General features: G+C 34.7%; 6 protein-coding genes and 1 long non-coding RNA gene across 10 annotated transcripts; 1 reads left to right on the forward strand and 6 right to left on the reverse strand.

Annotated features, from left to right (window-relative positions):
• Positions 1–5,424: 5,424 nt before the first annotated feature.
• LOC146929114 (F-box/LRR-repeat protein At3g48880-like) lies at positions 5,425–8,738 on the reverse strand. Its single transcript, XM_085708214.1, has 2 exons — positions 8,349–8,738; positions 5,425–6,040 (listed from the first exon to the last, which is right to left on the reverse strand). The coding sequence occupies exons 1-2, from the start codon at positions 8,729–8,731 to the stop codon at positions 5,470–5,472; spliced, it is 954 nt and encodes a 317-aa protein (XP_085564340.1). The 5' UTR covers positions 8,732–8,738; the 3' UTR covers positions 5,425–5,469.
• A 7,995-nt stretch (positions 8,739–16,733) lies between these two features.
• On the reverse strand, positions 16,734–18,846 carry LOC146929115 (Tetratricopeptide repeat (TPR)-like superfamily protein). Its single transcript, XM_085701182.1, has one exon. It carries the CDS (start codon positions 18,491–18,493, stop codon positions 16,760–16,762), a length of 1,734 nt encoding a protein of 577 aa, XP_085557308.1. The 5' UTR covers positions 18,494–18,846; the 3' UTR covers positions 16,734–16,759.
• Positions 18,847–28,224: 9,378 nt separating this feature from the next.
• On the reverse strand, positions 28,225–32,097 carry LOC146929116 (transcription initiation factor IIF subunit alpha-like). 3 transcript variants are annotated; one of them, XM_085701193.1, is made up of 6 exons: positions 31,432–32,097; positions 30,273–30,666; positions 29,673–29,788; positions 29,273–29,376; positions 28,968–29,015; positions 28,225–28,680 (listed from the first exon to the last, which is right to left on the reverse strand). In XM_085701193.1, exons 2-4 carry the CDS (start codon positions 30,571–30,573, stop codon positions 29,374–29,376), a joined length of 420 nt encoding a protein of 139 aa, XP_085557319.1. In that variant the 5' UTR covers positions 30,574–30,666; positions 31,432–32,097; the 3' UTR covers positions 28,225–28,680; positions 28,968–29,015; positions 29,273–29,373. The 3 variants fall into 3 exon arrangements, with proteins under 3 accessions (XP_085557319.1, XP_085557318.1, XP_085557320.1); XM_085701192.1 differs by having other exon boundaries at positions 30,273–30,669; XM_085701194.1 differs by having other exon boundaries at positions 28,225–28,423; positions 28,966–29,015; positions 30,273–30,669.
• A 2,622-nt stretch (positions 32,098–34,719) lies between these two features.
• LOC146929117 (uncharacterized) lies at positions 34,720–37,344 on the forward strand. Its single transcript, XM_085707219.1, has 4 exons — positions 34,720–35,662; positions 36,289–36,459; positions 36,606–36,748; positions 36,808–37,344. Exons 1-4 carry the CDS (start codon positions 34,720–34,722, stop codon positions 37,342–37,344), a joined length of 1,794 nt encoding a protein of 597 aa, XP_085563345.1.
• Positions 37,345–41,394: 4,050 nt separating this feature from the next.
• On the reverse strand, positions 41,395–46,240 carry LOC146929118 (protein RETICULATA-RELATED 4, chloroplastic-like). Its single transcript, XM_085701185.1, has 8 exons — positions 45,616–46,240; positions 43,521–43,589; positions 43,281–43,412; positions 43,115–43,168; positions 42,987–43,031; positions 42,130–42,269; positions 41,909–42,034; positions 41,395–41,811 (listed from the first exon to the last, which is right to left on the reverse strand). The coding sequence occupies exons 1-8, from the start codon at positions 46,153–46,155 to the stop codon at positions 41,763–41,765; spliced, it is 1,155 nt and encodes a 384-aa protein (XP_085557311.1). The 5' UTR covers positions 46,156–46,240; the 3' UTR covers positions 41,395–41,762.
• Positions 46,241–50,037: 3,797 nt separating this feature from the next.
• Positions 50,038–54,257, reverse strand: LOC146929119 (cyclin-A2-4-like). 2 transcript variants are annotated; one of them, XM_085701184.1, is made up of 12 exons: positions 54,145–54,257; positions 53,129–53,459; positions 52,722–52,992; positions 52,423–52,577; positions 52,125–52,217; positions 51,721–51,854; positions 51,558–51,633; positions 51,199–51,275; positions 51,061–51,094; positions 50,814–50,963; positions 50,583–50,720; positions 50,038–50,421 (listed from the first exon to the last, which is right to left on the reverse strand). In XM_085701184.1, the coding sequence occupies exons 2-12, from the start codon at positions 53,399–53,401 to the stop codon at positions 50,368–50,370; spliced, it is 1,455 nt and encodes a 484-aa protein (XP_085557310.1). In that variant the 5' UTR covers positions 53,402–53,459; positions 54,145–54,257; the 3' UTR covers positions 50,038–50,367. The 2 variants fall into 2 exon arrangements, with proteins under 2 accessions (XP_085557310.1, XP_085557309.1); XM_085701183.1 differs by having other exon boundaries at positions 54,125–54,257.
• A 12,006-nt stretch (positions 54,258–66,263) lies between these two features.
• Positions 66,264–67,758, reverse strand: LOC146929120 (uncharacterized). The gene is made up of 2 exons (XR_015005964.1): positions 67,536–67,758; positions 66,264–67,365 (listed from the first exon to the last, which is right to left on the reverse strand). It is a non-coding gene; the product is annotated as an uncharacterized LOC146929120 (long non-coding RNA).
• Between the last annotated feature and the right edge of the window lie 3,827 nt (positions 67,759–71,585).

Below are 71,585 nucleotides of genomic sequence, written 5' to 3' on the forward strand. Positions count from 1 at the left end.
AAAGCTTATTTAAAGCACGGACGCAGACACGGACACCAAACACGACACAGACACAAACACGTCGATACCGTTAATAATTTGAGAAAATCACATATTTCAATGTAATTATAAGTGTCGGTGTCGTGTAGGTAGCGGACACACACCGAAACACGCATAATCCAATGAGTGTTCGTGCTTCATAGTTATCTACTAGCATAAACTTTTGAAAACTTACATAAACTGTTTGTGACATCTAAGAATCACAAGTTGTTTTCATTAACTGATAAGTTATCCAAAATAGCCAATGAAAACAGTTTCTAACTAAAAAAATTACTATATTTTATTTTACTTAAAAAATATTTTATTTGTTGTTATATGATGAGCACTTATCTAATTAATCCGTTTATTCAAGCATACCCATGATTTATTGCTCGAAATTCACATCATCAAATACCAAGATCCAAAGTGAAAAATTGTACCAAAAAAAAAAAAATCCAACCTGAAAATTGAAACCGCCCAAAAAAAAAAAAAATAGGAATAAACCGGAGAAAAGAAATGGAACTTACACGATCAGCATCCATAACCTTTGTCACCTTGGATGGCTTTATGAGTCTCTCTTCCCTACAAAAAAAAATTTGCAAATTATTAAAGAAGATAAAGCTGAAAAAATTCAACAAAAACGTGAGAAAAGAGTACCTTTGCGAGATTACGGGACTTTGCCGTGAATCTGCCTCAATTGAAAGAATTAGGGTTAGGGTTTTAATTTGTTCATGTCATCACTGACGCAATTGTCATAGGTATTTAAAAAAGTTGTAGCTGCTATTTTTAGTTGTCGCCTATTGGGCTTTCATTGTACCTATTGGTTTCTCACATGCACTACTTTTTTTCTTTTCAAAATACCCTTTGTTCAGAAAATATAATTTGAAGTTGAACTGCATTTCGAATTGTATTTGTTGAAACTAGATGAAACCTAGAAAATGGCTATGTAATTGATATCAAAGGTGTCATATCAAAGGTGTCTCTGTTGACTATCAGACAATCCCCTTATAAACTTGCAACGATTGTATGAATGGGCAACAGTAACCATGATATCATAAGCCGCTCAAAACTATAAAAAAAAGATAGAAAATTTTAGAATGGATGACTGGTGAAGAATGAATAAAATTGTTGAAGGATGCAAGATAATTGTGAATGCAAGTGAATTTTAACTTCTTAAGTTGCAGACCATGTCCATGCTTTTGAGATGTCATAAAAAGGAATGCCAACCAATATTTACCACCACCAAGGAAGCAAATCATCTTGTTACATTAGACATCAACACACTATTTGTCAAGGTCTTTTTTTTGTAAGACAGGAGCAAAATAACATCAAAAAGAATAGTGTTTAACTAAGTTTACACCCTACTCTAATCTATTGTCAATTACAAAGATATGTTATTAAAAAAAAGGAAAAAAAATACATAAAAACTGGGGGGACAGAAAACCTGGCGTAGTCAACAACCCTAACGAGCAAAACATCAAAAAAGATCCACAAAGTGGATCCAACCCTAAACAATTCTAACAAACGATTATAACCAATCAGGTTTAAAGTTTGGCGAATGAATCGATTGTCAACATGAAATCAGACCACATACCATCAACTCCATGCAACAACGACAACAAGCATTAACGACTCTTTCGAGTCCACACAGTCTCATGTCAATCAACAGGATGACTAGGATATCTAACAACAGACAAATGCTTGAAAGTGGGGAGCGAATTCGACCGCCAACACGGTAATTATCGAATCCACGTGCACCAACAGTTTACTGCGATGATCAATCACAAATTAATCAGTCATTTCTAGCCCACATCAAGCGATCATGCAAGCACAACCAATCCACAAGTCTGAACTCCAAACTTTACCAATGGCAATGAATCCGACCGCCAACACGGTAGCGAAATCACCCACCAATCACTCACTGAGACACAAAACAACAAGATTGTACGGCCATTTCTAGCCTATCAATATGAATCTTCCGTCAAATGGAGCTGCCATCCGAAACAACCCACACGCTCAAAACCCAAAAGTGCATATCTTAGTCTAATCACACCAACCCATGCGGGTTTGGCCCCAAAACATGAGAACCAAATCAGATCTCAGAAGATCCTTCAAAAAGAACCCACGGCCGACAAAGATATGCCAAACAAAGACATATCTCGTTTTTAACAAACACAAACACAGAAACGGCCACCACACGCCGTCGTCGTGTTTGTGTGTCATCAAATCAAAACAGAACCGCCGGAAATGAAAACAAATCGGTTTAAACCAAAGCCATCGAAGAGAAGATGGAAACCACCATCACATCCAGTATCGAACGAAAACACGGCCAACAACCCGACCAACCGCCGATAGAACCGCCGGTAGATCTGGTTTGGAGGTGGTGCGGGTGGCTAGCATCGACCATCGCACCACTCACCGCCATTGCTACATCAGCCAAAGAGAGTTTGGATTAAGAGGGGAAGAGGGTGGTGCGCGGTTGTTCTTTTAGAGAGAAGTCGAAGCAAAATTTTTAGAAAGATAAAGCTGTTTTTTCTCTTGTTGGTGTTATTCCAGCTTGGTTACAGTGATACAATGTTAGCAAAAGAAGAACCTATTTGTCAAGGTCTTACATGAAAATGAACTCGTGGCTTTGGAAAAGCATGACAAAAATCAAAAGAAGGATAAGGATAACGAAAGGAAGAGTTTAGCATTAAATAATCCTTAAATTCCAAAGAGGTGGTGAAATCGTATAATGAATCGAAAGATGGTAGCTCTTATGAAGGGTATCCCTGAAGTGATGAGGATAAGGAGCCGTTTTAAAAAAGGTTCAATGATTACATTCAAGATAAGGGTATAAAAAATAATAATATCATCAAGTATGGAAGAACAAGTATGAAAGAAGGACCATCAAGGAAAGACGAAATCTGGGCTACATGCTTTAATTGTTGGAAATAAACCAGGTGACTTCAAAAATGATTGTCCTAAGCTCATGAAGAACAAGGAAAAATCTCAAGGAAAGACAAATTTGGAAGCAAAGACAGAAATGCATATATATAGTTCTTCTTCTAATGCATTTTGTGAATTGCACGAAGAAGCCAAAATGGGTAATAAGAAAATTGTTTAGAAGCAAAAATAAAAATAAAAAAATAGAAGATTATTTAAACACCTTAAAACTACTTGTGAGAAATCACAAAAGGAATGTTGTGAAACTCAAACTTCTAAATCTTGTATGGAATTTACATCTTGTGAACGTTGTACTATTCTGTACCAAGAGATATCTTCTCTTAAGTACAAACTAGAACATGCTTCCAAGAAAAATATGACCTTTGCTATAAAAATAAATAAATTGAAAAGCCCCTAAAAAGACCATATAAAAGGAATATTTTTCATAAAATCAATGTTAGCAAAGATCTTGTGATGTGATATGCCATTATTATTGTAAAAAGGGTCATACCAAACCACATTGCTTAGTTAGGAAAAATTTGATTCCCTAAGGGCAATGCCCATGCTATTAACATATTAGGACCCAATGAAAGTTGGGGACGTAGAAAACCTACTTAATTGTTTTGTAGGTGTGGATGGATGCATCTTTCAAATGACAAATTGGTAGGTTGCTAAGATGATTAATTGAGTATCACAACAATCTAAAAGATGCATCAAGCATGGTCATTTATTTATGGAAGATCGACAAGGGTAAAATATATGATGAATTATTCCACTGAATTTAGTTGTTTAATAAGTCTGCATAGGGGTAATATCTAAACATTTATTTATCTTGGTGGATATAGTTTCTAAAAATGAAAAACTCATAAAACTAAATAGGTTTTAGGTAAAACCACACCCAAAAAACCAAAAATGAAAAACCCATAAAACTAAAGGAAAATGCTATTTATCTAGAAAAATAGCATCAAGAATTTTTCAAGACACATGTGGCAAGTTTTAATTGCATGATTTATTTGTCTACTTCCTATTTTTCAGCCACACCTCCTTGAATTGTGGCAAATAGTGCATTGTGATTGATTGCTCTTTATTCTTGAAGAATTCTTGATGTTTTTTTTCTAGAGATATAGCATTGCTCAAAACTAAATACGTTTTAGGTAACACCACACCCAAAAAACCTACTTACCCAATGATATCAACATTTTTTTATTTTTATTTCATTTTCATATGGAAGAAGAAAATATCAAAGGAAAACTGACATAGTCCATCATATATATTGAAAATCAAAACATGGTAGAGTTAGAAATTAGAATGTTGCACTATTGGGTTATTTTGATGCTAATTCAATTTTATGTCATGCAACTTTAGTTTGTTGCAATATTTTATGATGGATTTTATCATTTGATATATTATCATTTATTATTTTGTGATGATAAACAAAATCATGAAAATAAGTTACACAATATTTTTAAGAAAATAAAATAGTAGAGTAATTTTCATGAAAAATTATGAGGACTCACCACCATTTAGTCTTTTAATATTAAAAAAAAAAAAAAAAATTGGGTAACCCAATACTACCCAACCCGAAAACTAATGAGTTTGCACAAGCCGGTCCAATAATATAACGGGTGGTTATTTTAACTCACCCAAATCAGAGTACCATATATGGTATAGGTTTTGGGTTTAGCCAAATCCAACCAAACCGACCCATGTACTCTATTAATTAACGTTTATATAAATGAAGAAGTGTATGTCTCCCAATTTCCGGTTTTGAAAATCATAAATATCCAAATCATGTTTTTTAAATTAAAATGAGCTTTGTAGCTTGTATAGTCTAAAACAAGCTCACCAAGATAAGTCTAACAGGGAATATAACTATATATTTTGTAATTATTATATACCAGGTTAAAATTTTAATACTTAAAGAACTAACTTGTTTTTTTTTTTTTTTTTTTTACGTTTAAAAGAACTTTGATACTTATTAAAAGTTAAAATATAACTAAGTTTTTTTTTTTTTGACAAAAATATAAGCTTGAAAGAAAAATAATAAATGGTCATCTACAACTTTAAATTGAATTGATAGATCTCTAAAGTCGGCATCCTTGTATCTTTTTCTCCGCCTCTTTGCGTCTTGCTAAGAGTTTCGGTTTCAATAATATTCGTCGTTTAAAAAAAAAAGATAGATCTCTAAAGTCGTTTTATACATAAAAAAGAAAGAAGTGAGAGATGTGATGAATATGATATCATGGAAAAGAAATAAAAAAAAAATGAAAAAAAATGTAAAAATAGTGTGAAAGTAAGAGAAGGAGGGGGAAATAAATATATTGGTTCATAATATTAGGAGTTAAGAATAACCCATATAAATTGCAAACATTACACAAAAAAAAAAAATACTAATTTTTTTGGTGGTGAAAATAAAACTACTAATTGCCGACAAGAGTAAAATATCACAAATAATTAACAAATCAAATATGTCACAAAAGTTGTAATAGCTGATTTTGTGCATATTAATTGATCCTTTTTATCTTCTCAAAGTGCAAGAGAGCTAACTTCATCATGTTTCCAAATCCCTTCCTCATATCTGAACCATCTAGGAAGCCCACAATCAACTCTTGTTCGATGACACATGATGCATGATTCTTCCATGCATGTGTGAAACTCACGCAACTTAGAAGCCTTCATGCTAATAATGCTAGTGTCAATATCACTATCACTGATTAACCTATATCCTTCCTCACTACCTGGAACGGGCTCCACAAAACAAGAATGTGAAATATTGAGCACTTCTAAATATTGTAATCTATCTAAAATTAAGATGAGAGCTTCTTTCACCAACCCTGAACATCGAATACTCAATACTCTTAAGTTTGGAAGATTTATAGTGAGAGAGGAAGCAAATTGCATATTTAAACGCCCCATAACCTTAAGTTCTCTGAATTTCTTGCAACTCCTTGAAATTTCTTGAAAAATATAATCTGGATATTCTATGGTAGGCATTGTCATTGACTCTAGATCTTTCCATCCCATAATAGCCTTTCGCATTACTACTTTGTTGATTCTGTTCCAAGATACAAAGACTAATCGTCTTAGAAGTGGACACCTGTGACAAATATTCAATACAATCATCATCTAATTTAATAGTATAATAATACTCTAATTAGTAGTTTCAAAACACTATTACTCTTTCTCAATAGCATATACTAAAAATCATTTTCAAGACGTGACAAATATTCAATACAATCATCATCTAATTTAATAGTATAATAATACTCTAATTAGTAGTTTCAAAACACTATTACTCTTTCTCAATAGCATATACTAAAAATCATTTTCAAGACTAACCACTTATAAGACTCTATTAAACTTTGTTAATAATAACATGTTCCATAAACATATCAAATCATGTTAAAATTGCATATAAACATTAAATCCTCGGTGTGTTGTGTAATATGTGCAATAAAATACTTCAACTCCTCGGCGAGTTGTGTAATACGTGCATTAAATTACTTCAAAGGGAATAATGCAAACACATCTCTTTTAGGATAATTCTTTGTCCCCCTCCCACCAAATCCTTGCTACTAAGCATGGCAATGGGGCGGGGTGGGGACGGGTTTTACCTTTTCCGTCCCCATACCCTACTTCCATATTCTTACCTGTTACCCTAGGCATACCTAGCGGAGATGAAAAATCGAATCTCATTCCTGTCCCCAACGGGTTCGGGTATCTCTGCCCCATCCTCATCCCCGCAGTGGATAAATTTTTTTTAATAAAAATAAAAGTATTTTTCATTCCCGAGCGCAATGTTATAATGCATTATCCAGCAAAGAGATGATGAATGATCAATGACTATGGTGATTGAGAAAAGACAGACCGAGTGTGTGAGATATGAAATGAGAAAAGAGAGAAAAGTAATAAGTGAGTGGTATCTGAAAGGCTGAGACTCTGACTGTGTGAGTGAAATGATTTAGGGTTGGAGTTTCTATTTATATAATAGGGTAGTAAATTGATTTTCTACATTCGGGACGGGTTTGGGTATGGGTTAGGGGTGGGTACCTATATCCCCGTTACCTGTCTCGTACCCGTGTTTTGAAATCGAGGAAAACTCAAACACATACCCAAATCCAATCAAAGCGGGAAAAACCTGTCAAATTGGGTTTGGTTCGGGCGGATACCCGCAAGTATGGATTTTGTTGTCATGCCTACTTGCTAGCTTGGAGAATAATGCAAGATATGGTTCCCACTGATGAGAAGTTGAAGAAAAGAGATTTTTGTATGCCATCAATTTGCAGCTTCTGTGAGAATAGAGAAGAAACAACATTTCACCTTTTCTTTCAATGTGATTTTGCTTTAAAAATGTGGTCCTTGTTAGCCAGCATTATAAATTATACTTTTCAGTTCAACTCATTGAATGACATTTGGGCTCTTTGTGACAAGCACTGGACTCCTCAGTGTAAAGTTTCAATCCAAGCTTGTTTAGTGAATATTCTTACTACTATTTGGTTTTCTAGGAATCAAGCTAGATTCCAAAACAAGAAGATAGCCTGGACATCTGCAATTAACATTATCATCTCTAATGTATCTTTATCAAGTAACAAAACTTTTAAAACAACTTCTAACAAATATGAGGGAGTTTGTTTTTTGAAGACCCTCAAAATCAATATTCACCCTCCCAAAGCCCTTATCATTAAGGAAGTGACTTGGTGTCCTCCTCTCACTCGGTGGCTGAAAGTAAACACAGATGGAGCGTTGACTAAAAACCCAACAAAAGCTGTTTTTGGGGTCATCTTTAGAGACTCAAACAATGTATGTCATTGTTGGTTTGCACGAAATTTAAATACTGAAACAACTTTCATAGGTGAAATCTCTAGAGTAACGAAGGCTATTGAGATTTCAGTTGAGAAGAATTGGAACAATTTGTGGTTAGAGACAGACTCACAGTTAGTTCTTCTGGCTTTTAGGGCTCATCTTATGGTTCCTTGGTCCCTAAGAAACAGTAGCTTTAACTGTTTACAAAGTGTAAAGAACGTGAATTTTTTGGTTTCACACATATATACAAAGCGAAACACTTGTGCATATATGTTAACTAACTTTGGCTTAGCTTTGTCTGCATATGTTTGGTTCTCATAGCTCCCTGACTTTTTGAGATCTGAATTTGTAAAGAATCAACTAGGATTACCTAACTATAAGTTTATGTAATTTTGAAATTTTGATAGTGCATCCTGCACTACTTGTTTAATGTGTGTGTGCGCGCGCGTGTGCAGTAGAGGATGAGAGTCATCCACATCTTAGCCACACAACAAGTTCGCTCATCCTTATAAAATTAATAATAGACATGACATTAATATATCTCTTGAATATATTATATATATACTAAGAATTGAAGTTATGTACATTAGATTAGTACGTACCTTTTAGCTGTGTACATGAATTGATCATTGGTGAGATACAAGTAGTAATGGAAAATCAAAGTCTTGATATTCCCTTGGCTGAGATTCAAAGCAATAAACAACAAATTGTATAAAGTGTTGTCGAAGTTGGAATGGACCCAAACATATGGCGGAGCAGTGGTCTTGATAAAATCAGATTTCAACATAGAGAAATCAAGTGTTTGCCAAAACGATTGGTTACTGCTAGCTCTCCCCCATGCCTCACAAAAACGACCAACAGCTGAAGGTGATTCAAAGATATCTAAGCGCTTGAAAATCTCGACCATAACGTCGTCGTGATTTTTCATAAGAAGATTCCAAATCTTCATGTTTTTTTCCATTGTACCCCTTTTTGCAACTTCCATTGTATCAAGTTTTCTGAATTCTCTGCAAACGAAATCAAGAAAGAAGTGAGTTTGTGTTGTGTGTGTGTAGAAACAAGTGAGTTTGTGTGTGTGTGATTATATAATGGTTTTGACCTATATGCCTTATAACTTCTACCTAACGCATAGCACCCAAGAAAACAAACTTTGAATAATTTTTGTACGTCACAAAACTTTATCTATTCAAAAGTGATAACTATTTCACGGGAAAAGATAACAATTTTGTTATTGGATATGATATTTAAATTTCGAGATTTCGACATAGAGCCCATTTATTATATATATATTTTTTTATAAAGATTAGCTTTTTATAAAAAAAATATAATCTTGTTTAAAAGTATTGTATATGTTAGTTACAACTTACAACATTTAAAAAAAAAAAATAGAATCTACAAAAAACAGAAAACATCTTCAAATAAAAAGTTTTTTTTTTAAGGATCTTCAAATAAAAAGTTGTTAGGAATATCTTCTCAAAAGATATATTTTTTCAGAAAATAATGAAAATATGATTGCAATAGTTTTTAATAAAATATCTACAAAAGAAAGTAATAGTTTTTTTCACACACTTTCTCTTTCCAATAAATTTAATATGTTATCTTTCTTTCAAAACAAACATTTGTTAGTTACTATCTTTTTCTTCAACAAATTCCTTTTTTTTTTTTTTTGCATACTCTCTTTTTCTCATAATAAACAATTGTCAATTTTCTAAATATTGTTTTTCTATCTTATCAAACGAGTCTTCAACTTTTTCTGCCTCTTCACCTTCCATCAGTTGTTCCAATGAGTCTTCCACCCTTTCTTTCTTTTGAACATTCATGAAGTCTTTTATTTGATTTTTCTCTCAGATCTGTCTCATAGTTTGCACTTGAAATTTTTAAGAATTATTACTCATCTTATTTATAGAATTTTAACTATTCATGAAACCATTATTATAGGTAACAAAATTTTTTAAAATTTTAAGATAACAAGAAAAAAACTTTGTTTAAAAAAAACAAACAAACTTTAGTTTCCAAATATATAGCATTAATTAGTTTCGTTGAAAAAGATAAGAATAATTGACAAAGGGTATAATTGACAAATCATACTCTTAAAATACAAAAACGACAGTTAAATATGAACGAAAAGTCTGCACTAGAATAACACTTAAAAAGGAACAGAGGGAGTATGAGTTTAGGCTGATTTTTTCATTATCTATTTTACCCTTCATTTATACTATTTTATTTACTATTTATCCTTTAATAATATTATTTTAAATTTTAATTAAAAAGTTAAATCCTATTAAAATAGGAAATATCTCACTACAATAGGAATAATATTATCAATATTACATATGAAGGGGATTGAGATTTTGGGCTGAATTTTTTAGAATTCTAATTATACGCTTAAACAAATTTTCCTATATTAATGTTATATTGTTGGTGGTATTAAAAAATAAACATGGTTTTTTGTGTTTGTTACAATTTGAAAGTAACAAAATTTGGACTTGTAATTTTAATCAAACTCAAAATTTCATATAAAGTATCGTTCATAATTTACATGCTTTAGCACAATAAAAAGAGCAGATAGACGAGAACGCCCGTCTTTTCGCTAGTATAAAGAAAGTATGAGATTTTGGGCTAAATTTTTTATCATCCCAGTCATACCTTTAAACAATTTTTTCTATAATAATGATTGTTGTTGGTGTCATAAAAAACATAAAAATTTATATAATATTTTTTTTTGTTATATTGTTGGTGTCATTGAAATAGATAAACATTTTTTTGACAAGTTGAAATAGATAAACATGGTAAGTTGAGTTTGTTATAATTTGAAAGTCGCAAGCATTTATGTTTATACTGTTAATCAAAATCAAAATTTCATAAAAAACACGATCATAATTTTCAAACATTAGCGCAATAAAAAGAGCGGAAAGACGGACACGTGAGTGCTCGTCTTTTCGCTAGTGCGTGTGTGTGTGCGCTATATATAAAGAAAATAACCTCTTTTTTTTGGGCTGACTTTTTTCTTTTTCCAAAATTACCCTCAATTTTCAATACAAATAACAAATAGATAAGAGTAAATTCAAAAATTAAAATAATAGTGTAACAAACACAATATGAGTGTACATGTCCAGTTTTTTTTCATTTATTCTTTAAAAAGTGTAACAAACTAGATGGATATATCTATACTTATTTTTTCATTATCCCAATTATACCTTTAAACAACTTTTTCTATAATAAAGATTGTTGTTGATGTCATTAAGAATAAAAAAGAATTTAGATTATATTTTTTGTTATATTGTTGGTGTCATTGAAATAGATAAGTTAGTTTTATTTGTTACTCCCTCCGTTCCTTTTTAAGTGTCATTCGAGTGCGGATTTTTCGTTCCTATTTAATTGTTGTTTTGGTATTTTAAGGGTATGATTTGTCAATTATATCCTTTGTCAATTACTCTTATCTTTTTCAATAAAACAAATTGATGCTATATATTTGAAAAACTAAAGTTTGTTTTTTTTTTTTTAAACAAAGTTTGTTTCTTGTTATCTTAAAATTTAAACAAAATTTTGTTACCTAGAATAATGGTTTCATGAATAGTTAAAATTCTATAAATAAGATGAGTAGTAATTGTTAAAATTTCAAGTGCAAAGTAAGAACAGAACTGAGAGAAAAATAAAATAAAAGATTTCATGAAAGTTCAAAAGGAAGAAAGAGTGGAAGACTCGTTGGAACAGTTGTTGGGAGGTGAAGAGAGAGAAATAGTTGAAGACTCGTTGGAACAAGATAGAAAGAGCAAGAACAAGATGACAATGAAGAAGAAGAAGAAGTTTCCTCAAGAGTACTAAAGATAGTAACTAACAAATGTTTGTTACGAGAGAAAAATAACATATTAAATTTATTGAAAAGATAAAGTTTGTGCAAAAAGAAAAGGAATATATTGGTGGATTAAAATGAGGGTATAATAGGAAAAAAATGTGTACAAATACATTTCGCTATTTTGGTATTAATATTCTAAAACAACACTTAAAAAGGAACGGAGGGAATATAATTTGAAAGCAAAAAGCATTTATATTTTTACTTTTAATCAAAATCAAAATTTCATAAAAAAAAAACACCGTTCATAATTTTCAAACGTTTGCACAATAAAAAGAGCAGAAAGACGGGTATATAAGTGCCAATCTTTTCTCTAATACATATAAAGAAAATACATGGTTATGAGCTGGTTTTTTCACTTCTCTTTATACCCTTAAACAAATTTGCTTAGAACGCTACTTTCTTGGTATCATTCAAAAAGGTAATAATTTATATTATATTTGCTATATTATTGGTTTCATTGAAAAAAATAATTAAAGTTTGTTACAATATGAAAGTGTAAAAATATATATATATATATATATATATATATATATATATATATATATATATATATATATATATATATATATATTTGTCACCTAATAACACTTGGATGAAAAAGTTAACCAAATGCATATAATTTTTTGATAAAGTTTGTTGGCATATTAAAATGGACAATATGAATATACTCTATTTTTTTGTCACCTAATAGCTAGAAGTCAGAATTTGCGAAAATTTTCAAAATAACATACCTTTTTGAGATGGTGTTCAGAACGTCATTCGTTCCATTTTTAATTTTGACTAATTTACCACTTTCGCACAAGCGGGGTAGACTTAAGTATATAGTTCATTCTTTCGATCACACTTTATTCTTTTTCTCACCTAATCTTTCGACCACGCTCAAGTAGTTGGTCATGACATTTGCTTGCTTTAGTCGACGTGTTGATGCATTTTCCTATGAAATTGGAGAAGTTCTAAAGATTCATTCAAAGTTAAGCATTATATATCACTCATGCTTTAGAGGTCTTTCAAGGTTATAACGTGACTTAGATTAAGCTAAAATATATTTGGGAAAGTAGGCTAACAAAATATTTGAAGTTAGATGCAAGCTACTAATCCCTAAACAATGAAGCACTACCGACCTTAAATCTCTTTGCCAAAATAAACTGGGTACTAGTAGAACTATCTATTCATTTTCTTTTTCTTTTGTTTTTGTAAGAGACCAAATTTTTGTTTTCTTGGCTCTTGTTTTTTGTAACCAATTTTTGATGGTTTACTCTACACTTTTTTTTTATAACCAAGGTCTACTGGTACCCCTTCCCAAACTTAAGATGTTGTTGATTCTAAACAACAACCCCAATTTTAGATTCAAACCATTAATAGGTACCTATGATTCTATCTAACTTCAAAGAAATAAAGCAGATATAGCATTATGTCTTCAGAAACTTGTAACATGGTTCATCGCTAGCTGAAACAACATAGAAAATTGCACAGAGGCTCAAAGTGGGTTAGCAGATGATGATAATAATAAATAAGGGTGGCTTGAAAAGGCTAATACTACCAAAACAAGTGTCTCGTGTGCATGATAGTACGATCAATAGTCTGTAGAGAACCGATGCAAGCTTTGAGAAATTAACAATCAAACATGGATACCCACTTTTTGTCAGCAAAAAAAAACATGGATATCCACATATGAAAGAATTATAGTAAAAAAAAAAAATATTTAGCTCAAATTCTCACTTATTATGTTAGGAGATGGTGATCATGATGAGTCTCTTCCACATCAAACCTCAATAGTTATATCATCCTCTTACACTTTTGGGGTAAGGTAGCCCTCTGCCTCGGTGGTAATAATAATTCTTTGAGACAAAAACAATTTTAAATTTTGAAAATGGAAATGTTATGTATAATACATGCAAATTCGACAAGCATAGTTACGACTAGCAAACAATGGTGATCATATGATGATTGTTTTGGACTTGACAAGAATTTAAAAATTGACTGAAAATTTAAAAATCAAAGAATTCACTCCCATGTAGCACTTGTTTAATGTCATTAGCTTGATGCTTGAATGACTCTTAGGGTACCTTATATGAAAGAAAGAAAGAAAAAACACATAATCTTGTTCTCTTTCTCTTGTTTCATAGGAATTCCATGAATTTGACATAGAGAAATAAGTGTTACCACGCTCCAATCAGTAAACTTTTAGAATTGCGATCTTTCTTTTTATAGAACAATGAAACTCTTACTGCAAATGCATCTTACTTTGAATCTTCAATGGTTGAGTCACAAATTGTTTCATAGAGATCAGAAAACATCGTGACTTTTCTTTTTTTCAAATGAATCTTCAATGGTTAAAGTTTGTCGTACAAGTGTTAATTTATCATTTTCTGTTATCTCAAAGTATGTTTTTTATGAACATTCTTACATATTTATATTTTATGTTATAAACACATGTTAAAAATAAAGATTGCACTGAACATTTCTTGATTGTAATTTAGCTCAAGCCCTCTAAGGAGCTTTTTGAAATGGATGCAAAGATGGTTGTTGATTGTTTTAATGGCAAACTTTTGGCTCCCAATGAACCTTTCTTGATTGTAATTTAGCTCAAGCTGCAAAACATGTTGGGAAAAAAAAAATTTTCTGCCCTACTTTATTCCCAAAAATACAAAAATACCCTACTTTTTCGAAAAAATGCAAAAATGCCCTACTTTTCAGTACCACGCAACTGCCAGTTGCGAGGTACCTAAAAGCTGCAGCGCCCACCACGCAACTGGAAATGGCGAGGCATTTTGTGTGTTTTTTTTTTTAATTTTTAAATACCTCTCAACTTGGAGTTGAGAGGTATAATAAGGACAAAAAAAATTTTCCATAACATGCATGGACACACGTGTAACTTGTAGCAATATTAATAATAATAAATTAAAATTAATTTAATTTTAATAAACTAATAAAAATTATATAACAAATAAAATTACCATACAAGAAAGTCAACAATTATTATAAATGCCCTCCTGTCCCACACCCTCGTCTTCGACGATTTCTTCCGCGATTTACTTGAGAGTCATGTTGGTCTTCGTCATTGTTATCTGCACTTGGTTGTATTTGACTACCATAACCCAACGACAACGACACATCGTGTTCCCGTGTTGGCCATCCCATATCCAGAAATTGTTCATTGGAGTTGATCGAAGCCGGAGAGAAGTGAGATAGTAGGTTTGTTGGTGTTGGTGGGTAGTTGTAGTTTTGGTTGGTGTACATTGGGTATTCAGAAGTTGTAGTTTGGTGTACATTGGTTGGTGTTCAGAATACCCAATGTACACCAACCAAAACTACAACTACCCACCAACACCAACAAACCTACTATCTCACTTCTCTCCGGCTTCGATCAACTCCAATGAACAATTTCTGGATATGGGATGGCCAACACGGGAACACGATGTGTCGTTGTCGTTGGGTTATGGTAGTCAAATACAACCAAGTGCAGATAACAATGACGAAGACCAACATGACTCTCAAGTAAATCGCGGAAGAAATCGTCGAAGACGAGGGTGTGGGACAGGAGGGCATTTATAATAATTGTTGACTTTCTTGTATGGTAATTTTATTTGTTATATAATTTTTATTAGTTTATTAAAATTAAATTAATTTTAATTTATTATTATTAATATTGCTACAAGTTACACGTGTGTCCATGCATGTTATGGAAAATTTTTTTTGTCCTTATTATACCTCTCAACTCCAAGTTGAGAGGTATTTAAAAATTAAAAAAAAAAACACACAAAATGCCTCGCCATTTCCAGTTGCGTGGTGGGCGCTGCAGCTTTTAGGTACCTCGCAACTGGCAGTTGCGTGGTACTGAAAAGTAGGGCATTTTTGCATTTTTTCGAAAAAGTAGGGTATTTTTGTATTTTTGGGAATAAAGTAGGGCAGAAAAATTTTTTTTTCACATGTTGGATCCCATTCTTGGATGGGGAATGCCTCAAATTCCATGGATTGGCCAACTTTCTTCTCTGCTTTTGTAAAGCATTTGCAATTAAAAAAATATTTTTTTATATGTTCAAAAACTGTCCTTTCTGCAATGTCACTGCACATAATTGATGAAGTTACAACGGCAAGCTTTGATTCAAGCAAAATTTATGGGTTTCCTAACAAGATACTAAACACACTGCAAAATCTGTCTCAGCTTTCATCAAATATGATGAAGATATGACTCTACCTTGAAGAGGATTATGAACATGAATGAAATTTAGTGTGTTTGTTTTGGCGGTGAATTTAATGTTGCCATGCATTTAGAAGCTTGTATTTCTAACTTCACAAAATCGTGGTAAAAATGGAAAACTGGGACGACAGAATGTTAGTTTAGATGCTGAACCAAACAATGGCTAATTGTTGATATTAATTGCTTTACTACCTATCCAAAAGTACAATAATCAAAGAATGTGAATAAATCAATTGATAACTAAGAATAAACACCTTTGACTTGTATAAATACTCCCTTGTTGGTGACTTGTATAAAAATACTCCCTTGTTGGAGACCACAATAACCATTATGACAGGCACACAGGGATCCATAACTTTGGCCTCACTCTTGATTTTTGTTGTGATCACTCCGCTGTATGTTTACACTAAAGAATCAAACTCCCCTTTCTATGACGTAAAGGTGAAATAAAACAATGTTGTCAATTGTAGGATCACAGAAAAGAGAACTTGGTCAAATTTCGTTGCACAAGAAGCTACAGCGTCGCTATAGCCGCTATTTGACAACATGTACAGAACAAAAACAATTGGTTCAAATTCTGCTACACTGCAGCAGAACAGAACTGCTAGACTTCTATTTAAAAACACTGGAAAAAAAACATAGAAATATCAGATAAATTGTGTAATATATGAAGATGTGCGTGGAAGAAGTTTAGCAGTAACATTGCTGTCTTCAAGCAAATGGAAATCTGAGAATTTGATAAAATCTTCATATCATGTAACGGGAGATATTTCCAAAGTAGCAGAAATATTTTGATAAACAAATCACCAGAAGCCATAAAGAACAATTGTAATAAATATATACATAAGTAAGGTGATGAATTACCTGAGCTGTTGTTGTCAAAACCTGTAAAAAATTGATTATTCAAGCTTGTTTAAGAAAATAAATATATATAAAATAGGTATTTGCTTTTATTTTTACCAATAATCTCTACAGGAGCATACACCATCTTTAAATCTGTGAAATCGCGCCCGATCCCTCACAATAATCTCCCTATTATAAATACTTGATATAATTTTTATAAAAGCATGACAATCCACACATATTCTAAGGTTCTTTATAACTTGAATTGGTGTTCCATCAACTGTACTAATTAAACCATAAGCCACAGCCAACTTCTCACTATGATAATTTAAAGCATTCTCCTTGTCCTCGTCGCCTATATCATGCAACACAAGATTAGTTTCAGCTATATATCCATATTCTTTAATCCTAAACTTGATCTCATCCAGCTTTGCGTATATCTCTTTGGAATTCGGATGACTCTGATCACAATTTATAAACTTGTGTATCCTACCATCTACTTCCGTGTAACTAAATCCAGGCACCTTTCTAACGTCATTATCTACCATAGCCTCCCTCACTTTTCCTACATCCTTCCACCTCTGTTGTGCTGCATAAACGTTCGACAGCAAGACAAAATCCCCAGAACTGTTAGATCCCATCTCCACCAGCTTCCTTGACGCCATCTCGGCCATTTCCACATTACCATAAGTTTTGCAAGCCCCAAGCAAACTCTGCCAAAGAACCACATCAGGAAACATAGGCATGGAGTTTATAATTTCATAAGCCTCTTTGAGCCTCCCCGCTCGACCCAACAAATCAACCATACTCCCATAATGCTTAACATTAAGTTTCACCCCAGACACCTTCATCAAATCAAACAATCTAACACCTTCATCCACCAACCCAGCATGGTTGCACGCACACAACGCACCAAGATACGACACTGCATCCGGACATGTTCCATCTAAACTCATTCGATCCAAAAGATCAAGCGCTTTATATCCATCACCATTCATTGCAAAAGCCATGATCATAGTATTCCAAGTAATAAGACTTTTCCTACAACTCATACTTTCAAAGACTGAATAAGCTTTATCAACAAACCCACATTTAGCAAACATATCGATAACAGCATTACAAACAATCACATTCCTATCCAACTTCTCATCCACAATATACCCATAAACAATTTCTCCCTGTTTCAAAGCACCCAACTGAGAACAAGCCGAAAGCGCGCCAAGAACAGTCACATCATTCGGCCTCCATCCCTCTTCCTTCATCCTATTAAACAAAGCTATAGCTTCATCAGGTCGACTCCCTTGCGCCAACCCATAAATCATCGCATTCCAAGAAGCAATATCTCGTTTATCCATTTCATCAAACACCTTCTGTGCAAAATCAATAAACCCAGTTTTCGCATAAACATCTAACAAAGTAGTGAGTAACAAAACATCAGCATCAAACCCAAAACGCAGAACCTGAGAATGCAACTGGGTCGCTTCAGGAAAAGCTAAAGCACGAGCACAACCCTTAAGAGCAAACGAGCATGTCAAAGCATCTACCCTTTGAACGCAGCGTAACATGTCACGGTACCATGAAATGGACTGTGTTGGTTCGGAGCTTTGAGCGAGACCTCGAAGAATGGCGTTGAAGTCGTTTGTGGTGGGGTTTTGGATTTGCCGGAAAATGTTTCCGGCGAGGGAGAGGTTGCCGGAGGGAGAGACAGAGAAGAGCTCGAGGAGCTTGGTGCGGGAAGGGTGGAATTGGAATTTTCCGGTGGTTATGAGATGGGCTTGAAGTTGCTTCATTTGAATGAAAGAGATGCATTTTTTAAACAATGAATATATGTTAATGTGAGTAGTCATTCTATGATATAAAGGGGAAGAACATTACATAGTTTGTGCAAATATACAATGCAGAAACATATAATAGTGAATGAGAAGAGAGGGTTGAGAACAACAATGGTGACTAAGTTTTTTATTCAATCAACCAAATTACAACATGAGTAAGGAATGAGAAACTCTTCTACGTGGACAATTCCAAATGAAAAACATTTAACACACATCAAATGAAAAAAATAAAAAAAAAATAAAAAAAATAAAAAGATAATAAAATTAAGGGTTAAATATGTTTTTGGTCCCTATAAATATACCAACTTTTCGTTTTAGTCCCTCTAAAATTTTCCTTCAACTTTTAGTCCCTATAAAATTTTCAATCTTTACTTTTGGTCCCTCGTTTAAAGTAAACTCATATGTAGAATTCATATTTTTAAATAAATTTTTTCAGAAAAATTTATAATATTATAAGGATCTCTCCAAAAAAAAATTAGAATTTTTTACCAAAACATGAATTAAATATGAATTTTTATATTTTTGGCGGTAAAAAATTCATATTTCTGCACAATTTTTTTTGGGAGTGATTTTTACAATATTCCATAAATTTCTGCACAATTTCATTAAAAAATACAAAAATTTACTTAAAAATAGGGACTAAAAGTAAAGATTGAAAATTTTATAGGGACTAAAAGTTGAAGGAAAATTTTAGAGGGACTAAAACGAAAAGTTAGTATATTTATAGGGACCAAAAACATATTTAACCCTAAAATTAAATGATTTATTTGATTAAATTATTATTATTTTTTGGGTTAATTATGTTTCTAGTCCCTATAAAATAGCGACCTTGTAAGTTTAGTCCTTACTTAATTTTAATAGCATTTTTAGTCCCTACAAAAAAAAATTTACTTATAATTTTAGTCCCTGCTAAAACAAAGTTTGATTAATTATCCTTAAACTCTTAAATTTTTGAACGATTTTTTTGAGACAAGATTAGAACACTATGAAAGGTTCGTTTACTAAAATTTAGAATTTTCAGACATGAAATGAATTAAATATGAATTTTTTAAAACGACAAAAGTTAAAGATAAAAAGTAATAAAATCTGGATGTAGAAATCAAATTTTGCGATAATTTTTTGCATTTTTTGCGGAGGAACTTTTAGTAATGTTCTAAACATGTCTGCAAAAAATTGTTCAAAAATTTAAGAGTTTAAGCATAAATTAAACAAATTTGAATTGAGTAGGGACTAATACTCAAGGCAAAAAAACAAAATTAGGGACTAAAAATGCTATTAAAATTAAGTAAGGACTAAACTTACAAGGTCGCTATTTTATAGGGACTAGAAACATAATTAACCCTTATTTTTTTTAACAAATCAAAATGGAATATATTGCTCAAACGGAAAAGTGATTCACCCCGCACAAGGTGTGCTAAAGCGATGAATCACCCAAAATCTGTTACAAACCAAGACACCTATGAAAAGGTTGCCACCACCAAAAAACAAAAAAATTACAAGAATAATTACATAACACCCATACAACAAAGTGGTTGTCTCCACCAATCATAAAAACCAAAGGCAATAGGTACAAAATGCGAAGACAACCATAAGTAGGAGTTCATCTTCACCTTTTCAAGAATACTATGAGGATTGATTACCGCATTTTTGAAGATACAGTTGTTTCTATCCTTCCATATTGCCCAAATATGCGCAAGCCAAATAATTTTTAAGTAAGAATGAACCGCTCGCGACATGCCCGTTATATGAATAAACTGAAAATAGTGATTCTTAGTTGCTCTTGGAAACACGAAAGAGATGCCAAGCCATTGACAGACTAAAAACCAAACTTTCCCAAATAAATCACAACCAATAAAAAGATGATCCGTTGTTTCAACGACGCCACACCCTCCAACACATAAATTATCGTTAGCTTGAAGGATATGCCTTCTCGCCATATCTAGCTTTCAAAACTTTATACCACAACCCCCCCTTATCAGTCAGCATCCTCCAACACCACTTCCCCAATAGAGAAATATTAAAAGCTCCCACCCTCCTAACCCCCAAACCTCCATCCTCCTTTGGAGTACAAATAGACTCCCAATCAATCCAGGCTATTTTCCTATTATTCTCACCACCCCCCCAAAAGAAATTTTTAAAAATAGATTCGAGAGAAGAAATTATACCTGCAGGGGCTTTGAAAAAGGAAAGAAAGTAAACCGGAAGAGAGGACAGGACAGCCTTCAGAAGAATCAGACGACCACCAAAGGAAAGGAACTTGTTATTCCACGATGACAGGCGAGAGACAATGCGATCGATAAGAGGTTTCCAAAAAGACAATCTAGAAGGATCACCACCAATAGGAAGTCCCAAATACACAAAAGGAATGGCCCCCCGACGACAACTCATGACCGAAGCGGCCTCTGACAACCAGGAGTCCGAAATGTTCACACCTGTCAGCATACTCTTGTGAAAATTCACCTTCAACCCCGACACCTCCTCAAACAACAGTAACACTGCCCGCATGGTACGAACGTTTAGCCAACTCTTTTCACCAATAATCAACGTATCATCCCCAAACTGAAGATGTGTCAGACGAACAACATCCCCCGTCCCAACTCCATAACCATTAAACAGATGTTCCTCCACCACGGCAGACATCAACACATTAAACCCTTCAGCCGCCAACAAAAAAAGAAAAGGTGAGAGAGGATCACCCTGGCGAAGACCCCTCTCAATGGGAAATTCATCAGTTGGACATCTGTTAACTACGACCGAAGCAGTCGCCGTTCCCACACATTCACCTATCCATTTACGCCAAATTGTTGGAAAATTCATCTTAGCCATCACCGAATCAAGGTACTGTAAATCCACTGAGTCATATGCCTTTTCAAAATCAACCTTAAATAATAATAACTCCTTATTCAAACGTCTTGCCTCATCTACCGCTTCATTAGCAATTAAAATACCGTCCAGAATTTGTTTCCCTTTAACAAAAGCAGATTGAGAGTCTGAAACAACACTGCTGATAACTTGGCGCAACCTATTAGCAAGAACCTTTGCAAGAACCTTATACATACAACCCACTAAAGAAATTGGCCGAAAATCATTAAGTCTCTGCGGACTAGTCACCTTTGGAATTAAAGCAATAAATGTAGAATTTACACCTTTCGTCAATTTCCCGTTACGATGAAACTCCACCAAAAATCTCATAAAATCTTCCTTTAATATTTCCCAAAATTCTTTTATGAAACCAAAAGTGATACCATCTGGTCCCGGACTTTTAAAACTATCGCAATCCCAAATGGCTTGCTTGACCTCCGCTTGCGAAAAAGGTTTCGTTAGAGATCCCGCTTCAGCTCCAGATAACTTTCGAAACTCTAACCCACCTACACCTGGCCGAGATGCACCCACCGCCTTAAAATGAGACGAAAAATGATTAAAGACAGCATTACGAACATTATTAACACCTTCAACCATAGACCCCTCAACCGACACCATATTAATGGCATTATGACGCCGTCGATCAGACATAAATCCATGAAAGAATTTTGAATTGGCGTCTCCATCCCGTAACCAGTTCATCCTAGATTTCTGCCAATTAATACTATTTTGAACTCGTGCCATAGAATGTAAACTCGCTGATAATTCATGAAGCTCCATCATTTCATCCTCACAAAGCGCTGACACCTCCGCCTTAGCATCCAAAGTAGAAATATGGTTCTTCACCGCCACAATTTTTCTCTCCAAACTTTGAGAGTGTTGCTGATGCCATTCCTTCAAACTAAATTTCATCATTTTCAACTTCTCTTTCAACACAAAACCGCCCCATCCATTACACTGAAAAGAACCCCATTTTTCACGGACAAAGTCACTGTAACCAGGAAAATCAGACTAACATTTGAGCATCCGTAATGGCCGAGGTCCCCACTTAACATCTTCTGAACACAACATCAAAGGCACATGGTCGGAAAGACCCCGTTGGTAAGCAACTTGAGTAGAATTCGGCCATTTCTCACACCATTTGGCAGACAGCAAGAAACGGTCCAGACGGCTCATAGTAACCCCATCACCTCTATACCAAGTGAAGAGACGTCCACAGATAGGCAAATCAATCAACAAACTGACAACAATAAAATCATTAAACAAATCCGCCTCCGCTTGTCTGAAAACCAAACCCCTACCTTTACGTTCATCTTCACTGCGCACGGAATTAAAATCCCCGCACACACTGACACATACATCATTACTAGCAAGAACCTTTAAGCTCAACCGCTCCCATAAATTTCTTTTTGCCACCACGTAATGACATATGGGAATTGGAATGAACCCCAATGTTAATTAGTACTATCTACATGATCAAAACTTCCTAGTAGGATTGTTTAAGTTTTAAATCTCTCTCTGAGAACATTAAGATATGTGGAAACACTTACTGGACATAGTTTGGACAATTGATCCAATAGCCAAGAGAAAGCAAACCATATCTGAGAGAACAAAATAGAGACTGCTTCTTTATTTCGGTGTTTGATTCCCCAAGCCAAGAAGAGTGTCATGACAACCAAATTTATAAGACTGTAAGAAAGTAACAAGAACAATAATGGAATTCTCAGATGAAATATAGAATTGATGTAGGAACATTACTTTTCAAATTCATTACTAATATAAGTGATATTATTAAACCTACTTGGGTTGGTCTGATAGTATTGGCTTAGAACTTCAGAGTCTGTTACTTTTCAAGGTCCCAGGTTCGATTAGTGATATTATTATAGGAAAACTTAATAGTAAAAGTTGTGAAGATGACATTGTTTTCACATAATTAACCAAAAAAAGACCATAACACACACTTACACATTATAAACAAAATGATGGGGCAAGCCAGTAACTATAATAGGTGTCCTACATATTTTACATTTGTGGACGGTTTCAAGGCCCGACGAGCCAGGGCAGCCGCCCGGGCTCTGACCCAAATTTTTGGCAATTTCTTTTGTAAATCCCTCTGGATTTCTTATATAAACCCCTAAAAATTAGGCAATTTCTTTAAATTGTTTTATTATTTGCTTGCAATTTTTTATGTAAACCCCTATTAATGTGTTGCAAATTTTTTTTACCTAGACTTTATAATAATTCTGACTCCGACACTGTTTACATTCTTTTATGTGTTGTGATGCCCAACCAAGGAATAGGGACAAATCAGTATTGCCAATACCCAAAAATAACCACAATCATCAATCTATAAAAATTCAATTCAAACATATTTTCTATTTTGTGCATGGTATGTATACTAGTAAAAATGGCCAGTTAGAACATTGGAAAATGGCATTGTTTAATAGTTTCATTTTTAAAGAATGAAAAACAATGCTCTTAGGTTTAATTACAACTAAATATTTTTTGTCATCATAACACATTATTTAAGAGTGAAGACTTTTACCGTACAATCTCAAAATAGCGGCAGGTATCTTCAGTTTGCCTGTAAGTGGCATCCATTGCTTACTCCAAATCATATATAAGAACCAAAACCGAATAAAATAACCTGCAATTTAGAAATTTGGAAAATATGAAATTTATATGTATCAAATAACTAGTATTAAAGTAAAGCTCAACCTTAATACATATTGTGTAACGTTCATGAATATTTTGTTTACGAAGATTGGTTTTGCTATCCAAAAAGCTTAGCAGGGCAGCTTGTAATTCGTTTGCTTTCCATTCATGTGTAATTTCCATATGTATATATTTGATTGTTTGATAAATAGCTATGGCGCTAGAGAACAAAAGGCTGAAACATATTATATTTATTTGGGAAATGCTAACTAATGACCTAAGGGCACTTGTTAAGAAGATTAATATAGAAATTATGCATTGAAAATTGTAAAAAGTGGGATGTTTAACTTTATGAAAGTCAAAAAAATTGTTATTTTTAATGAAAATTTTCTTTTTTGACATCCTTAACCATTGCCCTTAGGGCACTGGTTAGCAAAACCCTATTTATTTAAAGGTAATAATGTTATTTACTATATTATTTTCGGTCACATTGCAAGTCGGTAACGTTCTTTCGATATGGGGGAGTGAGAGAATGAGGTTTGGTGTTGGGAATTTCGTTGGAGAAGAAATTTGTTTGAGTGAGAACGAGACTTACTTTTAAATTTGTTGGGTTTGATTCATCGAATTCGTTTGGGACAATTTTTGCATAGGTGGTGTTGTTCTCTTAACGATTGGAGGCGTTTTCTCGGTTAGTTCATGATATCTATTTCTTTGCAAAGAGCCGAATCCAACTTCTTCTTGGGAGGGGGTTAAGGGGATGTGGATAAAAGTTGCAAGAAAGTTTCGCTCCGACCAAAGTGATTGCTTTCTTTAGCCAATTGCTCTTGGGGTCGCTTACAAACTTGGAGCATGATTTTGTGTATGTGTGGAGCATGGAGCATCTATAGTCAGAAGATCGTCTTTTTGCAAAATGTCTTTTTACCGATTCGATTTCGTATGAAATCTTTAATTAGTTCGGGTTTCGACGGTTCTTCTAGGAGATTGTTTGTTTTGCTTCAAAGATTTAATTTTGTTCTCCATTGCGAAAAGAGTGGGGATGAAAGGTCTCTTGCTTGTTTGTCATTCGATTTTATGGTCGATTTAGAAAGCTAGGAACAATTGTATTTTTGCCTCAATGTCAGCTTTGGTTGGAGAGGTGGTGGACTTGATCAAATGCTTGTAGTCGTGGGCTCTTGGCTAAAAACAGGATGCTCACTTGTTTTTGTTGCAAGGGTGATTCGCCGGCGACAATTGATACACAAAAAGCAAAAAAGACTATATACTAATACAAAGATGAGGAATGCTAGCAACACTCTCTTTTGAACAATCTCTCTAACACTCACTCTCTTATTGGTTTAAATCATTGTGAGTCTACACATTGAAAATTGAACTCACACAAAGTGGTGGGACATACATTGATTCCATCCAATAAAAGAGTGAGTGCTAGAGAGAGTGTTGAAAAGTGAGTGTTGTTAGCATTACTCTACAAAGATTACCGAAGGTCAAAGAGCAAGATAATCACTTATTCATCCAAAGCAAACTTAACAAACAATATTAATAGACACATTTCCTCTAAAAAAAAAAAGATTAATAGACACATATAGTAGAGACAGTACATACCTATTTCACTGATTTTCTTCTTCTCTTTTTCTCTCTTATTCTTACCAATACTCTTCTATAAAAAAAATTATCACAGATAAGGGTAGAGTTGAAAAAAAATTTAAGGAAGAATTGAAAATATTTGTTATTTGTTTTACAATTTTATCTTAATAAAAATAAATAAATACCTACATCATTGCTATCTAGGGTAAATAAAAAAGATTGTACAAATCTTTAAAACTTGCCTTAAATATATTTTATTATATTTAAAAAAACATTCAAATCAAATTATCGATTAAAATGATTTAAATCAATCCAAATAAAATCTTGTTTTTATTTTTTTACATTTAGAAAAAAATGTAAAAATTGTTTTTATATTCTCCTAAAATTTAAAAATGTAAAAATTGTTTTTATATTCTCCTAAAATTCAAATAATATGCCCCACATATTACTTTAATTATTTTAAAAAAAAATCAAGGATGTGATTATATACAGAATCAGGTGTACAACATCCAGTAATGCATATACCTTTATTTCTTCCTTTCTCTTGATCTCACTCTTTTTCATTTGATTTTTATCTTAAAAATATATATTTTTTATCAAGGAAGAAAAGGACATTAGAAAAGAGGAGAAAGGGTGAAATTAAAAAAAAATTGTTTTGTTTTTACAAATTTTTCGTAATAAAAAAGTATCTGCATTACTACCAATTATTGTAAATAAAAAAAAACAAATTATTACATTTTTTAAAACTTGCCTTAAATATTTTTATATTATATTTAAAAAATATTCAAATCAAATCTATCCTTAATTAAGAAGATTTAAATCAATTCGGAAGACTTTGGTGCCATTAATGGCACCGTGCCATTAAATCTGGGCCATTAATGGCACCAAGATAGATGTGTTGTGTGGCTCAGATGCAATGACAATGTGTTTGTGTGGCCCATATTTAATGGCACGGTGCCATGGCACCAAAGTGCTACCCCCGTTTCCTCCCTCTGCTAGGGTTCGCGATTTCTGTCTGGTTTTCTGCGATCACGTTCAAACAAAAGAAACAAACCGCACAGCACTCTGCTAGGGTTCTTTGGAGAGCATGGAGTTTAGTGGAGTTCAACCGCCTAAGCCACCTGATGACAATAACAGGACTCACTACTAAAAAAAAGTCATTTTCAAACGGAATTTCAGACGGTTTTGGGACGGAATTTACGGAAACTTCCCACGGATTTCGGACGAAAATCCGTTTTCGGACGGAATTCAGACGGATAGGGCGCTGTCCGAAACAACCGCGTCGCAAATTGTATTTTCGTCCCAAATTCCGTCCGAAATATATTTCAGACGGATTTCGGACGGTTTTCACACAAACACGTTGGACTAAACTTCAAACGGATTTGGGACGGAATTTAATTAAATTTCCTACGAATTTCGGACGGATTTAATTTAAATTTTCCAACGAATTTCGGACGGATTTAATTTGCTTTACAAAATTTCCATGCTTTTCGGACGTGGTTATAATTTTTTTTTATTTTACAGAATTGCCACAATTTATATTCAATAATACATACTAAATCAAATAAAAATAAATAGTAACTCAAGAGTAAACAAATGGCCATTGCCTGTTCTAACACAATAACATGACTAAATTGTTCATTAGTCAGTGCTCAACAATAAAAGTAACACAATCAATTGCACTAGCAGGGATAGGGGAAGTGATTTTGGTCTCAAACTATTACACATAATTGTTTTTCCCACCTCTAGCGTTTCAGTATTAAGTGTGTCAACACCAAGACAGGTTAAATCAGATCCATCCTGCAACACCAGCAGCATGTTTCAGTTACCAAATGCATCGAAACATTAAAAACATTCGTCAAATTTTTCTGAGATGTCAAAGCACTTTATGCCATCAATATTAGGATTGTTGATAACTACCTTCAATAGAGCGCGCTCAATCTCTTTTCCTGTCATATCAGCAGCGTGAACGATTCTGTTATGTGAATGACCTCCCTCCCTCGCTAGATGCAAGTTAATCATCCCCATAATCAAATGATGCGCCCATAGCAATCAATTCTCTGACTCGGTCTGGTCCTTCAGTACAAACAACCTGAAAAAGATACAATCAATTTTCTTGATATTCCAACACATCCAAAAAAAAAAAGTTTTGAACAGTTTTCAGCTAATGAAGCAGGGACTTGAACAGACACTAGACACGACACAAATTAAAAAAATAACTCAACACTGCTAATATAAAAAAAACATAGGACACTAACACCACTACATATATATTTTTATTTCGGCATACTTGTCTGCTAATATAAAAAAAATATGTTTTGTATTGACTCACTAGTGCAGAAAACACTTTTTAAATCGGGTGAATATGACTTTTTAAATCGGGTGAACATCCGATTTATAGGTGGCCGATTTAAAAAGTGGATTTGATTTTAAGTCAGCCCCCTTTACCCGACTTAAAATCGTTTAATTTAAATCGGTTGAACCGATCTAAAATCTTTTAATTTACATCGGATGAACCCATTTAAAAAAGGTTAACAAGAGTCAAAAATCTGATAGTTTAAATCGGTTCACCCCATTTAAAATCTATCTGTTTTAATTTTTTTTTTAAAATACAATTATGGTACTGAATTTAATATAGTAATAAAAAATTTCATGAACATAGCCACTAATATGAAATATCATATAATCAAATTTCATATCAAACAAATCCAAAGTTACAATATATAAAACCAAACAAAAGCTAAACATTGTTTCAAAGCATAGTTACTGACATAGAGGTTCTAGTAAAAGAAAGACCTAAACTATCCCTATACAAGATTTGGGGAAGAAAGGAAGGAGGTGAAGACCACCAATGAGAAGAGTGCATGGCATGACCTTGGCCATTCTTAGCCAAATACATTCAATATAAAGATACTAAAACATGCTATCCAATTTGAAGCCTTGACATACTCGACATAAAATTGAATGTTTCATTCTCCTTAATCATTGTTTCTGCAGTGTATCGGATCGTACTTTTTTGTACTTTCTACAATCTCATAGTAGAAATTCAATGCGATGTTCACCTATGTTTCATCAACAAGCTCTCCTGCATGTTTCCGATTAATCTAGATACCAATAAATGGAGATAAAAAATTAATATCAAGGAAATATTAAATGAAATGATTGAATATTATGGATTGATGAATACGACAACATTTTGAAGACGACTAAATGACTAGCCTCTTTTGTTTTTAGTCAAGTAGTCCAATGGCCAAAATTTTAGTCCAATGGAGAATCTTGGATTAACTATCTCTTGGTTTGTTAAGTCAATCCAAACAAACCCATCAATAATTCTAATGAACATATAAACAAATTGGCTATAAATAACAGAGAAATTGAAAGCAGAAAATACCATAGCTAATATTGCATCCATTACTTGTCAATTCAATTCATTGTATACCTGAGATAAATAAAATGAAGTAGACCAAGAGTTAAACAAGGGGAAAAAGAGGAAAACAAAGTACAATTAGAAGAAAGGACAAAAGTTGTAATGTAACAGTTAATAGTGTAAGCTCATCACTAACCAAGTAATAGAAGGATAAACAGCTAGTCTCAATTTATTTCAGTCAAATGAACTTTCTACTATAAATTCATGTCCTATGTATAAAACCAGCATCTCATAACCGAAACTAAATATAAGGGAAAACCCAGACTTACTTCTGATTCAAAAGTTAAAGCATCTCCCTGTTAAGTAAACAGCTCCTTTGTTCTGCAAGTTATCAAGATAATCCAGGGTCTCTAGTCCCTCTATCCGAACTTCATTGAAATCATGCAAATAAACTAGTTAGGCGCGCTATCTAAATTATCTTTCGTCTATCTTTTACTATTAAATTATCTTTCATCTAGTCAACCCTCCTTTTGGAGGATAAAAGTCCAAATATACATATTTCCATAAATAAATCCATACCTAATTACCTAATATATAACCAATTGTAGAATTAGCTATGACATGGAAAGAGCAATTATGATTGACATGTCACACTCACAAGTATAAGAATTTGTGGATTAGAAACTAACCTGCTTGATTTCAATAAGAATTTGTGCACTGGAAACTAACCTGCTTGATTTCAGGAGGAGCGGGGACTTCAGGATCCAAATCTTCCCTTTCCTCGAAATCATTGCCAAGAGTTTCATCATCATCAGTGAAAACCTCTTCATGCTCCCAATCATCACCTGTAACAGATATACAAGTACAACTATACTTACAGAAAGAATAAATACAAACTCTGTGATCTGAAAGTTTTCAATTTATATCAAGTTAACTCTCTCTCTCTCTCTCTCTCTCTCTCTCTCTCTCTCTATATATATATATATATATATAGAGAGAGAGAGAGAGAGAGAGAGAGAATCAACGTTATAGTCAGGCTAATTAGTTGTGCTACAAAATCAGCACATTGTACTTAGATGCCATAACTCACACGGGTTATCCTTATCCAAGCTCTACTCAAGTCTTGCGAGCTTATCAGTCTCTTACTTACTAATTAACAGATTTTTGTGTTAGACAACTTTTAAACAATATGTTCTCAGATTATCCTATTAGCAGATTTATAATGTATATGGTAAAAAAATTGTTCACTACATGAAACTAACCAAAAGTAAATTGGTAACCTTCAACATGGATTCATAAAATATAAAACAAACAAGGCAAGATACTCACCCTTTTCAACATCATAATCATCATCATCAAGGTCCCCTCCCCTTGGACCTTCATCATCGTCATCATCATAGCCACTTTTTTTATTCAGTCCATGTCTACTCTTCCTATCTACTTCCTCGTCTTCATCTTCCTCTCCTTTATCAGAGGAAGGACCTTCATCATCATCACCAGTTTTTTTACGGCTTCTCTTGCTTTCCTTGTCATCTAACTTCCCATGTTCACCAAATGCAGCAGGACCATTATTTGCTACTTTCATCATCCATCTTTGATATCCATCAGCAGTCTTTTTCCTATTATTCATCTTCTCTTCTGCTTCCTCCAAAGTTAATTGCTTATATTGCGTAACTTTGTTAAAGTTGTACCTAAAAAACAGCAAGGGGAACTTTGTATCATCCTACTGTCATTGAGTAGTAATAAACACAGATAAGAAAATAAAGAGCAAAGTTCTTTCCACGAACACAATCCTTAACAAGCATACCAGGATCCAACATGAATGGCAATATATATCACTTGGCTTGGCACATTCCATAGGAACATTGCCAGGTTGGTCCATGTGTGTCTTTTACTACCAACAACAACAATAATTGTTGATTTTCTATAGATAACAACATACAGATAATAACAGGGAGACCAATGTTTCAAATGTAAAGGTGGACCATGATTTCTTTTATCATATTTTCTTTTATCAAATTGGTATATTTTAGTTGATTAATTTATAAATTGTTTGGATAAATATATATAAGTTAAGTTAGTATTTCACCGTGATTATGGGTTGTAAAAATTTCCCACACTATGCCCCATTGCAGAAAGGTGTTCCTAACCTTTCTTTTTAAATTCCCGCTCACCAGAATGATTGCGAAGATATTTTTTAAATCAATTTTACAAATCATAATACCTATAACAATTAAAATTACAATTCAACACAAAGTTGATAATTACACTTAAAATTTACCAATGTAAATTTATCCAACGAGATTTGTTATTCCGACGCGGTGGCCGGTGGTGGCACCACCGCGCCGGAGTTTCAAACTCTTATTTTCTTCAAAGTTTTTCACGGATCTACATCTCCTTCACTTTCTAAACTCATTTCTTCAAACAAAAACACGAAAATATGCACATCACAACCTAGATCTATGAAACAAAATCAAACAAAAATTACCTCTGTTCTTCCACGAAAACGGCTCTATTTTTTTCCTCTTCTTCGGATTCGAGCTGCTTCCGACAGCTTGTGTTTGTTGTTGTTGAACTCCGATCTCGTCTGAAAGCGATTTCTTCTTCTTCTTCTTCCTTCGCGAATTCGGTTACCTTTGCTGTTTGGTTCGGTTCATTCTTCTATCATGCTCGATCCAAACTCAGCTTTGTGCTTCTGACTTGGGTTTGATATGAACGGATTGATTTAAGCTTGAATAAATCGACTGTGTTGATGATGTTGTTGAAATCAGACTTGGTGAAGGTTGAATCGGTTTTGTTATGTTGAAGCTTGAATCGGTTCTGTTAGGATTCGAAAATGAACAAACGGTTGCAGTTGTGTTTATGTGAGTTGTTTCAAGAGACAGGGAGGGGGTTCTCCGATGGGGTTTTCATAGAGAGAGTTCACGTTGAGAGAGGGATGGCAATAAGGGTTTCGAGAAAGCGAGAGAAAGAGAGAGGGATGGTGTTCGAATGAGAACGGTGGGAGGGATGGGGTTTGATTGAGAACGGTTTGGGGTTTGGAGAGTTTCACGAGTGAAGGGGAGAAAAGGGAAAAGGGAAAGTGAAAAGGGAAAAGGGAAAAGTGGGAGGGATAATGAAAAGTAGGAGTAGCGCTTTACATTGGTTTGAACTTTGAATTTTGACAAATAGTTTTTAAATGGGGCCAAACAATTTAATATCATTAGAAGTAAAAATTTTCCTTACACCCAGCTTTTTAAGTCATGTGGATAGCAACCCATTTAAAATCCTTGATTTAGTAAGTGTTTTTTGTACTAGTGACTCCACTAGTTTAATTTCCTATTGCTATTTCAGTGTCAGGTGTCCGTAGTCTATTCCGTCCCCAAACTTCTTTCCTAAGCAACTTGATTGTCAAGAGAAAAATCATAAACATTGAAACACATACATAAGCATTGTGTACAGCAGGAAGTTAAAATCTAAGGAAGTGTGCATATGTTAACAGCTAAGACAAACCGCTATGAATGCAACAAAATAAAACGCCTACATAATGTCAACTATCGAGTCATTTCTTCAGTTTAAGAAGAAATTTGGACATACAAATATACCCAATTAGGGGACTAATTGTAACCATCACAGTGACTATAGACAGAAAAGGAGCGTAGAATATAATACACCACAATACCAAGAAAATAAAATAAAAAGAAGTAATTTTATTTATTTTAAACAATTACAAGTTAGACCATTACAAGTTAGACCATCTACTAAAGCATTCAAGAAAAAAGAAACAAACTAACTGTTGTTCACATACCACATAAGTCATTCACTTTCTTCGCCATATCTTTTATCTCCTCCACTTTTTTTATGCTTGTGGAATAAGGTCCCAAACCCTACATAAAGTAAAACAAAATCACAGATCCAAAAAAAGTTATCAAGCTAACAACTAAGAAACCTAGCAGTGAATCAACAAATGAGTAAATCATCTCCAAAAATATCACTTGCTTTCTATATTACAGAGCAAATAGACTCCAAAATCACATCATGAACCCTAAATGCATAGTTACACAAACTAGTAGCACCTCACCTCAGTAATTCTTGGTGAAAGATATTGATTGGGTACACTCAACTTTTGTCAAACCATATAAAAGTTTAAACTTTACCTAACATCATGACACAATCTATGCATCTACATCATACTAACATGATATATTAACAATTTTTTTTTGAAACAACATATATATTAAGCAAGGCTAGCACAAGGAGTACTATCCCGCGAAGGAGGAAAAAGAATACAAGAAAGAGGGTCTTAACAATGACAACACCTCTCCACCTAACAACCAGTCAACAAAAAACCCCCTATAAGCCAAAATCAACAACAAAAACAGGAACAAAAAAACTGATAACACACCAACAGCAGCAGCTGCCACTGAACCGCAAAACACATCAGGAACCATGCTACACCAGCTGCTTGCAACACTCCACCCTTTCTGCTAACCACAGCAAACCACTCGCACAGCAAAACAAAACACACAGGCCAAACTGATCAGCAAGACCAAACAGTAGGCTAGCAGCAAGAAAGAGAAAACTAGCGCAGAAACAAACAAGAACCAGCAACCAAAATGCAAACCTCGGACAAACAGGCAGTGCAGCATACTACCGAATCAACCGCCAAGACAGTAACGGGGATTCCAACACCATTCGTAGAACAAACATGTCGCAATTTTCAATCTCGCCAAACTCCAATTCCACGATAATACCTTAACTTGATCCACCATTAGTTCACAGCTACTACAAGCACCAATTTATACAAACCCAATCAAAATCTGAAAAGAGGGTCAATTAAAAGGAAACTAATTTCTTTCTTTTGAGTATACCTTCAACGTTATAGAATTTTAAAACCCACAAAAAAAGCAGATTTTTAACTAACCCTAGATCCATAATCATCAAATTTTTCAATGAACACTAAAGGGGTTAAAGCATAGTTGGAATTCAATGTTATAAAGCATACAATAGAGTAAACGCTAGTGAAACATTAAGCGATTGTTACAAAAAACGAGATCGGTGAAGCTAAAACAGAGAAAATGGAAATTAGGGTTTTAGAGAGAGACAGAGAGAGAGGATTACGTAGGTTTTGAGGAGAGCGATATCATCCTCATCAAGGGGGCGAGTTCTTCTCTTCCTTGAGCTCATCTTCATTGTGAATCGTCCATTCACAATGACTCGATTCTATGTCCAAACATCACACGATGCGGTCTGTGGGGGAGCTGTTTGAGAATAAGTAGATCTCTGCGAATTTGGTGAAGAAAAGTAGAGAAATTGATTGAAAAGCTTTGAAAGTAGCTGCTGATTGAAGAGATCTGAAACTGGTTTTTGAAAAGAATTTTTTGTAAAATTGATTTTAGGGTTAAGAAAGAAATTGGAGAGAGAGGGAAAATTTTATAACACAGGCGGGATATGAAAACAATTTCCCAATTAAAAATAAAATAAAAACCATCAAATATTGGCCGTCCGAAATCTGTCTCAATATTTCCTACGGTTTTGGGACAAATTTGTTTTTTTAACGAAATTCGTGCGAAATCTGTGCGAAAGTATCTTGTTTGAACAGGTCTAAAAAGATTCACACGATTTTGGGACGGATTTGGGACGAAAATTCCGCTCCTTAAAAACCGTCCCAAATCTGTCCGAAAAGTTAAGACGAAAACTTATCCGTCCGAAATTTCCGTCCGAAAACACTGTTTTTTTAGTAGTGACTGTTTCCTTTCGTGACAAACTCACCGGAGGGAAAAACCCTCATTCAAGAATGGAGAAGATGAACCTTATTGAAAAGAATCTCTTTAAGATTAAGTTGGAGGGTGGAGATCGCTTGAAGCCTAAGTGCTTTCTAGATGAAAGCATCATAGAGGAGTTACGACGGCCTATGCAGCAAGCGATTATAGTAAAATTGTTAGGGAAAAAAATTGGTTACTTTGTGATGATGGACAAATTGCAGACAATATGGAAACCTTCAGGAGGTATGGAGATAATAGATATTGGCAATGGTTTCTTCATGGTGAAATTTGATGTGAAGGAAGATTTGGAAAAGGCTATGGGTGGAAGTCCTTGGATGATCTTTGACCACTATCTTGCGATCCATCCATGGACACCTGACTTCGATCCCTTTGAAGTAAGTATTGATAGGACTTGTGTTTGGATCTGTTTACCTGGACTAGGCATGGAGTACTATGATGAAAACGTGCTTATGGCTTTGGGTGCAGCAATAGGTCGTCCAATTAAGGTTGACATCCGTACGATTGAAGCGGCCCGAGGAAAGTTTGCAAGCATATGTGTTGAGATTGATTTGAACCTTCCTGTGGTTGGGAAAATTTGGTTTAGACACAAATGGTTTCATGTTGAATATGAGGGATTGCACTTGCTTTGCAATAGGTGTGGATTTTATGGTCATGTCTCACGTAATTGCCTACATAAAACACAAGGTAATGTTGAAACGGTGGCAACACCACTAGAATCTGAAACGACGGTACAAAAGCATGATCACAATGAAAACTTGAATCCTACTGGTAGTGTAACTCCAAGCGCTATTGGTGGAGATACTCTAGGAAACAATATTAGTCAAGGTGAGGGAATGTCACAGGAAAATTATGGAGAGTGGTTGGTAGTTTCTAAACCAAAAAAGAAGGCTAGTTCCAAGCCTAATCTAGGAAAAGCTATTAATGCTAATCACGTGACTGGATCTGATCCAAAGAGTAATTATACTATGCAAAATAAATATTAAATATTAAATCTTAATGAGGAGACCGAAAGGGATAAAGTGAGGGCTAAATTTGTTATGGGTGCAAGTTCCATAACTCATGACAAAAATAATAGGAGAAGCATGGATAGGAAGAAAAGGCCACGACAAGATGTTATTTCAAAGAACACACAGGATGCACCTGTCTCTACGCGCACAATCTCTGTTGGACCAAATAGTAAAAACTATCCAGGACAATTTCTTCTTGTGCAGGACCGCCAAACTAAGTCGGGGAAGGTGATCCCAATAGCTAAACAGGATGCTCGAAGCCAAAACACGTCCAAAGTTTACGAGCTTCCCCATGGCATCAAAACTACCATGCCAGCTGTTGCAATTGGCCCAAACATGCTCCAATTTTGGAAGATGCCGAGCCACCAGATCCTAACAATCCATTTAAGGAAGACAATACATGAATATACTTCATGATGGAGATGGGAGAGAAACAAATGGTGATGATGATGTCTGTGATGAAATGGTGGCTGAAGCATAACTATCTTGATGGGTATGTATATCTCTTTCTCTTATCAATGTTTATGATGATGAGTTTCAAAGATTTTTCTGTCCTATCTTGGAATGTAATAGGTTTTGTAAATCGCAAAGGTCATACTCATATGCATGAGATTTTGAGCCGCTTTAAACCGGATTTTATTTTTCTTAGCGAGACTCATACTCGCTTTGAGAAATCAAAGAGCTTCTGGGATAGAGAAGGTTATGAAAATGTTGAAATTGTTGAAGCAGAAGGCCAAGCGGGAGGTTTGTGGCCCTGAGGAATCTCACTACTCCTTTCTCTTTCTCTGTGGTGGAATGTTTTTCTCAATGTATTACAATTAAGGTGACTCGAAACACTGCATCATGGGTTTTTTCTGGTGTTTATGCTAGTCCCACTATTTCAATTAGAGAACGACTTTGGAACTATCTTCGCGAACTACGTGCTCGTGTGTCCCTTCCTTGGATGCTGCTCGGGGATTTTAATGATATTTTGCTACCTTCAGAACAACGTGGGGGAATCTTTTCTCATGCGAGAACTTCTAAATTTGCTCAGGTAATGTCAGACTGTGATCTCCTTGACTTGGAATTTTTGGAAGTCAGTTTACTTGGCAGGCTAATTGTAGAGGAGGCCGATTAGTCTCAAGAAGGTTAGATAGGGGTATTAGTTACATGAATTGGAGACTTCAATTTCCTGAGGCGACTATAGAACATCTAGTCTGCCGTCAATCTGATCACAACCCTATTTTATTACGTTGTTGTAATGTTGTTTCAACTAGAGAGGGCAGGCCATTTCGTTTTCAAGCAGCTTGGTGTACCCATGAGGATTATCCCACCATTGTTAAGAATGCATGGAAGAAGGATCAAGGTAATATTTCAACTGCTCTTAGGAATGTGAAGGATGAATCCTTGGTTTTTAATAAGGAAACTTTTGGAAACATCTTTCAAAAGAAAAGGGAATATGAGGCTAGACTTCGTGGAATACAACGTTCTTTGGAACACGTGGACTCGGCTTCCCTTCTTATTTTGCAACGTAAAATTCTTCAAGAATATGAGAATATTTTATTTCAAGAAGAGACATTTTGGTACCAGAAGTCGAGAGAGAAGTGGGTTCGTCTTGGGAGTCGAAATATTTCCTTCTTTCATGCTTAAGCAATTATCCGCAGAAAGAGAAACAAAGTCCACAGTCTTAACCTTCCCTCTGGTGAGTGGTGTACTGATACTGACATCCTCAGACAAGAAGCCCTTTATTTTTTCAAAAGTCTTTTTTGTACAACAGACGTCTTGATTCGGCCTCTGAGGACGATGAGTTCCACTCCTCTCAATTGCAATCAAAAAAGAATGCTTACGACCGCCATCACCAAACATGAGGTACCATGCTCTCATGGGTATGAAGTCTTACAAAGCTCCGGGTCCAGATGGTTTCCAACCTATTTTCTTCAAGATGTTTTGGGAGGATATTGGAGATGACATTTGGGCATTCGTGAGGAAGGCTTTTGATCAAGGATATATGGATCCTCAAGTAACGGAATCTCTTATGGTTTTGATCCCTAAAGTTGACAACCCTCGTACTTTTAAAGAGTTTAGACCTATCAGTTTGTGTAATGTAACGTGTAAGTTAGTTTCCGAAGTGCTTGTGAATCGCTTGAGACCCATGCTTAACGATATTGTGGGTCCTTTGCAGAGTTGCTTCATCCCGGGAAGAGGAACAATAGATAATGTTGTTATTCTGCAGGAATTTATTTATCACATGCAAAAATCCAAAAGAAAAAAGGGGGACGTGATTTATAAACTTGATCTGGAGAAAGCCTATGATAGAGTTGACTGGAATTTTCTTCGGGATACTTTGTACTACTTTGACTTTCCTCCAATTATTGTTTCTCTTATTATGAGTAGCATATCTGCAACCTCAGTTTCTCTTCTTTGGAATGGAAATAGAACAGAGCCATTTCAACCTCTATGTGGCCTCCGCCAAGGAGACCCGCTCTCCCCCTATCTATTTGTTCTTTGCATGGAAAGATTGGGCGACATGATTACTCAAGCAGTTCAAGAGGGAAATTGGCAACCTTTACATCTTACCAAGGATGGTCCCAAGATCTCTCATCTTTTCTTTGCAGATGACGTTCTGTTGTTCGCAAAAGCTAAACCATCACAAGCTCACTTTATTGCCAACCTTTTGAAAAAATTTTGCTCGTTTTCGGGTCTTAAAATTAGTCTGGAAAAATCAAGAGCATTTGCTTCAAAAGGTGTGTGTCGAAGTACTAAGGAGTCTCTAGAGTCCATTACTGAAGTCAAGTTTACAGACAGATTAGAGAAATACTTAGGATTCAAACTTCGTTATGGACGAACCAAGAAGGATGACTTTCTTGAAACTTTTGATAGAGTGGCAACTAAGTTGGCTTCTTGGAAAGGAAGACTTCTAAACAAACCAGGAAGAGTCACCATGGTTAATGCAGTTATTACTTATCTTCGCTCTTACAACATGCAAATCTAGTGGTTTCCGCAATATTTTTGTGATACGTTGGATAGAACAGCGAGGAACTTTATTTGGAGAGGTTCGAATAATAAAGGTATGCACATGGTTAGTTGGAAGAAGATGGCTCAACCTAGGAAAATGGGTGGACTAGGAATTCGTACCACACATTTTCAAAATGTGGCACTTCTTGGTAAGCTTGTTTGGAGCTTATTGCAGTCAGAAGATAAATTATGGGTTTCTTTGTTGACTGATAAATATTTGAAAGAAGGAGCTTTGTTTTTGAATAAAGCAACTAATGGGTCGCCAACTTGGCAAACAATTTTGAAAGCGCTGCATATCTTGAAGGATGGTTTCACTTTTAAAATAGGAGATGTGAACACAAATATTTGGTTCCGACCTTGGATTTTGAAGCAACCTTTATGTGAAGTGGTCCAGGATATTGCTCCAACTGATATTTGCCTGAAGATCAGAGACATGTGGGATGATGAGGTTTGTAATGTTGCAAAATTACATACTTTGTTGCCTCCTAATATTACTATATCCATCCAAGAGATAATTCCGTGTTTTGTTGATTCCTTGGAAGATAGTTGGGTTTGGAGTGCTAATCTGAATGGTCAATATACGGCAAAAAGTGGTTATACTTGGCTTCTATCTACATCATAATGAAATTTCTCAAGGATCTTGGTCGTGGATTTGGAAGTTACAGCTCTCAGCCAGTGTGCAATTTTTCTTATGGCAAGCATGCCACAAGTCTCTCCCAACTAGAAGTATCTTGTGTCATCGAAAAGTCCTTTTAACGCCTACTTGCCCTTTTTGCAATAAAGATGAAACTATTGCTCACTGTCTAATGTTATGTCCGTGGTCAGTTGAAATATGGATTGATTGTGGGTTTAAGGATGTTCAAGCAATATGTCAAAAGGTTGGTCTAGACAATACTTCAAAGATCCTCGCAACCTTAGTGGATGAAGTTGGTATCTTAGCTCCATTGATAAGTTGGTATCTTTATGTTTGAGGGAACAACTCCTGTGAAGTACCAGATCATAACATCTATCTTTACTCAACTACAGGTTTCCAAGTAGGCATTTGGAAATCCAACCTCCCACTCCCATAGAACAACTCGTGAGGTGTGTTGGAATAAAGGGGATGAGGATGCCATGATTCTCAACGTAGATGGAAGTGCTCTTACTAATCCAGGGAAGGCAGGGTTCGGTGGCTTGGTGCGTAACCATGATGGAACATTTCAATTTGGTTTCTATGGGAGTGTATGTTTGTCCAATATTCTCCATGCTGAAATACAAGCGCTTTTAGTGGGTATCAAACTATGTTGGCAGGCTGGATTTCGGAAAGTAATGTGTTTCTCAGATTCCTTGCATGTCGTTCAACTTGTCAAAAAGGGAACATCTCAGTTTCATCATTATGCTAATGAACTAGAGATTATTAGAGATTTCATGAAGAAAGATTGGACAATATCTCTTCATCACACCTTTCGCGAAGGGAATGCTTGTGCAGACGCGCTAGCAAAGTTGGGAGCTACTAACGTAGATCCTGTAATTGTGCTTCAAGAACCTCCTTCTAGTTTATCGTTAGCTTTGCTAGCTGATGCTCGTGGGGTGTCCTTTGTAAGGACGTAATTTCTTTTTCCTTTTCTTTTTTCTTTTTTCCTTTTCTCATGTCACAAAAAAAAAAGATTTAAATCAGCCCAAATAAAATCTAATTTTTATTTAATTTCGTTTTAAAAATCTAATTTTTATTTAATTTCGTTTTAAATCGGCCCAAATCTAAAGCTAATTTTCTTTTTAAATGAAAGGATTTTTTTTTTTGGTGGTGGCTGGGGTTTGAACCCTGGACCTTGTATATTTTTATGCATGGTCCATACCAACTGAGCTAAGTTCACGAAGACTAAATGAAAGGATTTGATTATATGAGAGGGAGCTTTAACACAACAGTAAAATTATTGTCACGTGACTCAAAAAAAGAACATGAGTTCAAGTGAAAACCTATTTATCTTTGGGAGTTCATTAATCACTTAGTTCAATCTCTACCTTTATCATTTTGTTTTTCTCTTTCTCTGATTCTCACACTCTTTCTCATTTGGTTTTTCTCTTTAAAAACACTGAATATGTTTTTTAACTAAAATACATTAAATATCTTGCATAAAAAAAATACATTAAAAATATCAATCTTCTTTTTGTGCGTTGTCTTATTACCTGTTTGATCTTCGTAAACTTGGACCTTGTCATTGTTTCCCATATTTTGTATATTGTCTTAACTGACAAATTAACTTCTTACTTGGTGTGTTATAAGACTGAATAAATTAACTTCTTACATGGTGAATTCATCAAGTATTTTGTTTTTTAAATTGGTATGTAATAAGACTTGATAAATTCATCTGAGTATTTTTTATTTTATATAGCTCATGCATACTTTCCGAATCCCTCACCACTAGACTAATCTTAGTGACTTAGCGAGTGTTTGTGTTTGCGGTGGAAATGAAGTAAACGTGCGCCTGTAAAGAAGCTACATTTGCAGCTTCTCTTTTCCACGACAAATCTCTCGTGAGGCAGCGGCAAATAAACGTATAACCAAACACATACTTAATTCATTGATCGATTAAAGTCAATCAACATTTTCTTTTTCACATTGCATCATAATCAAACGATGAGGTTTCTGGCAAACGTGACAAAAACAAAACTAAGGGGAAGAGAAACAAAGTGAAGAAAAGGACATTAGAGAAGAGAATAAAGTGTTTTCAATCAAAGTAATTTCAGCAGAAACAATATACACGCATAAAAGTAAACAACACTCAGAGAGTATACCACAATCATCCCCCCCCAAAAAAAAAAAAAAACAGCAACTCTACTTAATCTCATATTGCAGAGTCCTGCTAGCTATGTTGATGGATCTTTAACCTTCGCTGGACACTATGCGTGGTGATAATTGAAGACTCTTGGAGCTTGAATTTACAGTTAATTACACTCTCAAGAGCATTAAAAAAATACAACACACCAACATAATGGAATTTCAATCATGAATCAACACACACAACATTCGACCCGATTGATTTCATGACACAATATCTTGCAATTGAAAAACCTTAATCCCTTATTTTCTGGACTCCAACCCAGCGAGCATAATCCACCCACCTATTCATGGTAAGATTCATGTAATAAATAATGAGGATAGAACATGAAGCAAATATAGTAAATTATATAGACATGTAGGTTAAATCGATAGTCTTACAATAGCGAGCCCAAGAAAGTGTTTCCGGTTCTAACAGCAAAGCAGATTGCACTTAACATGAGCTTGTTTTGGTGCAGCAAAGGATCTAAAATCCGTTGTTCAATAATTCCAGCTAGAATTTGATACCTGGTAGAGATCAGAGACAATTTAATTACAAAAAAGTTAATTTTGAAGCTTTTTTATAGTTATTATGCATTATTGAGGTTGCAGAATCAAATTACCTCAAGTTGCTAGATACTGCCATGTAAACCCCATAGGCAACACTCGTTGATAATACCGGTACTTCCTCTGCCTCGTCAGCAAAAGATTTATCAACAACCTTCCGCGCATTAATCAATGCGTTTGTTACACCAGTACCAATCTGAAAAGGCAAGTCATGCAGTCACCTCATTGATGAATATACTACAAGTCTACGATTATATACTAATTATTACATGGCAAGATAGATCTCCAAGACACCCGAGTTAAGCATAAGCCTGAATTTTAGGGGAACAAGCATCACTTGACCTTAAAGGAAGATTATCTTAAAAACACAATCATATGAAAATTTATGTTCTCCAATCAATTGGATTCCAGCACTCATAGGGAAGTAGAGAGAGGCAGCTAGCTAATTTCCAAAGTAAGCGGTGACAATGTTCCTATCTTTAGTTACCATGAAAACTGCTTAGTCTAATTATCTTAGTTTAATTATATATGTAATGAATATGGTATATAGATTCAATTTTTTAATCTCATATACCAAAGCAACAAAAAGCGACAAGGTTAACACAAACTGCATTACCCTACAGTCCTACTATATAGTTGTGAACATGAGTGCAAAATATGGAATCAACGACTTTTTACATCTGTTATATTGCAACTGATAGAGAAAGCAACGCGGTGACATTTTTGAAAATCTATGCAACGTTTTTACATCGGTTGAAAGGTTAATTGATGTAAAAGTGTGTCACGTATAAAAACAACACCAATTCTTTTGTTTTGAAGTTCATAACAAGAACACCATAATGACATTGGTAAGGGTCTGGATTTAGTTCACTAAAAAATTAAAAGCTAGTGTATATGTTAGAATGTTAAATACCAGTGATGCACCAGTCCCAACTGCAAATAGCTTAGCTCCGTTCCGCTGCAGAAGATATGGTTATGACTTGAAACATTCAAATTCAAATATATGATATAATAACTTAATTTCTTATATGCAATACATACCACAATAGCACCTATTCTCTGTATAAGTGAATATGACGTTCCAGCCAAAGCCACCTGTTGAGTGTTGACAAAGTTAAACACAATCGCACAAAAACATCATGCCAATATCTATCCAAGCATGAAAAAGTAAAATAAACAAAAACAGATTAAGAGTTCCGTTGTTAACCTGAAAAGCATTTTCAGGGCAGCCGAAGAAGAATTTAGCAATAAGTCCAGCACTGACGGAAGGTGGTGGTCGAAGAGAAACCGTCGGAGCAGGAAGCCACACAAGCATAAAATCTGCTACAATGGCCATTACCTATTAATAATTAAATTAAATAATAAAAACGTGATTATTATAAAATATAATTTGGAACGGACTTGCAATGAGACTCAAACAATATATAAACATAAATATATGGCATACCACATCAGCGCAGACAAAATCAAGTTCTTTAGTAAAGTTTTCTTTTCGCTTCTCCAACTCCGCAGCAGTCTGAAATGTAAACGCAATATTCATTACAAATGGATGACCAAGAAAATTCAATCCAATAGATTAACAATGAAAAAAATTACGATTATCTAGATGTGACCGGTTTGGTCCAGAACATAATGTATTGTATCAAGGACTTCAGTTGTTAAAGTCAGTTTGGATTAGCTTGTAGCTGAATGGAGCTTTTCTATCAAAATAAGCTGTCCTTATAATTTAAATATGTTTATGATGGAATGGAGATGTTGGTTAAAAAAACTCAGTTTTTTCTTTTTCGAATATTTCTTTTTCCACAAGTACTTCTTCAGAGTTTTTATCTAAACCGGCTGTTTTTGCATGTGGTCAAACTTTTCTGTACCCATTAACAAACTTCATTGTTACCAAAAAAAAATTTGTTAAATAATTTTTCTCTTTACCATCCTGTTTCCCGTTCAAGACCAAATAATATATTATACTATTGTCCAAAAACAAAAGTTCCTATTATAAAACAAAAGTTCCAATTATATATATTTTCAATAATTCAACCTGATATAAAAACAAAATTTGTAAAGACTAATCTCTGCTAAAGAATTTGGATGGCCAGTTGGCCACCTTTAGTAGAGTCTCCCCTCCCAACCATGTTTTATCCATCCACAGGGTTCGAGTCCGATACCTTAGTCAAGGGATCCAAATTCAATTGCATTGGGAGTGGGACTAATGTAATGTTGGTTAAAAGACAAAATTTGCCCCTAAGTAAATAAGCATATGTTACTATCATCATTCATCAGGGTGGATTCAAAAGGCCAGACATACCTATATTAAAATATGTTTTACAAATGTAATATATGACATTTTTTTTTTCGGTAATATATGAAATGTTATATCTATTGTTTAGTTGGACGAGAACCTAGCAACGAAAGTCACACACACCAAGTGCTGAGAACAGGGAATTGTCAGTATGAACCCATGCCACAGCTTATCAAATGTCCATGGAGCTAGCAACTCAGTCGTACTTACGGGATTGACTCATATTATTATTTGTCTTTTTAGAATAACAATACCAATGGGGTTGGGTCTAGCAAAACGGACTAGACTCACACATTTAGTGCTCGACACACCTCGAATAAGATTCATTCCAACTAAGGTAACCTTTGGGAAACTAAATAAAGAATAACCGACACATTTATTGTAAAAATGAAGAACTAATGAAGTACCAATTACCTTTTTCTCTTGATACATTTATTTACCATATTTCAGTTTACTTATTAAGATACTTAAATCAAAGAAGCTCATTAAATTATAAAAGTTTTATTAAAAAGTGTAAATAATCTTAATCGATATTTAATACATGACGGCGAAGCTATCAATGTAGTTATATCTTCATTAGTTTTTATCTCATTGGCCAGTACTATATCTAAGACAATTCACAACACGAGTCCTCCTATTTGTTGTCAAAATTAGGCATGTCTGTCACGAGTAGATGGAGATAGGCGTATGAGCCATTGGCAATACAAGTCTAATTGCAAACCTAATAACGAAGCAAACATATAATTGATCTAGGAGTGAAGTAAGTGAACGACCAAATTAGTCCCTTGTTTTGTAGGGTGTTCTCAAATAAGTTCATGAGGTTATAAATATTTCAAACATACTCCTCACTCTGTTAACCTGTCAAGTTGGTCCATATATTTAACCACGTATTATCAAATTGGTCTCTATATTTAACAACTTACTAACAATACTATCTAATTTGGTCCCCAACTCTCAAAATGACTAATATGAGCAAAATTTGAGAAAGTAAAACTATTTAAGAGCGTCTAACAAAGTCAGAGAAAAATGTTGTGCCTAACAAAAGTTACTGACGCAGCTTGTTGCACGTTTGCCTTCCATTTATGTGTAATTTTGATACTATTTAGTAAATTAGACTGCCAACTCCAAAGAATCAACTTTTACCAAGGTATCTATGTTAGGAAGACTATCAAATGTCTATCAATCATGTAGCACCAAATTGGTACAAAGAAACAAAATCAAAATTAATATAAAATGAAAACTTAACCTTTGTAAAGATGCCAACACCGCATTCCATAGCAACCTTAGCAAGAAACAAATCATCAGCAAGCAATCTTTCCCTAAACCCACCAAAATTAAGCAACCATCGAAACACACTTGATTTTTGCAGCTCAAAGAATCTCTTCACAATCGAACCCGGAACTCGTCCCGCTTTCACCGCTTCGGCTAAATCCGCTGGCAAATTCTCCAATGACTTACCTACTTCCGTAAGTACCAGCAACGCTTCTTCTCTGTTTCGATCTCTATCCTCTGATTCACCATCATCGCCACCACCATCACCTCCTCCACCGCTTCCACTGCCACCTGATTCTCCAATTCCGCCGCCACCGTTGGTGGATGCATAAATGGCGGTTATGGGAGGACGGGGAGTGAAGAGGTTGTTGGAATGAGAATGTGGACGACGGCGGGAGATGATGGAGAGAGATGGGAGTGGGAGAGAGGTTGAAGAAGAGTGGTGGTTTTGGGTGGAGAGAGAGAAAGAACGAGGGTGGATGGTGGAGAATGATGATGAAGAAGCCATGGCCATGGGATGGAGTGTAGAGAGATTGGGGTGGACCGACCGTGGAGTGGAGAGGAAGTCGATCAATGTCTGTCTGTCACTCACTTTGTCTGTCTTGACTCTTCAACAAACATTGTTTATTACTCCCCTCCGTCCCGGAATATCTGACCCATTTACTAAAAAAAAAAGAAAATTGTTGTTCACACATTAGAGAAGGCTGGGACACAAATGTAAAATACGCTTTTGCCCCCTCGGCAGTTAACTGCCGAGGAATTTGAAATCCGGCTGCAGTTAACTGCCGAGGAATTCCTCGGTAGTTAACTGCCGAGGAAAGCTGTTTCATCAGATGAAACAGTCACCTGCTCCCCCTACACACTATTTTCTCATCACCTTCCATACAACTCCAATCCAACCCAAAATCCTAAATTTTTTTCATCAAATCTTGCTCCAAAATGATTCAAGCATCAAGCATAGGATGATTCAACACACTTTTGACGTAAAAAAACAGGTATTGTGCATTTTATTCGGTTTATTTTTTGGATTTGTAACACTGTCATGGTGGTTTTACAACGTCAGTTACGTAACACTGTCATGGGGAATCTCGGTAGTTTACTGCCGAGGAAAACCTCGGTACCTTACTGCCGAGGAAAACCTCGGTAGTTAACTACCGAGGAACACTTAGGAAAATTTTTTGGAACGATTTGAAGTTATTGCGGAAGATGAGGAAGATTTTATGTCACTTGATCTTCTCCAATCACTTGGCCATTAACGAGTGATTTTTTTGTCGGTGTTAGTCCTTTTTTTTGGTAGAAATTACACCGACGTATATTTTGGGGTCAAAATTGTAATGGCAATTTTTTGTGGCCAATATATAAGTAACATTATGTAATTTATATTGATATATATGATAACATGACTTTTATTGACTTGAAACTAGTGCAATACTTATTTATAGCTTATTAATGTTTGCGCATTTGATTTATTCGTTATTACATTCCATTTAATTTTGTTCTAATCTATGATTATTTTGTTAAAGCTTTTGTCAAGTGAAACATGTCAGAGGTTGCAAGAATTGAAGGGCGTGTTAGGTATTGCGCGTTTAAAAAGACGGTTAAGGTTATGATAACACCGACGGACTCTATTGATGATTTGAAGACACAACTTAACACTTATTTTGAGCATCTTGGTGAAAATCAATATACACGTCACTTGTCTGCTCTAATGCCAATGATAGACCTAGGAGAAGATAGAGATGAATTCACATGGAAAACGGCAAGCTATATGCCTTGGCTTATTAAAGACGATAGCGACGTCAGATTTATGTTTAGGAATATGGTGGAAAATAATGTATTATATATATATATATGTTCGTTCCATATGCAATTGTAATGAATGTAAGTAGGGATTTAATTTAATGATGTGTAATGAGTTGTAATGTGTTGTTTGATTATGGACACTATGTTCCGTTTTGATGAATTTCAAACTTTTGTGTGGTTTGAACCAAATGTCGGTTTGATTTAATTATGGACAAATGTAAAAGATATTGTATTTTTCTTGTTTATGACCGAGTTTCATTGTTGTATAATTTGAATTGCCTATGGAAATGCTCTGGTGAAATTACAGGTCAAAACTGGCCTAAAAACGGCTTGGTAAGGGTTAGCATTAATGCAGGACCTGCTGTCTGCATAAATGCTTTCCTCGGCAGTTAACTACCGAGGAATTCCTCGGCAGTTAACTGCAGCCGCATTTTGAATTCCTCGGCAGTTAACTGCCGAGGGGGCAAAAGCGTATTTTACATGTGTGTCCCAACCTTCTCTAATGTGTGAACAACAATTTTCAAAAAAAAAAGTGTCCCAAAATAACTGAGTCATTTCAATTTTCAATACAACTTTCATCATTCCCAATACAATATAACTATACTCCTTCGGTCACTATTATAAGCAAATTTTGACTTTTTAGGTTCATTCAATAAATGTTGTATGTGGTCTACAATGTAGACCACATATATCATTTATTGAATGAATCTAAAAAGTCAAAATTTGCTTATAATAGTGACAGGAGGGAGTAATTAATACTACTTTCATCATTCCCAATTCAATATATTCCACTTTCCCCTTTATTTATACATTTTTCTTAATATGTGTGAAAAACCAAACTGACTCAGATATACCGGGACGGAGGCAGTACCAGAGACGCCACATATCTCACTCCACTGTGCTGTATATTACTAGTACTATTTTTTTTTTATCTTTCAACATTTAAAACTTGCATACTTCAAAAAAAATATTTGAAACTTGCAAATTTTTTTTGAAAGACTTGAAACTTACAATTTTGACCTCTTAACAAATACTTGATCCGGTCACTATTATAAACAAAACTGGTTAAAAAAGTTGCGAAAAACATACAGTAAATACAAAATGAAACAATTCGTAGAATCAACACACTATTCATAGAAGAGACATCGTTCCCCTTTTGTACTAGGCAAAAATCATGTCTACTATTGTATTTTAATAACAAAACCATAAAAACTGATCTATGATTCTCAAATAAAAATTAAGTTTACCTTGATCCATGGTGATTGAGTAGAAATAATCTTGTTAATTTCAATCTATTTCTTCTTTGCAAATCACTTTCTTTAGAGTCGAGACTAACTAAAGATAAAAAAAGTTATATTTTCGAGAGTGAACACCGAGTTAATAACTCTAATCAAGATATAACAAATTATAATTGGATCGGACTCGTTTCTTTCTAGACATTTTCTCATCTCTATCTCTCCAACCTTATTTCACATAAATCAAGGAAATGTTTGTTGATATGCTGAATATGTAAAGTTTAGATTTTAGATTGATTTGTAATCTATTTTTAAGTTTTTTTTTGATAACCTATTTTTAAGTTTGAAAGTGATAATTATTTTAAACTATTCTATTTTCTTTTTACAATTATCACATTAATACATATTTCTAATGCATATTTTTAAGTTTGAAAGTGATAACATATGGATATTATATATAAAAAAAGAAAGAATAGTTTTAATGCAATAACAACAAGCAGGCTAGGACAAATTTCTTCTTTTTGAATGACTTTTTTTGACAAATTTTCTTCTTTTTGACTGAAAACTACCGTATTAAACATATTTAATTCACTATTTAATATTTTTTTAAGGAAATATTTAATATTATTTACTATTACAACAATAGTATGAAAAGAAGTCATCATGAACTTAACTCAGTTGATATCGACAATGCATAAAAATATACAAGGTCCGGAGTTCAAACCTCAGCCATCACAAAAAAAAAAAAAATTGTATGAAAAGAAGATTAGGGATGGATAGCGCAAATGGTCTGAGTTAAGGGAAAAATAATTGGAGGTCTGAGTTCAAGTAATATTAATTTTACAAACTAACTATTAACATTTTCCATTAAAAAAAACTCAAAAAATATAATATTTCAAAAATAATAATGACAATAAATATGAACTACCATATTAAACATGATATTTAATTATTATTTACAATATTCTTGTTGTATTAAAGTTTGATTGGGGGATAGAATTTATTGAATAAGTTAGGCGAGAGAATTTATTTTTTTAGTCAAGTGATTTAATGGTTAGAATTTCACTTGGTGGGAAATTCAAAGTTCGAAGTCCAACCTCTACATATATAACATGATGTTCATATCAACTAAGTTATATTCACAAGACGAGCGAGAACATTTTTATTAACAAAAAAAGAAAGCAACTTTATTTTGATTCAATGGTAAAATGTAACATAATTATTTCCCTATCAATTTGAATACACAATTAACCTCGATCCCTTTTTTCATTTTGCTCGAAGTTGTCAGATGCAACTTAATCAGAGGTCCTAGATTTGAATCCAACCTTTGGGGTCAGGAATGCCAGCAGGATACGCGGTTAAAAAAAAAAAAAAAAAGTCTTGAGCAATATCATGTCACTGTTACAATCAGTTAATAACAACATCAACAGTTAAACCATCTGAAATCAAGACATTCTAGGCAACGTTCTTCATCTCACTGTTCACACAAACTAAATAAGCAAGAACCTCCCATAAGGTCACTAAATGTATATACAAAAAAAGAATAGACAGATAAGACATGTGCTCAAAAAAAAAGTTACAGACATGATGAGCACTTTTGAAACATGTCTCCTACTGTGACACAGTACACATCATCATAAATCATTACAAATTAGGGGTCCCTTGCATTCATCATTTGTCCATCATATTCAGAACAATGTTTCAAGCAGTTTTGGTGAAGATAAAGCTGCTACACAATTGAGCTACATACAAAAAAATAAAAATAAAATACTCATTATGATCATCTTGAAAGTTATGTTACAAAGTAAATAGGGCAGTTGTTACAAAGTTATGTTACAAAAAATCAATATGTATTGAATTTGAAACAAGACTTGAAAACATAAAACCTCTCTTTCTGACATACCTTGTCTTGTGTGTACTTCTTGCGGATGGTGGTTAAAGGGCAGTCATCATTACTATTCAGCTGTAGATCTTGTAATGCAAGAACTGTAGCTTTCAAATCTGATGCTTTGTAAGAGGCATAGTGTTCAAGAGTTGGATTCTGCAAAAAAGTTAAAAACAGAAGTAGAAATTAAGGTTGTGTTTTATTTGAGTAATTTCATATGGAAGGAACACATGAAAGAAAAGAACTAACCCATGGGTGGCTTGACTGATCTAATGTCCATCGTGCAAGAAACACGGAAGATGCAGCGACCATAGAAGGAAGGAAGTTTAAGAAACCATAGTTCATCAGTGTTAGTTCAGCCAGGTAATTTGCCAAGTACTCCAACTCAATGCTAGGCCTCTGCATGTTTTATTCAATTGGTAAGTGATTAGTAATGCTCAATACAAATCTGGCATATCTTGTAATAAGCAGCATTGTCCCAGATCGATCTTTTTACCTTGTAGGAAGCTTGTGCCGCTCGAAGAAACCTCCTACAAAACCAAGAATGTACTAAGATAATTGCAAGAGGATCTCAAAATTACACATATTTTTGTAAAGACTACTGAACGGTAGACGAAAAGTTGACAAGAAACACCTGAGGAAAGTTTTGGTAGTAGGAGCAAATAGTTGATATGAAGAGGACTTCAGCACTAGAGATTCCAGTTTTACTACCTGTCAATCAATACATTGAGTATTCTGATAAGAATGAGAAGTTTCAAACCACATACTTACAAAACAGCAAATATATTGCTATAAATAGTTAAGCATCCTTTTTAAGACCCTAAATGAAATCTAATGACTAGAGGACATATTAGTTGTGCTTGAGATTCTATGTTCTCGTGTTGGTATATCCATATGAAATTGCTACTTTCAGTTTTGATGTATGCTTTCCTTGGTACTTTAGTATTAATCATTTAAGCACTAATCATTCATTTTTGAAAGAGTAAGATTTACCTCCTCTTTTGTGTATGTGTTATCCGTGATGAAGCAGAAGTCTTTAATACGAGGGGCGTTAATTTCTTCGTATTTTCTTCAATCAAATATGAAATAAGACAAATGAGCATTACTAAACATAATGGAACACAAGAGGCCAACTTCCCTTAAGTTGAGAACTTACGTGGCAATTAGCATGCAAGTAATGCCCAGTAGCTGAAGTCTCTCTCTTTCAATACAATTTTTGGAGAGAAACCAATCAATGAGATATACAGTGAGGTAAAGAGTGTTTGCTTGCAATTTGTATCCCTCAGAAACCTGAACATGAATTCAACACATGGGAAATCAATGCAGTATTCATATTTAATCAACTAATATAATACACATCTAGGTTATAGTATCTAATAAACATTATCGTCAATCTCTTTAGTACTTTGAAAAGTAGCTCAAAAGAAATATACATCAATGTAAGAAAGAAATCAGAAGAAGCAGCTTCACAAACTCAATATAGTTCATATTGTTCAGCTAAACTTGGAAGTTTGAATTCGCAGTTACAACATGACTATGAGAAAGTCGAATAATTCAAACCTCAACAAGCCAATCAACCAGTATCGCACGCATGCTTGGAGTGATATCTTGCTGTACTGTTTCCATGAAGTTAGGATAAGGCCTTCTTGACAGCTGAAAAAATGAAATGTTAGACAAACAACTTAGCATAAAAGGCAAAATCAAAGAGAAACTGTTGACAGAAAGACTAAGAGTATTAAATCATGCTTCAGTTGAATATTTGATTCACCGATTAGCATGCATTTTATAAAGTTCATAACTATGTGCAGTAAAGCAATATTGGTAGAGACAATTGTGACAGGGCATTAACGAGACAAACCTCAGCAACACGCAAGTGGTCATATATATCAGCAGCATAGTGGCTGCATAGTTGAGGATCTTCAAAATCAGCGTCTATGTCAGCGACATCTGGATGCTTTGACACATCCAAAAGTTCAGAAATGTTACCTTTCTTGGCTGCAACAATTTGTGAAGCTGAGACCAAAAATAACCACAACTAAGTTACACCAGTCACCAACTAACTAAAAGTCATTTATTTTATCAAGTTCTTGAACAGATTTCTTTTATGGTATTACTAAAGCAATGCATAGACAATGTACTACATAAATAGAGGGAAACCTTTCTTCTGAGAACTCAAAGGCCGAGCAGATATTCGAGATGTCTGGCTTTGAAGCAGATTATTGTTTGTGCCACACTGGTTGGAACTCATCCTAAAAGGTGCATTGTCTTCCAAATCATCTAAGCACCTGAAATCTTCTGATGATCTAAGCCGCATTTCCATTGAACTCACCGGTTTTGAGTCAGCTATGAACGGTGGTAGCTCAGCAGCTGATGGAACCTCATTTGAAACATCAGGTTGAGCAGGCTTAGCCACCTTCCTTTTCTTAGCCTGGCAGACATAAAAGTAACAGTATTAGTCTTAGAATCATTATGCGAAGAAAAGTGCCTATCCACTATTGAGATATGAATCCTTCAATACATTTCAAGACAAAAACAAGAACCATTTGATATTGGATATATGCAACCTGAATTTCAGTTGGATTTAAGCAACTCCTGTTTGTATTTTCGCCACAATTGTTAGTGACATCTTGAAGAATTGCCCTCTTTTTACGAGGAAGATATGTAACATCTGAAACTGCTCTTTTAGAATTGGCTCTTAGGGGCTGCTTCTGATTCTGAGTTCCTGGTGCTACCTCCTTCATTGGTGGTAACTGTCCAGATGTACTTAAAGCCACAGCTCGAGCACGAGTCAATCGACTTGGAACTTCTCCAGCTTTCAGAGTGACACTCTTCCTCATCTCTACAAGATCCAAAAATTCAAAAGAACTTTGGATACTAAATCTTGGTGCTTAAATTCTGTAACACAAGAGAAAATCATGAAACTTGAAAACAAAAGTGTACATAACTAAATTTAAACACAGAAAATGTAAAGGAACCAATAACAATAAAATTTAACAAAGAAAATTAAAAATTAAATATAAAAGGGCCATTTTTATGTTACTATCTGCAATCAGTGACAATATTTTTAAGCTGATCAACAACCCAACTACAGTAACATCAAAGAAACATATTTTCCTTAATGCACTCATCAATTTTAATAATAACCTTGATGTTTGAAGCAATCACAATACAAAACCATGTTTCCAAATGCACTTAGAACAACAGAAATGATGAGACATGAAATTGACAAACCATAAACCATGAAACAAAAATGTTTGGATGTCAAATTTTGGAAAGAACACACATTGCCAAAAATAATAACAATAAGACAAACAACATACATGGTCTCTTCATTTCAGCAACATAAAAATGGAAAACCACAAAAAAAAAAAAAAAAAAAAAAAACACTTTTTTTTTGTTCCTTAAAATGTTGTCCAAGTTTCCTATTTTAAAATATGTATCAAAGATTAATTAAAGTTTCAAACTTTAACCCTTTTTTTCTCTTTTAAGCTCATTTTATCACAAACCCAAATCAGAATAACCCAGAAAACCACCCAGAATGAAGTTAATAAAAAACGTGCCTTTGTGTATGAAAAATGACCTGAGATCTATGCTGCAAACTTCACCAGCTCCATTGAAGGAAGATAAAAAGTCACAGAGAAAAAGAGAAAGAAACAAAAGAGTTTTTTTGTTGTCCGCTTCCACTACCAATATAATAAAAGAAATATTACCAAAATTATTTATCTGTCTCTATCCTAACTTTTTTCATTAGTCACGTTATTTTGCTAATTTTGTGCAGGTAACACATGACATGACATACTACTAAAATTATTTAACTGCCCTTACCCTAACTTTTTTCATTAGCCACAATTTAAGGTTATTTTGATAATTTTGTGTAGGTAACACATGCCACCTTCTTAACAACTTCAACTTATTATATTATATTTTACTTTTCAGATCCATAGATCCAATGTGCTGATCATATTATTACTTTACTTCCTCTCAAAAAAAAATATTATTACTTTACTTAATGTTTTCCCTCCTAAGCCTCATTCCAAGGTGTGTCCTACAAGCCAATGCCATCTCATTTTAATGCTATCTCATTTAAGCAAAGAATTTAGGTGTGTGGTACAAGCTTAGACACCTCAATTAATGCTCTTTCAAATTCAAATTCAAATTCAAATTTCCCTCCCATATTTGAATGTCCTTTCATAACATTTTTTTTTGTTTGCCAACTACATCACTTTTAATGACTTAATTAATATCCCTAAGCCCATGATGTTCAACTTTTAAGCTTCCCATGCCGTTATATCTCATCCAAGTTTCTCTTTATATATAGAGGTCAAACACATACAAAGTTTTTTGCCTTCCTCATACCATTCTTTTATCTTTGTAGTCTCATACCCATACATTAACATGTCTTATTCTGAGTTCGAGACTTTGCTTGCAATGTATTGCTTGAAAGGTTGTTGTCTAATATTTTTTTGTTATTACTTCTTTTCAATTTCATATATATTTGTATATATATGTACCATCCCTAATGTTATACATGCCAAGCTGTGAGGTTTATACGCTTTTTTTACTTTTCACTATTTCATCCCTAATGTGTGGTTTTTTTACTTACAACTTCAATTTGGTTGTATCTGTTTCTTTGGAGCTCTATATATATGCATTGAAAATCAACACATTCTTAAGTCTTAGTATTTGATAACCTGCGCCTACAATGCACCTAGCTAATTCATACATGCATTTTGTTTTTGTGCTCTATGTTTTTTTGTTTTAACAAATCAAAGTGATATATATGTTCAAAGGCAGAATGATTCACCCCGCACTAGGTGTGCTAAAAGTGATGAACCATCCAACGTGAAATACAAACACAAGCATTAGTGAACTATGTAATCCAAAATTAGTGAACTATGTAATCATGGTATATGCTCTTTAAAAAAAAAGCGCTGACATTAAAATGTTGTATGATAGTAAACATTAGTTAACTTGCATCCAAAATTAGGAGACTTTTATTGAAAACACAAACATTCAGATAGTTGTTGATAGTTTATCTTTCTTAGAGCACCTCAATATTGGTTTTGATGTTTTTTAAAAGAAATTGTGTTTCATTCGCAATGACTATTAACAAAAATTAATGACAGTCTTTAAAGAATGTTGGGATATGCTCCCTCCGTCCCAAATTATAAGCAAAAAAAAATAATTTTCATTGTCCCAAAATATAAGCAAAAAAGATCAACTTTTTTGTTATTTAAAAAAAAAATCATCTTTTCCAAAGTAAAATTAAATGCAAATTGCATTCAATTTGTTCTCTTTTCTATTCTCTCCATAATCATTAACCAATAAGAATTGTTTTTACATTTTTTCATTAAACTTATTCCAAGAAGAACACAAAAAAGTATACCTCAAACTACTATGTTTTTGTTTTCTTAATAAGTGTGAATTTGTGTTTTTTGCTTATAAATTGGGACGGATGGAGTATTTGTCAAGTGATGTGTTTTCACATGGTCAAGATATCGACGTGACCTCTAATGTCGTATATAGAGAAGTATTTCGTAATGTCTAATAGTTTGTGTTAAATATAGGATCATCACTTTGTATTGATGTATTGTAACTAATAGCAATTAACGACGTACCTAACTTGACCGTGATGCGATTAATTTGAAGTATTTCACATCATATGAACTATGAAGTACATTGTGTGAAGCGTAAGAAATTGATCTATTCATATAAACACAATATACAATGTGCTACTTATTTGCGTACTAATTAGCTGGTTAGACCCGTGCGGAGCACAAGTCGATGGTCTAGTTTACTACACATTGATCAAGGTATGTTGATTTTGGAGGCAATATACCCTAACTTTTTTCATTAGCCACAATTTAAGGTTATTTTGATAACTAGACTCTTGACCCACGCTATCGCGCGGGTCTGTTATAGACTATTGATCAATTCAAGCAATTTGAAAAATAAATCATTTTAGAATACTCCCTCCGGTCCTATTTATAAGAAAAAGTTGACTTTTTAGATACATTTAATAACTTATGTATCTAGTCAAGAATCTAAACCAAATACATAATTTATTCAATGTATCTAAAAAGCCATTTGTTTCTTATAAATAGGACCGGAGGGAGTATTATATATCTTGATCAATGCAACATACTTGAATTTTATAAGAAGTCAAACAATTCATTAGAAAATTAAAGTAGTACATTTAAAAAAAAAAAAAAAAATCTTTATAACTACATTTAGAATGTCACAAACAATAGATGTAGGAGTACCTTGAGCACAAAACCTATGACAATGATTACATGTGTATATCCAGTTTAACATGTTTATAAAATACACTCTGCATTTGCTATCTTTCTGCATGTGGGTTTATTTCAAGTCTGCCAGATATCATAAGATTGTCAATGAGTTTAACATATTACAAAATGGAGTACTATAAATCATCTGGTAGTATATCAGTTTAACATGTTTATAAAATAGACTTTGCATTTGCCATCTTTTATGTTGCTAATATATGATTAGCGCCTAATGTAGCTTGATGTATTTTAATCCTATAAATTATTTGTGCACATATAAGCATAATATATGATTAGGCGAGTAGTTTTAGACTGAATTCATGTCAGAAGGTAATCAGTGAAAGCGCATCCATTTTTTTCAGTTTGGTACTGTTCTATTAAATCAAATTTTCAAGAAAGATTATCGTTCAATATATTGATCAAAAGAGAGGTGTTTTAATGGCTCTAAATACATATCCTAAGTTGGCAGTAATATTGTAATATCCCGCCTGTCAGTATCGAGATATTACCCGTGATTGTGTCAGAGGAATTAAATTCATGGAAAAGTAAGTTAATGGAAATAGTTTATGAGATGTCAGTATAATACGGGAAATGTACCTGTGTCGTATTTAAAACACGCTAGAGGCAATGGCATAATGGTAACTTCACGTGGGAAGGATATTTAATTGGTTTTATCCCAAAAATATCTCATTTCCAATTCTCTTTCTCTCTCTAAGTTGGCATAAGCTTTTCTCTCCCTTCTCTCTTCTCTTCTCCCACGCCATTTCTTCTTCCCCCACCCTCCTTCAAGCTTCTAAACTTCTTCCTTCTTGGATTCTAGGTTTGGAGATGGATCTTTTATCATGGTTTTCTTCTTCTTCCTCTCTCTCAAGAACAACTAGAAACTTGGGTGATCTCACAACTTCTTCTCTTCACCAAGAGGAAATCCATGAGGCTAGGGTTTGTTTATTCAATGGTTCCTTGGTTGATTCAAGTAAAGCAAAGTTTCTTTTATGAAGTCATGAGCACAAGGAAACTAGAGGATCAAAGTTAGGGTTGGTACTTGGTAAGTTCAAGATGAATCAAGTTATGGTTTCTTTATGATCAAGCAAAGGTTATGGTGTCTTAAAGTCCAAGAAAAACAACAAAATTGAATGGTTTGATTAAAGGAAGCAAGTGGGGCAAAGCTAGGGTTTTGCTTGGGAACTTGTTGATGCTTCAAGATTATTATTAGGTGAGTTCCATAGTTAGTTTTTCCACCCTTTTTGGGATTATGTTAAGCCTTGTTAATTAATATGAAACATATGATAATTTTAGGGTTTTAAGTATATGTGTTAGTAACCCTTTTTATGTCATGCTCCCAATACATGTGAATACTTGTTCCAAGACTACTTTGCAAGTTTATTTTGATCCATAGAGTCATGATATGCCTTGGAAAACTTTGTTTTGAGGATTTTGGGTCAAAAACATGTTTTGTGCAGGTGCTGGACTGTCACAACTCGCCACGGCGAGCTATTACTCGCCCTGGCGAGCAAAATGGCCGTCCTGGAGGGTTGCTCTTAACCAACTCGCAATGGCGAGTAAATGTTGCTCGCAATGGCGAGCTAGCCAACTCGCAATGGCGAGTAAAGCATGGTTGCTGCCCTGTTTTGCTCGTCTTGCCTAGATGTCGTGTTCCGGTTCGGCTTTCATTCACGTATGCTTTTATACATATAAACCCTTCAAAACAAGACTCCAAGGCATAGTTTTTTTAAACGTTGTATCGAAAGAAAATCAAGTATTTATTTATATTGGAAAGCATGACATATGAGAGAAGTGTTCGTTTCATGAATGGGGTAGTAAGTTATTAATTAAGCAAGGGAAAACTAGAGCCTCGACATAGTTGTCGAGAACTAGCTAGTTAGCACGATTTCTAGAATGATAAAACGTGAAGTATGTTATCTTCGCACATGATTAAGTAAGATATAGCAAGCCTGATAAGTTGTGGTTTGATTAGTTAATCTCTCCACCATGATTAAGAATGAACAAGTAAGAGTTTACCGCTAATCGGTTCGATTAAGGTTCCGAGGTAAACAATCAAGTATGTACATGTTTAACTTATGTATACGACAAGACCATGACTTAATATGTGTAGGTGACATGTCTCTTGATATCCACATCAGGGGGATACAAGGGGTTCTCATGATGAGAACGATTCAAGCCGTAAGGGACCCGCATGTCACTGAGTAAGCAAGACGTAGGTGCTCGTGTCTCTTGTTATCCATGCCAGGGGGATACGGGAGGTTCTCGATCTAAGGGGAACGGTTTAAGCCGCAAGGGACCCGCACGACACCGAGGGAGTCCGATGTACGTACATCGGTCATGTATGGGATTGATCTCGGGGTTACTCCACCCGGGACTATCCGTAAAATGAATCAAGATAATAATTGTTTGTTCAACGCTAACCAATATGAATGAACTTAGACACGATTATGTTTATCATGATTATGATTATGTTATGTTATGCTCAAGATCGAGCACATGTATGATTATGTTTAAGAACAAGAGCATTAGATGCTACAAGTAAGAACAAGTTATGTATATAGCAAGCTATGAACATGATACCGATGACGATCTTAGGTTTCCCCTAATCGTCCGGTCTAGAGTCGTGTCATGATTATGTTATGTTAGGCCTCGATACGTAGAGCGTATTCTTGGCAATGCAGTTTTAGATTTCCCCCTCGACCGCCATGACACGTATAGGATGTGAAGCCTATAACAAGTTAAGATAAGACTATGACGGCTCTAGTATGCACTACCGTCTAAGTATGAAAGTCCCCACACACGTATAATCAACCGGCAGGTTGTAATGTAGACACGTGGTGATCGTAGGTTTTCCCTTGAGGTTGCCTATAGCCTAGGATTTAGGGGAACTCACTGAGACATTATGTCTCATCCCAATCCTTATTTGTTTCAGATAAGCAGGACGTTATGCAAGCTTGAAGTCGGATGAATGTTTCAGCAAGTGTGTGTTCGTGTCGCTGCAGGATGCTTGGGATTTTGAAGAATGAAATTATAAGTATAGTTAAGAAGTTTATGTTATTTATGTACGAACGCAATTTGTTGTATAAATATTCATTCGTGTGTAATTTATGTTGCATATTTTAATGTATCCAGTACTAAAATAACGCATATGCTAGACTTTCTAGATACGTCTGGTATGGGTGTTACATTTGGTATCAGAGCAGGTCGATTTAGACCGTGCCTTGGGTCATTAAATTACAACTAACGTAGTGGGATCATTGGGTTCCGGGTAAAAGTTCTAGTTGTTGTTGTTAGTTGAGCCTGATCAACTCAATTTAGCATTCAACGATTAGAATGGATGCCTGAGAGCTGAATAGGACCCAGGAGGAATGAAGTATGTGATGAAGAAGTTCGATCATGCCAGAAGGTGGCCGGTGAACAAAGCAAGTAGAAGTGTGAATCCTCCGGGAATGTAAGATATGTTAAGAAGGAACGTTCCGACAGTGTAGGTTAAGATGTTTGCAATACTTCATGTACCCGTAAGTGCAGAAGTTGGATAAATATATCTAAGCATGGCTGAAAGATTCGGTAAGAATGTTGTTGGAATAGGTTAAGATATTATGGAATGTCAGTACAAGGTTACAAGATAGTGAGAAGTTGGCATATGTTGACGGAGTCAGCAGGCTCTCAAGAATAGCAATATGTGAACGAAGTTAAGGACATGTACGTTCGGAAAGTTGCATAAGTGGCAACGTAATGAGGTAAGTTATTCGTAGTGGATGAAGTTAAGGATTCAAGAGAAGGTTTTAAGTTATCAGGATTAAGGCATTGATTTCCGACGAGCCAAGAATTGTATCGAAAAAGGGTGATGTTGCCATGCATATGTTATAGAATATTTCACGAAGATATGAATGAATGATGTGCATTGTATGCTTGAGAATAAGAATTTCATGTAAAGAATGTTTCCTGAAAAATAGAGTTGGAGAAGCTCACCAATAGTAAGTCTGGGACAAAATTTTCTGTTTTCTACCAATTCGTTCCTATGGTTTGCAATGACTATTGGGGAGATGTCTTCACAATAATCTATTATGTAACGAAAATCTTTTATGACATCAAGTAATGAATGCATATCCCATTCTAAGATTTCCAAGGAAAAAGGCATGGGCAATCATCAACGAAATCGATACGGTTTAAGGTAACTTTGGAAGTTAATGTGTCAGGAGTCAAGAAGAGTCAAGACCAAGAGTATAGAACTCCGGCACTTAGAAGGAAAGACACAGATGATTATGCATGAGGTATGAAGTGAGAAGTTAAAGCGGTGCAAAGTTATGAGAAATTACAAGGTTCATGGATTATGTGGAAATATGGCGTATCTCTCGAACTTATGTTTTGCTTAATAGACTTGCTAAGGCTTGATATGATGTTGAGTTATAAAGTTTAAAGTATTTTAAAAAAAAAAAATTTACGCGTATGGGTGATTGAAGTTGACATTTTGAAAATTCACAAGAGATTTTCTAGGTACCGGTTTGCTACGACACTCATAGATCGGGCTAGGCTTATTAGAGTCTAGGTTGATGGCACGTATGTGTTATCAACTCGTTCTATGATTTTAGAGTAAAGACCGGGGCCTAATTTAGTTTTTGTATAAAGTAGAAAAATCATCAACGTCAATGACCCGTGCGCTAGCTTACGAAGTTTTCTTTTAAAAGAAAAATAAATGAGCAAGCATTGGTATGATTAAGCAAAATGTAGTATGCGAAGGTACAAGGTTAGAAGTTTAAGAAAGGTGTGTTCAAGTGATAGATGAGATTGTCATGGGAATTCGAGTTTACTCAGAAATAAGTTCAAGTATGATATGTATGGTAAATGCAACTAGTAAGAACGTAAAGTTTACCCCCAAGCCAAGTATTATGAGCATAAGATAGGTCATCATGAGTTTTTATTTTGCAAGACAAGTGTAAGGTTGTAACGTTGGTTGCAACATGGAAGATTTTGAGAACAGTTCAAGAAAAGAGTATTCAAGTGATAAGCAGAAATGTAAAGTCTCAATCACACTAATGGATTAGAGTAATGGTTTAAACAAACCGGTGGGAATCAGAGTAACGCCATGGGAGCTAATTGTTAATCATGAAATATGAAAATGTTAGTATATATGAATCTTCGTGAAGAATTTTCGGTTGGTGACACAAGTTTAACAAGAATGCAATATATGACAAGTGAGGAGCATTCGATGTGACAAATATGTATGGATGTTTATATAGTCCGGATGCATGAAAGAGGATATTGGAAAATATGTAAGGTTCAGAAGGTTACTTTTTTTTTTGTGACTCAAGTAAAGAATCAAAGCATCAAGAATGATGACCGGCATACGGAAAAGGTAGTAATGTTCAAGAAATACTTGAAAAGGATTAATTGGAGATTCAAGTTTAGGTTCCTAAAGAAGAGGAACAAGTCATGTCAAGTGGACCGAGGAATTTTTTTTTATGGTGATGATAGGTGGTAATGTGAATATGTATATCAGTTAAGAAGGTAAGAATCTACCTTCGAAGTTTAAGCATGCTATCAAGAAAGAAGGTACAACTCTTGAGCTTTATGTAATGAGCTTCATGCCCTTGTATGCGATACTTGTTAATTGAAAACGATACTTGTTAAGAAATGTTATAGCATGATTTACGACTTCTAAGTTAAGATTGGTATCAAGGAACTTAGGAACGATGCATATTTTAAACCTGGAACTTTTCATTATCAAGACTGAGGAGATGCGTCGCAAGTAAGTAAATTCACATAAGACGAGCTATGAAACCTTTTTCAAAATATAAAGACTCGTCTTGTGGTTATGTAGTACCAATACTGACTCAGTTTTGAAATGATAATTCTTTTTAGTCGAGTATTTATTCGTTCCAAGAATCTGTATACCAATATTTAAGAAATTTCATTAAGTAAGATACTTGAACACGTATAGTTATCATTTAACAAGAAGTGGCACTCGAGAGTATGTACATGTGGTGGATATGTGTTATGAGTGTTTGATATATGTGCAAGTGGATTTGCTAAAAGGTTTCAAGAGCATATGAACCACGACGTTGGTTATTAGTTTGAGTGCGATAAGATGCACTGAGATCGGAAGATGTTTCAAGACTCGTTAAGAGATTCATGGAATTGTCTATATGAGTAATGTATGTAAGATGCATAAGTCACACGGTACAGTAAGTAGATTGATGTATGAAGTATATGGTTACCCGATAAGATTATGTATGCATGAGAAGATGTTTTAATGTTACAAGTAAGCACTGCAGGGCAAACCTGGTTTTCGGTAGGATTCCAGTTAAAAGGCAAATCCTGAGTGTTCATGTTTATGACAAGATAATTTTATGAATGGTATATGTTAAGCGGGTAAAGTACGAGTCCGAAACGACAAGTCTTCGTGTAGCAAGGAATATTCTAAATCATGATATAAGAAGTTAACTCTAAATTTTGAGTGATATTAAGATCAAGAAGTTATGTTCAGTTATATGTGGGTTAATAAATAAGATGAGGACATGATACGACGGACCCTTTGAATATGTATGAATAGAAGATGTATGGCTCAGACAAAAGATGGTAAGTTTTTGCCTTGATGTTTGGTAGACGGTCTCTAAATTTCGAGGACGAAATTTTTTTAAGGGGGGTAGAATGTAATATCCCGCCTGTCAGTATCGAGATATTACCCATGATTGTGCCAGAGGAATTAAATTCATGGAAAAGTAAGTTAAGGGAAATAGTTTATGAGATGTCAGTATAATACTGAAAATGTACCAGTGTCGTATTTAAAACACGCTAGAGGCAAGGGCATAATGGTAACTTCACGTGGGAAGGAAATTTAATTGGTTTTATCCCAAAAATATCTCATTTCCAATTCTCTTTCTCTCTCTAAGTTGGCATAAGCTTTTCTCTCCCTTCTCTCTTCTCTTCTCCCACGCCATTTCTTCTTCCCCCACCCTCCTTCAAGCTTCTAAACTTCTTCCTTCTTGGATTCTAGGTTTGGAGATGGATCTTTTATCATGGTTTTCTTCTTCTTCCTCTCTCTCAAGAACAACTAGAAACTTGGGTGATCTCACAACTTCTTCTCTTCACCAAGAGGAAATCCATGAGGCTAGGGTTTGTTTATTCAATGGTTCCTTGGTTGATTCAAGTAAAGCAAAGTTTCTTTTATGAAGTCATGAGCACAAGGAAATTAGAGGATCAAAGTTAGGGTTGGTACTTGGTAAGTTCAAGATGAATCAAGTTATGGTTTCTTCATGATCAAGCAAAGGTTATGGTGTCTTAAAGTCCAAGAAAAACAACAAAATTGAATGGTTTGATTAAAGGAAGCAAGTGGGGCAAAGCTAGGGTTTTGCTTGGGAACTTGTTGATGCTTCAAGATTATTATTAGGTGAGTTCCATAGTTAGTTTTTCCACCCTTTTTGGGATTATGTTAAGCATTGTTAATTAATATGAAACATATGATAATTTTAGGGTTTTAAGTATATGTTTAGTAACCCTTTTTATGTCATGCTCCCAATACATGTGAATACTTGTTCCAAGACTACTTTGCAAGTTTATTTTGCTACATAGAGTCATGATATGCCTTGGAAAACTTTGTTTTGAGGATTTTGGGCCAAAAACATGTTTTGTGCAAGTGCTGGACTGTCACAACTCGCCACGGCGAGCTACTACTCGGCATGGCGAGCAAAATGGCCGTCCTGGAGGGTTGCTTGCAACCAACTCGCAATGGCGAGTAAATGTTGCTCGCAATGGCGAGCCAGCCAACTCGCAATGGAGAGTAAAGCATGGCTGCTGCCCTATTTTGCTCGTCTTGCCTAGATGTCGTGTTTCGGTTCGGCTTTCATTCACGTATGCTTTTTTACATATAAACCCTTCAAAACAAGACTCCAAGGCATAGTTTTTTTAAACGTTGTATCGAAAGAAAATCAAGTATTTATTTATATTGGAAAGCATGACATATGAGAGAAGTGTTCGTTTCATGAATGGGGTAGTAAGTTATTAATTAAGCAAGGGAAAACTAGAGCCTCGACATAGTTGTCGAGAACTAGCTAGTTAGCACGATTTCTAGAATGATAAAACGCGAAGTATGTTATCTTTGCACATGATTAAGTAAGATATAGCAAGCCTGATAAGTTGTGGTTTGATTAGTTAATCTCTCCACCATGATTAAGAATGAACAAGTAAGAGTTTACCGCTAATCGGTTCGATTAAGGTTCCGAGGTAAACAATCAAGTATGTACATGTTTAACTTATGTATACGACAAGACCATGACTTAATATGTGTAGGTGACATGTCTCTTGATATCCACATCAGGGGGATACAAGGGGTTCTCATGATGAGAACGATTCAAGCCGTAAGGGACCCGCATGTCACTGAGTAAGCAAGACATAGGTGCTCGTGTCTCTTGTTATCCACGCCAGGGGGATACGGGAGGTTCTCGATCTAAGGGGAACGGTTTAAGCCGCAAGGGACCTGCACGACACCGAGGGAGTCCGATGTACGTACATCGGTCATGTATGGGATTGATCTCGAGGTTACTCCACCCGGGACTATCCGTAAAATGAATCAAGATAATAATTGTTTGTTCAACGCTAACCAATATGAATGAACTTAGACACGATTATGTTTATCATGATTATGATTATGTTATGTTATGCTCAAGATCGAGCACATGTATGATTATGTTTAAGAACAAGAGCATTAGATGCTACAAGTAAGAACAAGTTATGTATATAGCAAGCTATGAACATGATACCGATGACGATCTTAGGTTTCCCCTAATCGTCCGGTCTAGAGTCGTGTCATGATTATGTTATGTTAGGCCTCGATACGTAGAGCGTATTCTTGGCAATGCGGTTTTAGATTTCCCCCTCGACCGCCATGACACGTATAGGATGTGAAGCATATAACAAGTTAAGATAAGACTATGACGGCTCTAGTATGCACTACCGTCTAAGTATGCAAGTCCCCACACACGTATAATCAACCGACAGGTTGTAATGTAGACACGTGATGACCGTAGGTTCTCCCTAGAGGTTGTCTATAGCCTAGGATTTAGGGGAACTCACTGAGAAATTATGTCTCATCCCAATCCTTATTTGTTTCAGATAAGCAGGACGTTATGCAAGCTTGAAGTCGGATGAATGTTTCAGCAAGTGTGCGTTCGTGTCGCTGCAGGATGCTTGGGATTTTGAAGAATGAAATTATAAGTATAGTTAAGAAGTTTATGTTATTTATGTACGAACGCAATTTGTTGTATAAATATTCATTCGTGTGTAATTTATGTTATATATTTTAATGTATCCAATACTAAAATAACGCATATGCTAGACTTTCTAGATACGTCTGGTATGGGTGTTACAAATATAAACAATCCCGTGTCTAATTTTATCAAAATAACTGGTATAGTTTACAATAACAAAAATATTGATAAGATTAATTTAAAAGACATACTACATTGCTAATCCATAAGGCAATGCAAAACAGTCGTTGATTAAAATAGCCAAAATTACACACCGTATAAGGCATGTTGACTCAGAAAACAACAAATCAGATGAAAAAAGTAACTTGAGTCTAAAGGAACATAAGCAGAAAACATCAAAACATAATCATTAAAACATTAAAACATCACATGCCACCAGAATCTTGCACAACAATATCAATTTGAGTCTTCAACCTTAATCGTCTGAATCCTTGGTTTCTTAGTGGTTGATGCACCACCTTCAGCAATATCAATATCACCTTCCACGTACTTCTCTTGCCCAATCCTTTGCTAGTTGGAGTCAAAACTGGTTCTGCCACCATATTCTCATCCTTTCAGCTGGATGAGGGCATCAGCTGCTTCTTATCCTTGGCAATCATGATAAAATTATCCAAACTTTACATATTCAAAGTTTGATGAAGCCAATCAATACCTAGGCAAAAGCTTCAAACCAAATCTAAAAGCTTCAAAGGCAGGGCAGCACAATCTAAGAGAGATTGGTCATTTATATAGGAGAAGAATGGTGATGTCATGCAACAGCTAATAGTATAAAGACAAAAGGTTAAGAAGGTTAATCAAATCTGTTCTATCGAAAGCATGTTACTATATTATTTTACTTAATATAACAAATCACCTTACTATCAGATTAAAAAAAATGAAGACATCATTTGCATAATCAACAAACAGAAAAAAATAAAATAATCATCATTAACCAAAAAATATATATGCTTCAACCAAATTTTACCAAAATAAAGAAACTCTCATGATAGGCAATGTCGCTCTTTCTTAGCAGAAAGTATGATAGTATCAAGTCAAAAAAAAGGAGACAACATTGCATAATCAACCAACATAGAAAAAAATATTTATCATTATCCAAAAAAAAAATCGATGCTTATTAGTGCAACCAAAATTCAACAAAATAATGCAACTCTTGTGATAAGCCAATGTCAGTACTTTAGAGTTGTCAAACTCCATATAGTAAGTTCACAGTTTTGACAGGTTCGCTGGTATAGAATTGTCACAATCCTTTAAAAAAAAATAATAGAATTGTCACAATCATCAATTTGATATGTTAGTGAGTCTATGGCAGAATCAAAAACAAAATTGAAGATAAGTTTTTTTTTGCAAGTTTTCTTATAGAAATAGAAACGATTGCATATATGTACATGGTAAATTAAACACAATAATCAACAAACCTGTTAAACCAATAAGAGAAGGTATTTTTATCTATTTTCAATCTGATGTGTCCAAGATTTCAATTGCATTAGAGCACCAATTCAGTTGATAAAAATAGAGATATAGTGATAAAAAAAACTAAGTATGTTAAACCAGGATCAACCTTTGGATGCCATTTCTGCAAGTCTTAACAAAGAAAGTTTAAGAGTTTTTGTTGTGCTTAAGGTACTGTCAGAAAATTGTGATCTTACAGGAGGACAGTGGATACATATTTATAATGCAACAATCATGAGATATCTTGGCCAGAAAACGATTGAGCTTCACCATTATTCAGTAAGAAACATGCATTAAATGTTTGGAATTAAATGCTATCCTCATAGCTTAAGCCACCCTATATTCAAGCCACCCTATATGGAGTAGTTGCTATCCTTATCACCTAGAGCAGCCAACCTTGACATTTGCTAACATGATATCACCTAGAGCAGCCAATCTTGACATTTGCAACATGATATCACCTAGAGCTACGTTTATGTAGCAGCAAGTAATCTTATTAAACCAAGTAATCATCATACTTATTATAAAGGGTTTTTCTATCATGTGCAAATTTGCACATGTTAAGAAGTTCAAAATAGTAAATTTGTATTGTAACTTGTGCATTTTATATTAAATATGTAACTTTTTAATAAATGATTGTTGTTTTTCAATTAAAGGTTGCTACTTTTAGTTTCCTTAACATGTGCAATATTGCACATGTTAGACAAACCCTATTATAAAAGCCAGTTAGGTCAAGCAAATGCTTAACCCTAATTGTTTTTGTGTTTTCCCTCCCAAACACATCTCCTAGGTGTGTTATGCAAGCTTTGGTACCATCATTTAATGATGCATTCAATGTTGATTTCAAGTTTTCAAATTTGAATTTCCCTCCCAAGTGTGGACATGTCATCATTAATGTCTCCTTGGTGTGTTATGCAAGCTTTGGTACCATCATTTAATGTTGATTTCAAGTAAATATTTTTTCGTAAAAAAGTTTCGGTCAAATATTTTTTTACTTTAAAAAAAAATATTTCGTTAAAAAAAAAATTCCCGGTAAAAATTTTTTTTCATATTTTTTTCAAGTAAAAAAAAATCCCGGTAATTTTTTTCCAATAATTTTTTTTAAAAAAAATAGTTTTTTTTCGGTAAAAAAAAATTATTTGTAGAAATTTTGGGGCTTAGAGTCTTTTAGATTGATTCACATATGAAGGTTGTAACATTCCGCCTGTTAGTATCAGAATTGCATCAGTCGATCGTCCCAGAAAATATATTTTGAGAAGAAAGTTTAATGGAGATAATTTATTACGTAATATCAGCTTATTACGGATTAAGTGTCAGAGACGGATTTAACACGCTAAAGGCAAGGGCAGTTTGGTAATTTCCCAAGAAGGGGATATTTATTTGGGATAACCCCAAAAATATCTCATTTCCCTTGTTCTTTTCTCTCTCTTGGTTGGAGAAAATATTTTCTTCTCCCTCTCTTCCTTTCCATCGGCCCTCTCTTCTCTCCTCACCTCACCAACTCATCAAATCTCCTTCCTCATGGATTCTTTATCAAGTTTAGTTCTTCCATCATCCTTTAATAGATTATGTCACTTGGATTAAGTTTGTTCCTAATTCTTCACCTCTTTAGAAGAGATTTAAGGCTAGGGTTTGTGGTTATTAAAGAGGAAGCTTGAGCTAGTGTGTGATATGGCCTTACCATGATCAAGAAATGGATTGATTTCATTATTTTCCTCCTCAAGAGAAGTTCATGTGGAATTAGGGTTTGGTAAAGGGAAGCTTTGAGATGGAATATAACTTGAGGATTGATGATCAATAAGAGATCATGAAGCTTGGAATTGCAAGGAAACAACAAGGTTAGAGTGGTTTGAACAAAGAAAGCAAAAGAGACCAAGAGCTAGGGTTTTTGGCATGCTTGAGCTAGGGACTTGGTGATGCTTCAAGAATTGATTAGGTGAGTTCCTTAGTTAGTTTCCCACCCTTTGGGATTGTGTGTTTATGCTTGCATGAGAACATATATGTTTAGGGTTTATATATATAGAATTGATTACCCCTTTTTATGTCATGTTCACAATACATGTAAATACTTGTTCTAAGCTTGTTTTACAAGTTCCATATGACTTGGGATGTTTTGTATTGAGGTTTCTGGAGCAAAAACACCATTTATGCAGGTCTGGACTGTCACAACTTGCCACGGCGAGCAAACAGCTTGTCAAGGCGAGCAGAACATCCTCCCTGGTGGGTCACTCGCCACCAACTCGCCACGGCGAGTAGATGAACTCGCAACGGCGAGTGAGGGAGCTCGCCATGGCGAGCTAAGGGTCAAAGTACCCGGTTTGCTCGTTTCAGCCCCTTTTTAACGTGTTTCGGTCCAGTTTCTTCGAGCATTCTTTTACAGTATTAAACCCCTCAATACATGACTCCAAGGCATGGTTTTTTAAAAATGTTTCTCGAGCATTTAACAAGTATTTGCAATATGTAAATGAACATGGCATATGAGAGTTATAGTACGAGATGATCGGGTAGCAAGATAAATCTTAAGGAAAGGGAAAAACTAGAGCCTCGGTATAATATCGAGAAATAGAATAGTTAGTAAGGAATAGTATGCTATGCATTAGTAATATGCTTGATAAGATGCAAGGTAATAAGAGTATTATCTTCGCATAAGAAGCAAGAGCCATACGAGTATGGCAAGACGTGAATCGACTTCATATCCATTCACAAAGTAAGTTAAGCAAGCATATAGTTTACCTCTAGTGGGATCGTTTAAAGATTCGAGGTATAAGAGATAGTATGAATAGGTTTATCCTTCATACATGCATAAGACTAAGATTATAATAAGAGTGTTGTGTCTCTTGAATTCCTTCCAAGGTTGGGTTCAAGGGGTTCCCCAAGGGGAATGGTTAAGCCGAAAGGGAGCCGCATTTCACTAAGTTAAGGTGTCGTGTCTTTTATATTCCATCCAAGGTTGGATATAAAAGGTTCTCCAAGGAGAACGGGGTAGCCGTAAGGAAGTCCGCACGTTCACTAAGGGAGTCCGGTGCGCTATTGCAAAGCATTTTCACCGGTAGTAAGGGATGAGCTTCCGGGGTTACTCCACTCGGAATTAATCCATAAAATGAACTCAGATAAGTTGTTTGTTACACGCTAACATAATCAATGAAGCTAACTTGCATATTTATTATACATGTTTAAGTTATGTCATAGAGCCTTGACGTAGATCGTCAAGAACAAGTAGAGACTTGGCATAGATAGTCAAGAAGGAGTAAGTTAGCAAGAATCACTTATGTGATAAGAAATGATATGTTGTAGATATAACATATTAAGCAAGTAGAAGCAAGTATAGAAAGATATGCCGATGACGATCTTAGGTTTCCCTAATCGTCCGGTTTAGGATCGTGTCATGATAGAAGTATATGAGAGCCTAGATGCGTAGAGCGTATCTTGGCATTGCGGTTTTAGATTTTCCCCCTAACCGCCATGACACGTATAGAAGAGAAGCCTATAACACGTTAAGAATATTATGACGGCCCTAGCATGCACAACCGTCTAAGAAAGCATGTCCCCACACACGTATAATCAACCGGCAGGTTGTATTGTAGACACGTGGTGACCGTAGGTTTCCCCTGAGGTTACCTATAGCCTAGGATTAGGTGGAACTCACTGAGACATTATGTCTCATCCCAATCCTTATTTGTTTCAGATATCAGGTTGGACTTCAAGGTAGTAGTCGGATGGATTTTTCAACAAGAGCTCGTTCGTACCCGAAGCATGAAGATTATGGATCTCAAGGATGTATTTATGTTAATTTAGACAAGTTATGATGTATTGATAGTATACGAATGCGTTTTGTTGTATATAAATTCATTGGAAGTTTTTATGTTGTAAATTTTAATGTATCCAGTACTAAATTCAACGCACGTGCTAGACTTTCTAGATACGTCTAGTATGGGTGTTACATTTGGTATCAGAGCAGGTCGATTCAGACCGTGCCTTGGGTCATTAAATTACAACTAACGTAGTGGGACCATTGG

Source organism: Medicago sativa, chromosome 4 (genome assembly GCF_051527215.1).
Source record: "Medicago sativa cultivar Bolivia chromosome 4, Bolivia_mono, whole genome shotgun sequence".
Taxonomy (NCBI): Eukaryota; Viridiplantae; Streptophyta; class Magnoliopsida; order Fabales; family Fabaceae; genus Medicago; species Medicago sativa.

Bases quoted from the DNA above. Each gene is read 5' to 3' on its own strand.
- LOC146929114 (XM_085708214.1), bottom strand. From the start codon at position 8,731: ATGGAAGTTGCAAAAAGGGGTACAATGGAAAAAAACATGAAGATTTGG. The intron at 6,041-8,348 runs GTACGTACTAAT...TATTTGTCACAG, and splicing joins TTCATGTACACAGCTAAAAG to GTGTCCACTTCTAAGACGAT.
- LOC146929115 (XM_085701182.1), bottom strand. From the start codon at position 18,493: ATGACTACTCACATTAACATATATTCATTGTTTAAAAAATGCATCTCT.
- LOC146929119 (XM_085701184.1), bottom strand. From the start codon at position 53,401: ATGAGGAAGAGTGTCACTCTGAAAGCTGGAGAAGTTCCAAGTCGATTG. The intron at 51,634-51,720 runs GTAAGTTCTCAA...ATTTGATTGAAG, and splicing joins ACTTGCATGCTAATTGCCAC to AAAATACGAAGAAATTAACG. The intron at 50,721-50,813 runs GTTAGTTCTTTT...ACTTTTTTGCAG, and splicing joins ATCAGTCAAGCCACCCATGG to AATCCAACTCTTGAACACTA.
- LOC146929116 (XM_085701193.1), bottom strand. From the start codon at position 30,573: ATGAATAATAGGAAAAAGACTGCTGATGGATATCAAAGATGGATGATG. The intron at 29,789-30,272 runs GTGAGTATCTTG...TATCTGTTACAG, and splicing joins TGATTATGATGTTGAAAAGG to GTGATGATTGGGAGCATGAA.
- LOC146929118 (XM_085701185.1), bottom strand. From the start codon at position 46,155: ATGGCCATGGCTTCTTCATCATCATTCTCCACCATCCACCCTCGTTCT. The intron at 43,413-43,520 runs GTATGCCATATA...AATTATTAATAG, and splicing joins ATTTTGTCTGCGCTGATGTG to GTAATGGCCATTGTAGCAGA. The intron at 42,035-42,129 runs GTAATTTGATTC...GATCTCTACCAG, and splicing joins GCAGTATCTAGCAACTTGAG to GTATCAAATTCTAGCTGGAA.
- LOC146929117 (XM_085707219.1), top strand. From the start codon at position 34,720: ATGGAGAAGATGAACCTTATTGAAAAGAATCTCTTTAAGATTAAGTTG. The intron at 36,460-36,605 runs GTTTGTGGCCCT...TTTCAATTAGAG, and splicing joins AGCAGAAGGCCAAGCGGGAG to AACGACTTTGGAACTATCTT. The intron at 36,749-36,807 runs GTAATGTCAGAC...TTTACTTGGCAG, and splicing joins GAACTTCTAAATTTGCTCAG to GCTAATTGTAGAGGAGGCCG.